This window comes from Oryx dammah, unplaced genomic scaffold (genome assembly GCF_014754425.2).
Source record: "Oryx dammah isolate SB20612 unplaced genomic scaffold, SCBI_Odam_1.1 HiC_scaffold_7, whole genome shotgun sequence".
NCBI lineage: Eukaryota > Metazoa > Chordata > Mammalia > Artiodactyla > Bovidae > Oryx > Oryx dammah.
The window spans coordinates 12,788,857-12,852,105 of record NW_024070191.1 but is presented as its reverse complement, the minus strand read 5'-3'; the positions used below and the strand labels follow the sequence as shown (position 1 = coordinate 12,852,105).

General features: G+C 47.3%; 1 protein-coding gene across 2 annotated transcripts; it reads left to right on the top strand.

Moving 5' to 3' along the window:
• Positions 1 to 3,200: 3,200 nt before the first annotated feature.
• Positions 3,201 to 29,589, top strand: DCTD (dCMP deaminase). Of its 2 annotated transcripts, XM_040243023.1 has the most exons (6): positions 3,201 to 3,276; positions 5,254 to 5,368; positions 5,710 to 5,845; positions 24,180 to 24,296; positions 25,643 to 25,739; positions 28,290 to 29,589. In XM_040243023.1, exons 2-6 carry the CDS (start codon positions 5,261 to 5,263, stop codon positions 28,366 to 28,368), a joined length of 537 nt encoding a protein of 178 aa, XP_040098957.1. In that variant the 5' UTR covers positions 3,201 to 3,276; positions 5,254 to 5,260; the 3' UTR covers positions 28,369 to 29,589. The 2 variants fall into 2 exon arrangements, with proteins under 2 accessions (XP_040098957.1, XP_040098956.1); XM_040243022.1 differs by lacking the exon at positions 3,201 to 3,276 and having other exon boundaries at positions 4,799 to 5,368.
• The last annotated feature ends 33,660 nt before the right edge of the window (positions 29,590 to 63,249 follow it).

Here is a 63,249-nt window from a genome sequence, read left to right as displayed (position 1 = left end):
CTCATAAACCCACATCTTGTTTAGGAATCTTGAAGTCAGTTTGCAGTCTGTCTGCCTTTCATTAACCACGAACAACCGACTTCCTGCTCTAACACATGTATACAAATGTATATATTGACAAGAGCATATAATTAATTTTAATTTCCTATAATTTACATTGACTTCTCTTCTGGTCCACGCATCCCCTTACTTAAGGTTTAAACAGCTCTCTCTAGTGGTCCTTTGTGTCTAAGGGTTGTGGTTGAGCTATGGAAAGAAGTTTTTGGTCCTGACAATGACTGGATAAAGAACAAAAATATTCCAATGGGCGTGTTACCTAATAATAGCTTTTGTTGCATTAACTGAGCCAGCAATGAGAGTCATTTATTTAGTATTTATTTGGGGGGGGGCGGCGGGTAAGCTCTGTGAAGGCAAGAATGGGTTTATCTTGTTTGTCACTGAGATTCACAGCACTTAATGCATGGGCTTCCCTGGTGGTTCAGCTGGTAAAGAATCTGCCTGCAATGCGGGAGACCTGGGTTTGATCCCTGGGTTGGGAAAGTCCCCCGGAGAAGGGGAATGGCTACCCACTCCAGCATTCTGGCCTGGAGAATTCCATGGACTGTAGAGTCCAGGGGGTTGCAAAGAGTCGGACATGACTGAGTGACTTTCACTTCACCTAATGCATAGAGAATTACTTAAAAATGATCGAATGCATGAATGTTGTTGATTTTACAGATGAGGAAACAAAAGACTCTTGAAGATCACATGGTCAGAAGTGGAACTGGAGGTCATAGTCTCGTTAGACGCCAAGGCAGGTGCCCTTTTCCCATGACAAACTTGATGGCCCTGGATCGGTGACTTTCCTCACTTCCTGCCTCTGTTTCTGGGTTGCGAATCACCTCCTTTTCTGGGTAGCTGAGAAGTGGTGAGCAGTGTCTTGATAGAGCCGACATCTATGAACGCCATCAAAGCCCCATCTGAGGCTGCCTTTTAACCTGGATCCGCCACCTTCAAGGTACTGAAATATATTCTAGATTGTGCTACAGATCAGACATAGATAACCCACAGGCCTGTAAATAGAGGCACCAAGCCAAAGCCCGTGGCCATAATCCTTCAAACAGCTGATTGTGTTCACCCCGTGTGAAACCTCCTCACACTTGATGTGGCTGAAAATAGTGAGCCCCTGTGTCTGCGGTAGGTGGAGGAAGATCTTCAATTATAAACCAAAATGCAAGGTATTAACAGGAGAGCTTTAACACCTACAGTCACACTTGGAGTTACAGGGTGTTAATGAGCAAGATAACCAAGGAAGGCATTTTTTTTCCTCCTGGGCTTCCTGGGTTCACTGTGTGTGTAGAATAATTGAAACCTCAGGTTGTGAAACCATGAATCAGGAGGGTTTCCTGTATTATGAATGATGTCATCTAATAAGATGAGAGACTTTCAGTGAAATGCAGGAACACTGAGGGTAATGTGTTTGCAGCAAGCAGGATCCTGAATTTATTGCAGAGGGGAGTGTGAGAGTTGACCAAAATGGAGAATGATGAGAAGTAACTAAATTATGTATGACAGTCTTTACAGAGCAGAGGAAGGAAGAAAGCTTAATGATGTTGTGGTTGAAAGACCAGCAGCAATGGGTGATATATAGGTTGGAGGTTGGTAAGAAAAGAAATGGATCTATGAAGACGCAAAGACTGTAGATGAGGGTGACACGGACCAAGCAGTGGATTTGGGAGAGGGGAGGGGAACCAGGGGCTCAGCATATAATATATTTTAGTGGCAACAAGACAGCCGAGTAAAGTTAACTTGACATTAAAAATCATCGTCTTAATCTATGTAGCTCTTTCCAGCCTGAGTCTTATTAAAAAAAAAAAATCTATAGTTAACGATGAAGTATTTTCCCCCTTCGCTTTCCCGGCATTCACTGAACGCAGTACATAATTTAATTATTGAATCTACAGGCTGGACCATGGAGATGAAGAATGATGTGTCTGCTGTAGTGAGAAATTAGATAGAACCAACTGTTTATTCTCATCATTCTTCCTCTGTGAGGCTAAATTAATATAGTTAACACGCTTTTGTTTGGATTAGAGGCTCAGATCTGGGAGGTGCTGATCAGAACTCATGATTACTACACCCGCTGTTATTTATGGAGTGCTGACAGTATCCTCAAGCCCCATATGTGAGACAGAAAGGGGTTCCTTTGTCATTCTCTGTTGTGGAACCAATGTTCCACCAGACTTAGGGGCTAGATGTCTGAATAGAATACCAAAGTAAAAATCAGATTTAGTGCCTTGGAGCATATGACTCAGAAATGTCACCCACGGCCTTTCCTATTGACCTGTACCGTGTGTTGCTGATCTTTTTAACAATTGTAACAAAATATGCACAATTTTATAGCCAGCAAACCTTTCACGGGGAATACCAGGAGGGGGTGTGCACAGGGCTGGGGGCCGGGAAGGGGTAGCAGGCTAGTTCAGCACACGCGTCAGGCCCTTCCACAGAATTTGTGTAGGAACTGGAAGCTGGCCAAGCAAAGCGCCTATGCAAATACAGCTTCGAGGCATTTGTGCCTCGAGGCAGAGCTTTTGTGCGATGCCTCCGACGAACCCTTCCTGCCAGAAACCGAAGCTGCTACTGCGACACGGGAGGCCCACTCCAGAGGCCCAAACCAGTTCTTCCTTCCTGCTCCTTTCGGTTTGATTGCTATGGACTCTTTCGGGCCTTTTACTCTCATAGTTTCTATCTATCACATTGCTTTATAGCGAGAGCTTTAAGTAGCTGACGGTAGACCCAAGCGGTGGTGGTGGTGGGGAAACACCCCAAACCTGCACCATCAACAACAAAAACTACCCTCAGATCCAGAGTTCCGAAAAAAAGCAGCGGTTGTCTTGAAGTCGGAGCCCGGCGGGGAGCGGCTGCCGGCGGTCCCTCGAGAGGACCCAGGGCGGCGGGGCGACGGCGCAGGTCGCAGCCACCCGATCAAAGTCACGGCGAACCCCAAACCACACCCCCCACAACAAAGTGGGGACAGGGCCCCCGGAAGGAGTCGTTCCCGCGCCGGGCCCAGAGGCCGCCGGCTGGACCTTCGGGTGGGCTGGCGGGGCTCCCAGCGTGCCGGGACGCGGAGGCGCCCGCGACCCCACCGGGGACCCCTCCCCGGCCGCGCGCCAGCCCGGGCCTCCGCCGCCTTCCGGCCGCGCGGCGGGCCCGCCCCCTCGGCTGACTTCCTTCCCGGGCGCGCGGCGGGACGGCGGCGGCGGCGGGACGGCGGGGACGGGCACTGGCTTGCAGGTAGCCGGCCCGGGCCGGAGGGGGCGCGGGGGCGGCGGTGCGGGCCACGTGGCGCGGCCCGGGCGCGTGGAGCCCCGGGGACTCCCCCTGTCGGTTATACCTGCTGCCGGGGGAACGCGTGCGGGGTCGGCCGCGCTCGGTGCTTTTCGCGGCGGGCCCCGCGGCCTCCGAGACGCCTTCTCACCGCAGCGGGAGCCGAGGGCGCGCGCCGGGGCCCCTGGGGCGGGGGCCCTGGAAGTCACTTCCAGCGGCCACGTGTGCAGCGGGGCGGCGGGCTCCGGCCGGGGATCCGGGCGGGAGGAGGGCGGGTTGTGACCCTGCCGGTTGACCAGCGGCATCTCCCCGGACCTGTGGTCCTCTTGTGCTTCTAAACCGGTGGCGAGCGCTAGACCAAACCGGGGTATTAAGTTCCCCTCTCCTTCCCGTCTTCGCCTTCTTGTTTGGTAAGCACTCATTCCGGGGCCCCCGCAGCGAGTTTGGGTGCTAACCTTTAAACTTTGAACGAACGAGTTCGGGGACATCCCCGGTGGCTCAGTGGTAAAGAGTCCCCCTGCCAATGCAGGAGACACGGGTTCTATCCCTGGGTGGGGAAGATCCCCTGGAGAAGGAAATGGCAAGCCGCTCCAGTATTCTTGCCTGGGAAATCCCATGGACAGAGAAGCCTGGAGCCCTGCAGCCCACGAGGTTGCAAAGAGTGGGAGGTGACTGAGCGACTGGCGACTAAACAACAACAAATCGGATGGTTCCCAGTGGATGGTACCCAGTCGTAGGCACCCTCTGGCGCTGCTCCTAGCTGTAAGCGTCACAGTTGGATCCCGAAGCGGAGCTGTCGGGAAATGCTCACCTTTCTTAAGCCGGGATGCCTAGGCTTTCTCCAGACTCACTGAAGTCGGTTCCTGTGTTGCTCTGCTTCTTTGCTCTTGTTTTCCTCTCCAAAAGGGCCCCTCCCCCTTACTGGCAGTTTTAGCCCACTTAGGGGCTCTGTCCCCGTTGTGGAGACAGTTTCTTCTCCTGAATGTAGCCCAATGTTACTGAAATCTTGCCATAATCATAGCGAGAGTCTAAATAGTTTCTCTTCGTTTGAGTCACTACTCAGGGTGGATAATTTCTGTCCCATCTGGGGAAACTAAGGGAAGGGAAAGGATAGGGATCCAGGAATATCACAGCTAGGACGGAGTCATATGGAACCTTCTGGCATGGATAGTAATCCCACCAGATTTAGGGCGAGTTACGTAAGTTCTTTGAGTCTCTGTAAGAGGGGTGTGAGTTAATTCAGAAGGAGCCTTCATTGAGTTGATATGTACAACCTTTAAGAGTATCTGAAATAGGTTGTACTTGGTAGATCCGGCTTCCTGGGTGGCCCTATTGGTAAGAAATGTGCCTGCCAGTGCTGGAGACATAAGAGACATGGGTTCGATCCCTGAGTTGGGAAGATCCCCTGGAGAAGGAAAAGATAACCCACTCCAGTGTTCTTGCCTAGAGAATCCCCGTGGACAGAGGAGCCTGTTGGGTTACAGTCCATAGAGTCACAAAGAGTTGGATGCAACTGGAGTGACTTAGCATGCACGCAGGGTAGATTAGATGGTCAAAAAATGTTCTCTTTACCCTTGCCCTCTTGTGCTGACATCATTTGATAACGGAGAGAGGTGAAAGATGAGAATGATTTGTAGTTCCGGCATGTGTAGTAACTTGCAAAAAAAAAAAAAAAATCCTATGAGAAAGTAGTAAATAGATACAATATTTGGGAAGGTGCAGCTGCACAGGCAAACTTTTGAAACAGTTAACTTAATATTTTTTTTTTTCTTAAGACCACAGAATGTCCAGGGTTAATGTGCTGTGATGTCTGATTGATAAATGTCAATAGAAATTGTTTTAAGTTTGGAGAGCCAAAGCTGACGTGTGCTTGGGTCGAATTGGAAAGCAGATTGACCAAAATGTGTTTGTCGACTGCTGTTTTGTTGGGTGTTTGCCTTCTAGACCCAGCATGAGCGAAGTTCCCTGCAGAAAACGTGATGACTATCTCGAATGGCCTGAGTATTTCATGGCGGTGGCCTTCTTATCAGCACAAAGGAGCAAAGATCCAAATTCCCAGGTAAGCGAGTTCTGCAGGAGAATGTTTGGACACTGGCAGATAGACACAGAGATGCCCACAAGTGAGCAAATTACAAAAGGAAGAGGCTTTGGGGACCCCTGCCAACTTAGAAAAGCAGAGTCAATCTACTGCCTTTTGCACAGCATTCCTGCCTGCTCACATTTTCCTGTGAGAGAGTAAATTGTCACACTCCTCTGTTCACTGTCTCTCATACCCCAAGGAGACAGAGCTCTTGGCCTGCCCATTCTGGAGCTCTGCAGGCTTCTGGTCTCATTTGCTGCTTCTGCAGTGGCAGACCGGCCCCTCGAAGTCATCAAGCCTTTGGGCGTGTTTCCCCGCAGGTCGGTGCCTGCATCGTGAATGCAGAAAATAAAATCGTGGGCATCGGGTACAATGGGATGCCAAATGGGTGCAGCGATGACCTCTTGCCTTGGAGGAGGACAGCGGAGAACATCCTGGATACCAAGTACCCTTACGGTAGGGCACGTTGTGTGTTCTGTCCTGCTTGTGGCATGGCCTCGGTGAGGGCTTACATACCAGGGATGGCCAGAAAGCATCGTCTCCCTTGCCAGTAAAGAAAACAAATCCTACTGAACTAGCCCAGCTTCCCACCCTTTTCCCTTAAATTCTAAAGAGAGCCAAGGAGTGGAGGTGTGGCAGTGGCTGGGCTGGGCAGCGTTGCAGGTGGCGGGCGTCTCTGCAGAATGCTGCAGCCTTGGGGGTGGCCACTGTGAAGTGGGCACGGTGGCCCCTGCCTTTTGTGTCCTGGCGACTCATGAACGGAGCCAGTTAACCAAGTACCAGCCTGGGCTTTGCTCTGATGAGGAGCGGCATGTATTTCCACCTACCGAGGACCTCTGGCTCAGGCTCACCTCTGGGAGGCAGGACACACACTATGAGCTGGGCGTTGGGTGAGGGATGACGCGGTTGCCTCCTCCTGTTCTCTGGGGCGCTGCACTGCCAGGGTGGACGGGGGTCAGACCGCAAGCCAGATGCGTGGAGCCAACCCTGGGCCTGGCCACCTCTGGTTTTTATCGTTAAATTAGGGAAGGATGCTTGTGGCCCATCTGAACCCCAGGGAGACTCCCTTCAGAGATAAGCTGGGAGGGCCCAGCAAGCATCCTTTTCTTCCTTGAATTCCTTGGAGAATATGAAGCTAATGCTGGGAAGAGGTGCCTTGGGCTTCATATGCTGCTGAATTTCTTTTAAGGCGTGGACTTGTGTTTATGAACAGATCGCCTCTGCTGGGAGTCACGTAGATGGGGGCCACCCGAATGGGAAAGATGTGCTTGCGGGAGATGAGTGCAGGCAGGCAGTGAGTTCAGGTGTGATGTGAGCCCCTTCTGGTAAAGTTGGCTCTTGCCTGTGAGGTTTTCCTCTGGAGTTTTTCCTCACGAAGAGCTCCAAGTCTCCGTTTAGCTGAATTTATGTATTTTTTACTAACGTTCCTGGACCTTAATCATGTTAAATACGCCCCGTAACTTTCGTCTAAGCTGTTTCAGGGCAAGAAGAAAAACGTGCCCGGAGGTGGAGAAGGAATTGAGGAATGAGACTGGGGAGAACTACGGAGCACTCTGGGTTCTCAGGGAATCAGACACAGTTTGGTGCTGCAGGGGGTTTCATAGTCGGGTTAGTTCATTTCACTCCCAAACCTCTGGAGGAGTAGAAAGGGCAGGGTCCCAGGGAAAAGAGGGTAAAACTGCCTTCTCTGCCTCAGCTGAGAGGAGTGAAGTGCGGGAAAGATGGGCCTACATGTTTTAGAAACTTTTGGTCTTCTTGCTTGTGATTCTGTGTGCTTTCAATAAGAAAGAAGGGAAATGGTTCGTTGTTTGTAGGCACATGCAAAGGTGATTTCTCATGGGACAGTCCAAGGTCCCATATAAAGATCACAGAAATGAGTCAGTGAATTCAGAGTCCGCGCTGAAGGGTGTGAGTACCCCAGCCCTTATTCACTGAGTCGGGACAGTGCTGAATTCCTGATAGAGGGATTCTTGGGAGGTGTCTCTGGTGCTGAGGCTGGTTACACAAAGAGATGCCAGTGGTCGCCTGGGTGTAGAGGGCTCCTCATGGGTTACTGAGCTCAGTTACTCATGAGCTCAGCTTACTCACAGTAAGCTCAGTTACTTCCTAAAATGCAGATTCTTTTTTCATTTTATGACTTAAAACAATTAATGACAAAGTTAAGTGACAGTGTCTGGAATTGTGTGGGCTTGACCTGGTGGACAGACTGCTATTTCAGGAAGGAAAGATGATGTGTCCATCCCTATAAAGGAGCTGTAGAGATGATCTAGATTCTAGACCACTGATTTCCTAGTTCTTCTGATTATGTAGTGAAGGACAGAGGAGCCTGGCATGCTGCAGTCCACGGGGTCACAAAGAGACACTACTCAGCAACTGAAGGACAACAACTGATTATATGAGACCCTCTTTTAAATGTCAAAAAAACTTCCTAAACCTCTTTATAATGCTGGTTAAACTATGAATAACCTCACGGGTTACTCCCAGTGGGACCTGTGCCTTCTTCAATCACCAGGAGCCCCAGGCACATTTCTGGCAGTGACCTAGAAAGCCCAAGGCTTTGCAACACACTTACCGCCCCCTGTCTCCGACTCCCGACTTCCAGAACCTCTCCAGTAGCTGATTGTGTTTGTTCTGAGACACTTGCCTTTTGTCCAAGTTCAGAGCTCCTTTCCAGGAGGAATTGGAAAGAAAGAGAACCCATACAGGCATTTGTCCAGCTTCTCTGATTGCTTTTTATTGAATGCTTGCTGAGTTTCATGGCACCGGTTATCTGTCTGCATTATTTTGTACTATTCATGTGATACCTCTAGGTTTTCTAAGCTCTTTGCCCCTTACTTATCAATTATTCATTTTTACATGGAGCTGTGTTAGAATGTAGACTGTTTTCTTTCAGGAGAGTGAGCTTGTAATTCAATGTACCATAAAAGTCGGAGAAGGTATTAAATGGTTTTTTAAGAGGCATTTAGTATTACTACCATCGTAACATAGGCGGAGATGGGCTTTAAGTCTAAACAACTATGACTGGCTGGAAACCATATACTCAGTTCCCGTCTTTTTCAGGGTTTCGGGCCACAGAGAAGTAAATGTTTAGGTAGCCTTGGATGTAATAGAAATGTTTGGTGATAACTGACTAAACTGCAGATTCTTTTTTTCCATTTTATGATTTAAAAAAATTAATGACAAAATAAATGACAATGTCTGAAATTGTGTGGGATTAACCTGGTGGACTGCTATTTCAGGAAGGAGAGACGATGTGTCCATCCCTATAAAGGAGCTGTAGAGATGATCTAGATTCTAGACCACTGATTTCCTAGTTCTTCTGATTATGTAGTGAAGGACAGAGGAGCCTGGCATGCTGCAGTCCACAGGGTCACAAAGAGTCAGACACGACTCAGCAGCTGAAGGACAACAACTGATTATATGGGACCCGCTTTTAAATGTAAAACAAACACTTCCAAGACCCCTATATAATGCTAGTTAAACTATTAGTATCTTTTTTAAAACCTGAGGTATAATTGACATACACACTTAGATTAGTTGCAAGTATATGACATGATGATTCATACATACCGATATTTGATAACGTTTACAGAAAATTGTTTTTTTTCTTATGATGAGGACTTATAAGATCTTCTCTTTTAGCAACTTTCAAGTGTGCAGTACAGTAGTATTAACTTCAGTCACCATGCTGTACATCACAGTCTCAGGACTTATTTTATAACTGAAAGTTTGTACTTTTTACCCCCTTTGCCTGTTTCTCTGACCCACCTCCCGTCTCTGGCAACCATCCATCTGTTCTGTGTACCTGTGACCTTGTTTTTATTTTTTCGATTCCATATATAAGTGAGGTCATACTTTTTCGTAGTATCTTTTGAGTCAGAAAATCCATGATGACAAAGAGTTGTTTATCAGTAATACTTTGCATTAATCTGAACGTTACTGAACAGCATTTGTACATGTTTGGAAAAAGTGTAGGTAAGTGCTGGATGTCTGTTTGCCAGTCTGTGGTCCTGTACCCCTGGAAGAACCTCACTGGTGCCTTGGGGTTCATGCCCACAGGGTCTAAGCTGCCCACATCATTCATGGTTAGGAATCTGCAGGCCCAGAAACGTTAAGTAACTAATACAACACCACACAGGCGGGTGACATCATCTAATGCTGGGGCTGGTGCTCTGTGTTTCCTGCAGGGAGGCACAGGAGTTCAGCTTTGCCGAAATGGGTGGATCGAGGCACAGTGGGCCTCCCATTTTCGTCTTCTCACTATGCACTTGAACAAATAGAGATTTCCATGAAACGACCTGCCAGAGGTGGAATGCTCAGGTGGTTGGTGGCCTGTATCTAGGACGGGGTAGGAAGCCATATACACCTGGTGTGCCTTCACATTGCTGCAAAGGGGAGCTTGGGAATTGTTTAAGTTTACCAGTGAATTATACAACTTAGTAATTCTCCTTATTAATGCTGTAAATTTGGAAGTCACCAGTCTTGATTGACACTTTGTGGACAGGAGGTAAGCACAGAATACGTGTGTCAGAATAGGAAGACGGGGCTTCTTCTGGGCCAGGTCTCTGGAGAGGCATTTTTAAAGGGTGTTTCTGTTCTTCCAGGCTTAGGATCAAAACTTCAGGAAACGATTTGATGATAATGTAGTATTAATATGGAAAATGAAAATTCCCCCTGCCAAGGAAACTGCCTTTTATCTCATCTCTTTCCCGAAAAATCCAAAAGATAGTATGATGTCAGTTAACAGTATCAGGAAGAAATCAGCATTATTATAGTGACACCTTTTCACATGAATGACAAAGAAAAAAAAAAAAACCCAGGAAGGAGCAGATTTATCTAATTTACCAGGTAAAAACCTTTGGAAGGCTTTGATTTTCATGAGGGGGTGGTTGCTAACCCCAGGATGAAAAATTCAGCTGACATTTTCCATTCGTTTCTCTTTGTGGAATTCATCAGAGTGAAGCACATTTAATCAAAATACCAATTTTATAAAATGGAGGTGAAATACTTGTGGTAATGCAGAGATCGCTCTTTCTGTGGGTTTTCATAAGCGATTTTGATGACATGGTTTACAGACCAAGTGTTGGCGTGAAATCAGCTTCTTTCTTTCTTAGGAGCCGTTGTTAAACTTTGTGTTTGTAAAGGAGCTCCTCATGCACATCAAGCTTGCCTGGGTTTTCTTGCCATGCTGGTTCCCACTGGAGAAGGGATTCGTGGGGAAGCACATGTCTGCTTGGCCTCCTCTTCCCATCCCGGTCAATCATGAAGCCAGGATTGCTTTGCCTGTTGCTTTGCCCTTTTCATCATGGAGGGGACCATAGTCTTGATGTCCCAAGAGGGTGGGTAGCCCTGTTCTCTGATGCATCCGCTAAACATGGCGATGTGGGGCTTTTTCCAGAGTCACTTCATATTTCTGCAGAAAAACTCTAAAAAGGGTATAATGCTGGGAAGGAAAGTGCTGGAATTAATTAAGGCAAGAGTTGAACATGGCAGCTTGAAACAGTTTTGCCAGTATGTGGCAGTTCTTCTTTCAATTTTATATTTAAATGTAATCTTTATTTTTCAGATTTAGCATATTGTTAAGCATGCATAGATGTCATTTTCGTGATTTCCTTAGCCGTTTACCTTACCCCCTTGAACACTGACATTTTCCTTACTGCCACGCACGTGATATATTTCTTTGGCATCCAAAAGGTTAGTCTTGAGAAACTAATTTATCAAGAACTTAGGAGGCTGATCCTTCTTAAGCTGTGGCTTCCTCACAACTTGTAGGAGCTTCTTAGTAATTAAGATCAAATTTGTTCCCTCAGCTGGTTGAAATTGAATGCCCTCTGGTTCTGTTAGGCAGATCCATGGATTTGATGACTTGCTGTTTCTTTTCCTGCAGAATTCTAATTTCACTGGTGGCAGCCCCCAACCCCCCGACCCCTGGCCCTGGCCATCCAGCACTCGTATCCTGACAGTGGGTCTAATTAGGGACTTTGTACAAAATAACTAGTGTAATCAATGGAAAACCTTGGAGCAAGTTTACAGTAAAGAAGTAAAGGAGATCGTTCTTATGAAAAGAGGGGCAAACTTGGGTTTCAACCATGTACAGTCTTAGACAAACAGGGAAACACAATGGCTTATGTATGAGGCTCCCCCTGAAATTTAACCGGCTTAACATAAGTGTATTTCATTTTCAGGTATAAATGTTTATAAACATTTATAAAATGTCCTTAGGAAAGAACAAATCATGATTTTATTCATTTATTTGACTTTTATCTGTACACTTTTTTAAAGTTTTTTGATGTGGACCATTTTTAAAGTCTTTATTGAATTTGTTGCATACAGTTTGTTACAATAGTGCTTCTGTTTTTATGTTTTCTGTGAGATCTTAGCTTCTCCACGAGGGGCTGAACCTGCACTCCCTGCAGTGGGAGGCTAGGTCTAAACCCCAGGACTGCCAGGGAAGTCTCATTACCACACATTTTAATCTATAATTCAGGGCTAATTATTTTCAAAGAGCAGGAGATTACTATTTCACTGTGAGTATCTAGAAAGGATGTATAGTAACTATGACTAATACCTGGCTCTGTGGAGGCAATGTAGGAACAGCTCAAAGGCTCATCTATGAGATCAAACCTACCCATGAAAATACACATATTGGCCTTCGGTTATAAAGAGTCTGTTTACTTCATGGAAGTTTATAATAAAACTTAAAATAATTCAAGGTTAGTGATTTCCAAAGTGATGACCAGGAAGCAGGCTAAAGTTCTCACTGTCTCTAAATAAAAGGCTTGCTGAGAGATTAATAGCCTCTATAAACCTTCAGGGCCACATTCAGCCTCGTTCAGGCTGTGTCAGTGTACCAGCCCATTAATTATCTGAATGATAAATATAACTTCTTTAATTCTCTACACTGATAAGCTTTTGCTTAGAAACTCTGTGTGACCAGGCAGTGTGCTGACAGGGAGCAGCTGACTCTGATGAACCTCGGGGTCTTTATCGATCTATTCTGTGTCAGTTATGCTGATTTTGTTTGATCTGTTCTGAAACTGGCCTGAATTGTTAAGGTTTTTTTTTTAGTTTTTTTTTTTTTTTTTTTTTTATCAAGACTCTGTCTTTCATAAACTGTGTTAATGCTGTCACTGATACATATTTTCTCCCAGAAATACACACCAAAATTTGGTTCCTAGAGATTTTTGCAAATATTTATATTGTTTTTTGCTTCTGCTTCTTAAGGGACTATTGTTTTATATTTGCATAGGACTGTGCAAACCTTTAAGATGCATACTGGCTAAGAAAAGCTGCACAGTGCTTAAGATGACAATTATCAGGTTCAAACGAGAGAATCCTCCTAGGCTGACTGTCCAGAGCCTGGGCTCCAGGTGTGGTGTGTGTAAACCCAGGGGGATTGTGGGCTGTCAGATATGCAACTTGACTTTCATGTCCCAATATCTTTATGAAATAAGTGATTACTGAGGACTCCGCCAGTTCTAGACGTCTCCAGAAAAATTAAACAATATAGCTTTGATTGTATTTAATCAGGGTGCAGTTTCTCTGCTTAGGGTTTTTTTTTTTTTTTTAAGGCATTCTGGAAGCATCTGGGGTGAGAGCTACAGCAAACGGCTGCTGATGGCAGCGACACAGAGGAACATGCATCTGTGCGTGTGGACAAATTAATAGAGAACAGGCTTTATACCTTCCCCTGCTTCCAGCGATTCAAGTCTGCTCCAGTTCTGAGATGTATAAACCAGATGGAGATGGTACACACAGGCAGGAGGGGACAGTTAAAGAGTGTTTCATCCACAAACAGATGAAAAAAAGGTTGGCAGGCAGCAATGAAGAAGACCCCACGTGGGTGTGCGTGCTTGAGTCTCTCAGTCGTGTCCAGCTCTTTGTGACCCCATGGACCGTAGCCCGCCAGGCTCCTCTGTCCATGGAATTCTCCAGGCAAGAATACTGGAGTGTGTTGCCATTTCCTACTCCATCCCATCTGTAAATACAAGAAAATATATGAAGAGAGGAGACATGCTTAGTCAAGAGGTGATTCTAAGACCAAAGAGAAAGAAGGGACTGGGGAGTCCTGTGAGTCAGTCCATCTGGTGGTGTTTATGGAAACATGGATACTGGCCTGGCTTCAGGAAATCCCATGGTAACTGGAGAATTTGGGGGTTGGAACGTGCCCGTCTTCTCCCTGCTCATGTCTTCTAACCATCTGATGCACGGGTCCTGGCCAGTTAGTGGAGGTGTGAAATTTCATCTCTGTGCTTCTTTCAAATGATAGATGCCGCAGTAACTTTAAAATATTGAATAAGATAACCGAGCATGAATTTTTAAATTCTGCAATTAAAAGACTTTGTTCAAAATGCCATTAATTTTGAGTTTAGGTGGGAAAGAGAAGCAGAATTCCTCCGTGTCCTTTTTCCTTCTGCAAGTGAATTATAACTTTCTAGAAGTTGAAATAAGTACTAATGAGCCCTCTAGTCTTGTATCACTTTGAGTGGTCTGTTGCTGAGTTCTTGAGGCTTCTTGCTTCCTTTTTAAAAAATTGTAACTGTATTTTATAATAGATGATGTCTTCCCACGTATGTTCACCTATAGTTATTCATTTACTCAGCAAATACTTACGGGAGATTCTGTGCTAGGCACTCAACAGCAGTAAACAATGACTGTGGTCTCTGTGTTCAAGGAGCTGGCAGACTAGTAGCAGAGCAGGTGGATGGGACTGGGATAAACAGATGTTGCTGAATGTTCTTTTTGAGAAAGTGAGCGTTACCTGGAGATCTGAAGGATTCATTGGGCCCCATCAGGTAAGGATGGGGTGGTGGGCTGGTGCTGAGGGATGGGAAGAGCTCTGGTCCCAGGACCTAGGTCTGGGGTCAGAGTGAGGGAAATCTGGAGCCGTGAGGTTGGAGGCGTCCATGGGAGCTCCCAGAGAGGGTGTGAGGTCTGTAGGGTGGGTGTGAGAGCAGAGGGTGAAGTCCGCGTGGCCTGTTGGCCTGGGGTGACTTCATGGGGATGGGTGAGGGAGAGCACGCAGAGGCCGGGCCCTGGCCGTGTCCCTGGGAGCCACGGGTGCTGAGGCTGATGGGAGCGGAAGGGGCTGCAGGGAAGGACTGTGACGTTAGGGAGCACACCGAGCATGTTTCCAGAAGGAGTGAGGGGCAGCCACACCAAAGGCTGCCGAGAGGGCCAGGGAGGTGGGAAAATGCCCGTGCGGTTCAGCACCACGGGGTCATGCCCACACTGCAGAGAGCAGCTCCGGGCAGCAGGGAGGGTTGAAGGTACACTGGAGGCAGGTGGAGGGCACACACCAGGTGAGGCAGTGGGCAGAGCAGATGGAGATCCGGTTTTGAGATGTCTGGGAAGAGAGCAGGATGACGGCCAGCTGGGGAGCTGGGATGCGGCAAGGGAGAGGTTTATGTCGTCTGACCAAGGGGAGGGTCTGGTGTCTGTCTGTTTTTGCAGCACATAGTTGCTTGCAGATGGGAATACTCCAGGAGAGAGAGAGAGATTGATGAGGGATGTGAGAGGGCTGGTCCCCAAGCTCATCGCTTAGTGATGGGGGAGGACGTTGTGTGGGGATAGAGCCTGTGACAGCCGACCTTCGGTTCCTGGAGTTACAGGTGGGGACGTGATTTTCTTGGGCTCCAAAATCACTGTGGACAGTGACTGCAGCCATGAAATTAAAAGATGAAGATGCTTGCTCCTTGGAAGAAAACCTATGACTAATCTAGACAGTGTATTAAAAAGCAGAGACATCACTCTGCCAACAAAGGTCCATATAGTCCAGGCTATATGGTTTTTCCAGCAGTCAAGTATGGATGTGAGAGCTGGACTATAAAGAGGGCTGAGTGCTGAAGAATCGATGCTTTTGAATTGCGGTGTTGGAGAAGACTCTTGAGAGCCTTGGATAGCAGAGAGATCAAACCAGTCCATCCTAAAGGAAATCAATCCTGAATATTCACTGGAAGGACTGATGTTGAAGCTGAAGCTCCAATCCTTTGGCCACCTTTGATGTGAAGAGCTGAGTCACTGGAAAAGACCCCAATTCTGGGAAAGACTGAAGATGGGAGGAGAAGAGGAAGGGAGAGGATGAGATGGTTGGATGGCATCACTGACTCAGTAACCATGAGTTTGAGCAAGCTCCAGGAGATAGTGAAGGACAGGGAAGCCTGGCGTGCTGCAGTCCATGGGGTCACAAAGAGTCGGACACGACTGAGCGATTGAACAACAGCAGAGGTCGTGGCGGAGAGGCGTGGGGGTGGCATGGATACTGGGGAGTAGGGAGAGGCGTGGTTGTGTTGGGAGGGGCTGAGAGCTGCCCGGGAAGTATGGGGCAGGGACAGGAGCTTGGGTCTCACCCGGGAATCTCGAATGATCAGTTCAGCCCCCTTTCCTCCGGCCGAGTCAGGATCAGCATGTCACCCGAGGAGGCATGCCTGATGGAGCTGGGGCAGAATAGAACCCACGTCATGACTCCCGGTCCAGTGCCCACTGGTCAGTCCCAGTTCACCCTTAAAAGCTGTTAACCCTGGATGGGAGTGGGGGAGCTTGACTGTTGGTATCACGATGCTGTCCAATGGTGATGCGCGTCCCCATTCTCCCTGCGCTGCTTCGGTACCTTTTCAGCATCAGACGAGTCTGCATTGCACGTGCATGGTGAGAAGGGAGCTGGGCATGGCTCACCCAGCGGTGAAGTGCAGCGTTTCCAGCTCCTCCTCCCTCTGACCTGATTGTGTGCCCTTAGCACACAGGGAGGCAGCGTAATTAGAGTTCCCGGGGCTGTGTTATCAGTAATGGAAACACCACAGTCAGAAGTCTCTTTAGCCCTAAGCACTACCACTGGGGCTAAGTGGCTCCCCTGGGTGCCCTGAGCTGCTCGCCAGCAGCCTCAGCAAGAGGAAGGGGGCAGGGGACAGGGCCCAGGACAGGGGACGGAGGGGGAAGAGATGTCTCCCCTCCTGCCTGCCCTGCTGAGCAGCTGGGGGCCACAGGGTATCAGGTGGGCAGCGACGGGTCTCAGGAAGGGGCAGCAGGCGCTGATGTTCACCAAGTTCACCTTTGGGGCTGCACACATTGCATGCATGATGGTCTCAGAGGCAGGTCCTTTTCTTTCATTTTCATAGGCCAGGAGGCTGAGCTTCATGGGATGCAGAGGGTCACAGAACTCGCAGGTTGGGGTGGGGGGGCAGAGTCCCTGAGAAGAGGGCTCAGATGGTAAAGAATCCGCCTGCAATGCAGGAGACCTGGATTCGATCCCTGGATCGGAAAGATCCCCCTGGAGGAGGGAATGGCAACCCACTCCAATATTCTTGCCTGGAGAGTTCCATGGACAGAGGAGCCTGGGGCCTCCTATAGTTCATGAGATTGCAGAGTCGGACACAACTGAGCGACCAACACTTTTTTCTAAAGACACGACATAATTGCGGGTTTCTAAGTTGGCTCTCCCTTTCCCCTATCCACCTTAACCTCCAGTCCGTTAAAACTCTGATAACAAATCCAGTCGCTGCTTTGCAGATGTGGGAACTTCACGGACGCGAGATGAGACACAAGAGTGATGAGGAGTGATGTTGTTGAAAGCCAAATTGTAGCTATGTTTGCTGTGGATTTGGGGGATAACGAACAGTTTATAACCTTTGTGGGGGTGCTGGGGGGTGGTCAGGCAGGGAGGGAGTCACTTTTTGTTTTTGTTTTTAACTTTTTCTTTTGTATTGGAGTATAGCCGATTAACAATGTTGTGATGGTCTCAGGTGGACCGTGGAGGGACTCAGCATGCATACACATGTATCCATTCTCCCCTAAACTCCCCTCCCATCCAGGCTGGCACATCGTATTGAGCAGAGTTCCCTGCTCTGAACAACATCACTCCTCATCACTCTTGTGTCTCATCTCGCGTCCGTGAAGTTTCCACATCTGCAAAGCAGCGACTGGATTTGTTATCAGAGTTTTAACGGGTCCTTGTTGGCATTCCGTTTTAAATACAGCAGTGTGAACCTGTCCAAGGGAGGGCTTCACCTTGCAGGCTCCCCTACTGTTCAATTACTGACTTGAAGGACGGGTCCTTTGGAGGCTGGTGGTGATGGATGAAGCCCTGTCAGGATATCCTTCAATAATTAAGAAACAGGTAGTGGAAATTCTGTCTTAACTCCTGAAGCAGGGAAGCAGCCCCTGCATGGATCTGTTGGAGGAGTGGACACACGTCCACCCCTCAGCGGAAGCCCCCCGTCAGGTGTCCAAGGGGGTCAGCGGGTGCTTCTGCTCCAAGAGACGGACCCGGGTGAACCCCTCGCTTCCCTCTATGACACCAGCAGTAAAAACACAAACCCTGCTTTCCAGAAGGAATGCCAAAAAAGCTCTGTCATCAGAAGAGAAGTGGAGTACCTTGAAAGAATTAACACTGAGTTATTTATTTTTTTTAATGCACAGATCAACCTTGAACTCTGGCACCCCATTTTGTGTCAGTTATTAATTGCAGGGTGAAGCTTCCCACCTATTTCTGGCCCTGAGCACACCCTTCTTGGTTCTGAGTCCTGACCCTCTGTCTTGGCAGCGAGACAGACTGTCCTTACTTTAATCCTGGGTGGCCTCGCTGCCCCAAGAAATGTCACGGCTATCAGTCAGGGGCCCAGTAGTGTCCCCAGAGACACCGAGGCCTGTCCAGTGCAGCCTGGGGAGCGCTGGCAGAAGGCAGGGCGGGCCAGGCTGAATTCAACAGGTGCCTTGCGTCTGGACCGTTCACTCGCCCCGACACTGCTTGCTCCCCAGCCTGTCCCGCTTTCTAGGTCAGCCTTGGCAGAATAGCCCTCAGGCCCTTGAAAGTCATTTTCTTCAAGTAAAATCCTGTACTACTAACGAGAAGGAATCTTAAATAACCTGGAGAGTTCAACTGGAATAGAAACTTCATTTTCCTGACCCCAAATTATATCAGGACCCGGTAGCTCCCCTCACGTCCTAGCAGCCACGTGATGATTGGTTTGGGCTAGAATCACATTATCAAATTATTTGTGAAGCAATTAGCAGTTGTTTAGCCTTTATTCTGAGGCTTCTTTTTTTAAAAAAAATTTAAGTAAACCTTAATAATGCTACTGTCTAAAATAGATATTGTATTAGTCTTACATCAAACGAGATGAAAGTTAAATCTATAAAATGTTAAATCTAACGAAGGATGGAATATATCCTGTTAATTTGTCAAACTTCCAGAGAAACGCCTACACGAGACAGTAAGGATTAATCAAGCCCTAGTAAGAGGGAATTTGAAAAATACAGTTTTCTAATTATACAGTCTCTTCTCAGTGGGCCAAGGTTAATGCGTTCTGAATTCTGACAGTCGGTAATATAAAAGAAAAAAGACCAAAGCATATGAATTGTCTTATAATTACCTGAAACAGAGGTTCTCCTAGCAATCAAGAACTTTTGGAAGCATCAGTCTGATATTTTCAGCATTTTATTCTTTCCCTTTTTAGCAGTGTTGAGAATCAGTGAGGGTTTCTGTGTCACTCTTTGTGCCTAACAAATATACATGTAGTATTTGGAGACTTCTTTTGCTTATTGCTCAGCCATAGGTGAGTAATTCTGGGTAAACAGAAAATGAGTCTTGTGTGTGTGTAACAATTTAACTGTCTTCTGAATACTTCCTAGACACTGTGTCTCTTTGGAATACTTGGTCCTGATGCCCGCAGTGAATGTGGAAACCAGGCTCATCTTGAGATCAGTAACAGAACCATCCTCCTTGCTTGGTTTTTGTGCTCAGGCCTGTTTGTAGTTCCAGCTGAAGCTCTTCTTAAGCTACATCATAGAAATGCCAACACTCAAAAAGATAAAGGCATCCTTTAACTTAGTGTCATCAGATATCTGCAGAGTGTTTACCATAGTGGACTCAGCCCCCCGCCCCCACGCCAACCCCTAAAGAAGAAGTCTGAGGAGAATATGGGAAATTGGGGTTAGAAATGTAGATTTCAGTGTTTTGCAAGTAGATCTGCTCTCTGAGAATCTATGAATGGATGAATTCTCAAAGTCGACCATTGTGGGAGGAAAACCAAAGAGCAGGATTGCACCTTGGGAAATGCCCAGAAGCCTGAGAGCAGGGCAGAGACCCACAGAGACAGGGTCTGGTGATGCTGAGAGGGCTGGTGTGGGGAGAGGGCTTGAGAATTAGGTCCAGGAGAGCAGGGAACCCAGAGATTGAAGCCAGAAAGGGACTGGATTCGGGTAAGGAGGAGGCTGCCTGGCGGGGTGTGGGCACAGCCTCCTCCATGCATCTCTCCGCAATGATAATCACTTTGGGAGCTTGGAATTGGCCCCGGGGGAGTATTTCTACCACAGAAATTGGCAGATGCTACCCCCTAGGGCTTAGGTTTTTTTTTTTTTTTTTAATAGTTGGTTATATACATGTCCCTTGGACTGCAAAGAGATCAAACCAGTCAATCCTAAAGAAAATCAGTCCTGAATATTCTTTGGAAGGACTGACGCTGAAGCTGAAACTCCAATCACTTTGGCCACCTGATGCAAAGAACTGACTCATTTGAAAAGACCCTGATGCTGGGAAAGATTGAAGGCAGCAGGGAGAAGGGGACGACAGAGGATGAGTTGGTTGGATGGCATCACCGACTCAATGGACATGAGTTTGAGCAAGCTCTGGGAGTTGGTGATGGATAGGGAAGCCTGGCGTGCTGCAGTCCATGGGGTCAAAAAGAGTCGGACACGACTGAGCAACTGAACTGAACTGTATACACTGGCACGTTACAGAGGTCAACAGGTTTCCATGAGCTAGTATTTCTTAAACTTTTTACATGGCGATCCAGCAAATAAAGGTTATACCCAGAACAGTTTTTAGGAACTTACTTAACTTTGCCAGGGCAGTTTTGGAGGGGAAACGAGGGTCAGGGCCACCGAGACTGGAGGCGGCGGAGCTAAAAAGTCAGCCAGGCCGGTAGACTTTCAGACCCGGGGATCCAGGCTGATAGCACAGGGGGGCCCCTGAGTGTCAGGTGCTTCCAGGGGCGGGGATGGGGGGCTTCTCCCCTCAACCCTCAGATGCAGGCTCGAGAAGCAGGTGTTAGAGTTCAGTGGCTGGGGCAGGTGTTGGATGCATCTGGATTTGGAGGGGTGCACAGGTTGGGTTAGCCAGGGCAGCGAAGCGTGGGTGGGACGCCTGGGTTTCGCTTTTGTCTTGTCTGGTTTTGACCATGCAGGATGGTGGATTGTGACTTGTTCCTTTACTCACGTGTGCCCAGCACTCAACCGCTTAAATGCCCGGGAGACCTCTTGTTTCTCTAACAAGAAGCTCTGTATTCTCCATTCTGTGATTTTTGTAGTTAAGAGACAGGAAGTCTGTTTTATAGTCCTGTGTATTACTTCTATAAACTACCCTTGATACAGGGATGTCGGATGCTCTTTCATGTGATAATTTTCATTAATGAGTCCAGACATAATGTTAAATTTTGCCCCAAACTACCTCCAATGAATTAGAGGAAGGTAGTTTCAATGTGACTGTTTTTAAGAGAGGCAAAAGAAGACCATATCCTGGTGTTTCCTAACAGATTCAGAAACTGCAGTTCTGAATATTAATGCCAGCACCATCAAAAAACAGTCATTAGAGGGGAAAGCATAGTTTTGATATTTGAATTTAAGAGGACCTTCTGTATTTTCCCCCATGTCCCCATCAATAGTTGGAATCTGAATTCCCTCCTTTATTCATTCAGTAAATATTTAACACCCATTATGTTCATGGCATAACATTGGGCTCTGGGGGAGTTACCGAGAACCTGAAAGGCCGGGCTCTGCCCTCAAGGGGCAAGTAAAAGAAACAATTATATCTAATTGTTTTTAACACTGAGCAGTGTTAATATCAGCTAGGGAACATCTTGGTCACCCGGGAGGGAAATGAGGCTACAGGGCCCCTCCCAGGCCAGTGCCCTGAGGGCCCGGAGCATCCCCCAACCCCGGGTTTACAGCACAGAGCCTCGGGGAGCCGGCTCCGGTCCCTCTGCAGTCAGCGAGGATTGTTCTCTGACTGGCTGTGATCTGATGAAACACAGCTTTTTTTTCCCCCTTTAGATTTTCTTAACAATGCCAGAGACTGTTCATTTCCACAGGCGGCTAAATCGTGGTTATTCATAGGCTAAAATGAGTGCCTCTCAACATCTCCAAAGAGGCCCTTGGTCAGCTTTCTGCCTGCAGCATTGCAGAGTTGCTGCCGTTTGCAGGGACACGTAGGACATCCCCCCCAAACTGGAGACCTGGGGAGGAAGCGGAGCGGGGTCTGTGTCTTGTCCAAGCCAGAGTAAAAGTGCATTGATTAAAAACAAAAAAGTGCATTGATCAAGCAAGCATGCCCTGGCTCAAATACATGAGCACCATGAGTTCAGGCCTCTCTTGTTTTAAGGCCTTGTCGACTGAGAAAAACTGAGATAAACTGAGATCGTAAGAGCTCTTATTCAGAGCTTATTCAGGGCTTTACTAAGGACTGTAGCCCAGGATTCAGCCTCTCAGGTAGGTCAGAGGAGCGGCTCTGAAGAGATAGCAAGGTATACATGATTTTGGCTAAGGAGTTTGTGCCATCAGTATAAGCCAGTCGCGAGGAATAGGTATCTCAGTTAATGAGTTTAGTGCTTTCCTAAGTCCTGAATATTTATTGGAAGGGCTGACACTGAAGCTGGAACTCCAATACTTTGGCCACTGATGCAAAGAACTGACTCATTGGAATGGACCCTGATGCTGGGAAAGACTGAAGGCAGGAGGAGAAGGGGATGACAGAGGATGAGATGGTTGGATGGCATCACCGACTCATTGGACATTGTTATGCCCAAGGTCCAAATCCCCAGAACTGAGAGAACAAGACATCCACGGCAATGTAAACGCAAAAAGGGAATTTATTGCCAGCTCGAGCCAGGGCCCCGGCCACATCCAACACAGTGGAGTGGAGCCAGAGCCCCGAGCCCTGGATTACAGCAGTATTTATAGGTTTAGGACAAAGACAGGGAATTGGCAAGGTTGGATTGGTTACAAGGGTTTCTTTGCATCTACTAATTGGCTAGATTTTCGCGCGCGCGGGCTTTCTTAGGAGATTTCTATCCTCGTCCCGACTGGCACAGACCAGGCTACGGGGAGCATGCTGACAGGCTGAGTCCTCCCGTCGGGGGTAATTAATTTTGATCCTGCCTGGGCAGTGTCTCAGCTGTTTCCGGGATGCTTGCTCCGGCCTATTTTAGTCATGGCCTCTATCAGGCCTCAGCAGACACGAGTTTGAGCAAGCCCTGGGAGTTGTTGATGGACAGGGAGGCCTGGCTGTGCTGCAGTCCATGGGGTGGCAAAGAGTCGGACATGACTGAGTGACTGAACTGAACTGAACTGAAGTATGGGAAGATTCATGAGTTCGGGTTCATCAAAATATGTTCTTGCAATCGGTACCTGATTTTTCCCTGAAAGATGCCTCCAACTGTCTAAGGGCCTGTTCCGCCTGCTTTCCCAGAGCCCAGAGTGCCTGCGCCTGTGCTGTGTCCTGAGTTCCTTTTGGGGTACACAGCTGCTGACCTGATCTTGTAGAACCGGTTGGTAAGCAGCATTTTTAGTTTTACAGCCTCAATGCTCCTGGAAGAAGATGCTCAGGGTAGTAGAAGGTGGATGAGTTGGAGACGGAGGGAGAGACCTTGGAAGGCCCTATATTAAGAATTAGGACTTTTGTATGATTTGGACCAGGGCCAGATGGTAATTCATTCAATAAACATTTACCTAGCACTGGTGTGCCTGGAATGTGTTGGGTCCCCCTGCAGATATGAGAGGATTCTATAAGGCAGTGTTTCCTCAACATGTCTGCAGAGAGAATCTCAAAAAGTCCAAAGCCCTGACCACACCCCAGACCATCAGCGTTCAGGTGTGGGTGTGTCCTCCCAGGGGGATTCCAACCGGGCAGACAAGTCTGCAAATCACAACCACAAGGAGAACAATTTTAGATAATGCAGCCAGAAACTTAAGTGATGTTATTAGAAAGCAATACAGCAGCCTGACAAAGCAGGTCGAGGATTCTGGCGTAGAGCCCAGTGGGGAAGGATTCTAGCTCCTTCCCAGGAGTGCCCTGTGGGGTTAGGTGATAGGAACAGTTCGCCAAGTAGCTGGGAAGATGGGTGGGCTGCAACAGGTGCAGAACAGGAGAGGAGGGGGCCTCCTTAACCCTGGACTTAGTCAAGCCTGGGGATGCCCTCAGATCACCTACTGGGGTCACTGACCTTTATAGCAAGAAGTCGACTTTCCATGGTCATTAAGTGGATGGATGTTTTTTGTTCGGGTGACAAACTCGTGGTTATCCGCTGATCTTTTTCTTGGGGGTGTGTGGACTGAGAACCATATGGAGCAGCAGATCCCTGGGGACAGAAATGCTTAGCTTCACTTCCTGATTCTTTTGCTCTTAAAATTGCTCTTTGCCCTTTTAATGGCTCCGGCAAATATCCCCGCGTGTGCTTATCAACACACAAATGGTGCTGGCAGTTCCATCCCCAGGGTCTCGTGGAGCCGTGAGCTCTTGCTCTGCATGGGGTGGGTGAAGACACTTGACCTTGGCCCCTCCTGGCTGTTCTAGGTTCCGACAGGCCCAGGGCTGCTGCGGTCAACAGTTTCGCTGCTCATCGCCAACCCGTCAGTCCAGGCGGTGCTTGTTTTTCAGTACTTTCCATCTGTAATCAATTTTTGAAAAATCGAGTCTATCATCTACGTGATTTCAGAGGGGCAAGTGGAATGCCTCAACACTATCAGCAAATTCTTCATGAGCTTGCAGTCTTAAGTTTTTCTTTCTCCTTCAAATCTGCAGTGTGCCATGCCGAGCTGAATGCCATTATGAACAAAAACTCAGCAGACGTGAAAGGCTGTACCATGTATGTCGCCTTGTTCCCGTGTAATGAATGTGCTAAGCTCATCATCCAGGCAGGTAGGACCCAGGCCGTCCCATTTGTCGCATTTGCATCTCTGCCTGCTCAGTGCAGATGTGCTTGATCTTAAATCGCTATTGTTTAGATCTGGATTAATTGCACCATCAACTTTGCAAGGTATTTCCCGTTTTATTTTTGAACTGTGCCAGGTATTCTAAGACTAATTGCATCCTCTGTGATTCTTAGCATGTTTTTAATTTAGTTTGCAACTTCTTAAACTGCAAGCTGCCAAAAAACAACACAGGCGTTGCATATAATTACTGTCAAGTTACCATTTTCTGACATATTGTGCATAGATTAGGGGGGAGGGAGAGAAGTGAACTTCTGTCAGAAACAAGGTCAGCTGGGAGTCTCTACATGAAATTTTAATTTGCCTCTAATATATGGTAGATACTTGGGACGTAAACATCTTTCTACATATAAACGTCGTTAAGACTCAAATGGTCCGACTTCAGGTTTTTCTCACGTTACGGTTACCACAAATCTGCACCATTGTGTGCTGAATATTTCACGTTTTTCAAACTGTCACATCTCAGATTCAGCTACACTTTATCTCCATAAAGCTCTCGGCTTGAGATTTAAAGACTTATCATGTTAGCCAGATGTGTGCTTTAACGGGGCTGTTTATCACAAGCCCATGGATCTCTGAGCAGAAGGGGTCTGGGGGATTCAGGATCTAGAGTCTCCGTTAAGGAACGTCGTGGGCTTCCTCACTGGTGGCGCACCATCCTCTGCGAGTTTCCTCGCCATCCTCAAGCTCAGAGGTGACGGTGGGTGTGTGGGAAGAGCAGCTTCCGAGGCTGCTGGAGGAGTGGGTGACGGTTGTCACGTGCCGTCCAGACTCTTTGCCCTCGTGCTTGAACCGCCCGGTGAGACAGGGAAGGAAACCAGATGGGCCCTTTGTCTTGGACTGGTCTGCTGGCTTGAACTGGTCTACAGAGTCTTACTTGGCAGCACACTGGTCCTCATCTCTTGATTGTGCCAGCCTTCTCTACCATCCCCACTAGCCTCTTGAGTTAAGGAGTCATTGCTTTGTGAAAAAAAGAATATTCGATTGCCTGCAGTAAAGAAAATTTGTTAATCAGATCAAGGCTTGACTATTTGACATGTTTTCACTTTGCATTTATTAAAAAAAAATCCATAAAGACTGGAGGGCAGATGACATATAATCCGTCCGCTGCTGTGTATTTGACAGCAGCAGACACAGGTGTCAGTAACTGGACGGAGTGTGCCGGTCCACTCAGGAAGCGTGACTCGTCAGACTCGCCCAGGGCTCCTGTCCACATGCCTGTTGCAGTGTCTCTGCATGCCCACAATGAGATTTCTTCCATCGTTGCCTTTTAAGGTATAAAAGAAGTTATCTTCATGTCTGATAAATACCACGACAGCAATGAGACAACAGCTGCGAGGCTCATGTTTGAAATGGCCGGGATCTCCTTCAGGTGAGTGAGGGACACTGCGGGGAGAAGGCACTGGGAAAAGCCTGAGGAAGACTACACGTTTGACCTTGTCTGCGGTTTGATTTCTGCCTGGGAGGCCTGACTGCCACACTTGGGAGCCTCTTGTTTTTTTTAATTGAAGCGTAGTTGACTTACAATGCTGTGCTAATTTCTGCTGTACAGCAAAGTGATTCAGTTATACACATATATATACACACACATTCTTTTTTTTAATATTCCCTTATGGTTTTTCATAGGATACTGACTATGGTTCTCTGTGCTACACAGTAGGACCTTGTTGTTTATCCATTCCATGTATGAAAGCTTACGTCTGCGAACCCCACACTCCACTCTGTCTCTCCCCCAGCACCATCCCCCTTGGCGACCACAAGACTGTTCTGTATGTTTGTGAATCTGTTTCTCTTTCGTAGATGTTTGTGTCATATTTTAGGCTGCACATATAAGTGATACCGTGTGGTATTTGTCTTTCTCTTTTCTGACTTGCTTCACATAGTTTGATCATCTCTAGTTGCATCCATGTGGCATCATTTCATTCTTTTTTATGGCTGAGTAGTACTCCATTTGGAGAAGGCGATGGCACCCCGCTCCAGTACTCTTGCCTGGAAAATCCCATGGACGGAGAAGCCTGGTAGGCTGCAGTCCACGGGGTTGCTAAGAGTCGGACACGACTGGGCGACTTCCCTTTCACTTTTCACTTTCATGCATTGGAGAAGGAAATGGCCACCCACTCCAGCGTTCTTGCCTGGAGAATCCCAGGGACGGGGGAGCCTGGTGGGCTGCCGTCTATGGGGTCACAGAGTCGGAGACGACTGCAGCGACTTGGGAGCAGCGGCAGCAGCACTCCACTGTGTATGTCTGCCCCATCTTCTCTGTTCATTGACCTGTCGATGGACATTTAGGCTGCTTCCATGTGCTGCCTGTTGTGAATAGTCCTGCTGTGGACATAGGGGTATGTGTATCTTTTGAGGGTTAGAGTTTTGTCGGGATACAGGAAGCACCTTTTTAAACATGATGAGTTACGGCTCTAAAGATTATCCTCAGGGTCGATTTTAATGGGTAGTGACAGAAATATCGGAAGATGGTGTAATGATTACACTTTAATGTTAATGGCTTCCCAGGGCTTGCACTAATTATTCTGGTAGTGACAAATTTTAAAATTCACATGTTTTGTTATATTAACATTAAACCTTTCTAAATTTTGCAGATGTAACATAACAACTCTGGCATAAAAAAATTTAAGGTGCAAGTAACCTGCTAGGTTGGAGCGCTGGGAATTCTTCTTACAGGAATAGTTTAAGTTGGGATTTAAAGTTGTTGAGATTTGTATGCTTTTCTTTGCTATGCACATATTGGGAGGTACATGTTACTTGCACGTCAGTCTGACCACCTTTGGTTTCTGGTAGAAACTTCCTTTAGACTGAAAACTCTTGAAGATGTTCCTTTATAGTATCTGTGGTCCACAACTAGGGTCCTTATAATTGGTAACATGGCTAACCTTTTGGATTCTTTAGGGATGTAGGTTATATGTAATGAATCTCTTAGACTATTGTGCCTGATGAGACACAAATTATTTACAAGTAGTATAGAGTCTGTTGGGTTGGGAAGATCCCCTGAAGGAGGGCATGGCAGCCCACTCCAGTATCTTGCCTGGAGAATGCCATGGCCAGAGGAACCTGGCGGGCTATAGTCCATGGGGTCGTATGGTAGAACATGACTGAAGCAGCTAAATAAGCAGCAGCAACAGCAGAGAATCTGCCTGCCAACGCGGGAGACACAGGTTTGATCCCTGGGTTGAGAACATCCCTTGGAGAAGAAAATGGCAACCCTCTTCAGTATTCTTGCCTGGAGAATTCCTTGGACAGAGGAGCCTGGCGGGCTATAGTCCATGGGGTTGCTAAAGAATCAGATACGACTTAGCGACTAAACAACAATAATTAGATATTTACTGTTTACTGATTTTTTAAGAATACGTTTAGTTCTCAAGTATGTTCTTTTTACCTTTTTGAGAAGATACATTAATGAGAAAAAAAATCTTGAGTTTGTTTTACTTCTGCATTTATAGAACATGATTTTTAAAATGACTGTTCATTAGAGCTGGCTGACTTTGGCTATGCACAAGAGCAAAAGAAAACGTACTCTTTTTTTTTTTGCTTTAGAGCGATTGCAGGTTGGCTGCATATATTTCCTAAACAATAAGATAAATCTGGTGGGGAAACTAGTCATCGGATGTCATGCCGTGCAGCTAAGTTGTTAGAAATCCTCTGATTCCCCAGTAATTCATGAACTCAGCCAGCTGACAAACACACAAACCAAGCCACCCCATGCATCTTTTTTTGTCTTTAGTCTTTTCCTGTCCGTGTTTCTCTCGGTATGGTGCACTCTAATTGGCTCCTATAGAGATAAAATATCAAGTGAATCCCAGGGAATTTTTTTTTTCCCTCCCTGCAGAAAATGTAGGTTAAGCCAAAGTAAACAAATGGCTCTAACTCCTCACTGGATAATGTCTCTCTATGTTTTGTTTCTTACTTTTAGGAAATTCATACCAAAGTGCAGCCAGATTGTCATTGACTTCGATTCAATTAACAGCAGACCGAGTCAGAAGCTGCAGTGAGTGCCATCTCATTAAATCTCCCGAAGATTGGGATTATCCTCTTCTAAGAAGCTGCTAATGCGTCTCATCTTGAAGTTACACATAACTTCTTAATAGCTGGGACGGCCAAAGTCGACATCTAAAGAATATAAAACCTCAAGTCTTCCCGACTCCCTCTCCAGTCTCATGGAATCTGCATCTGTTGAAACTCTTGATTTAGGATTTAAAGTAAAGGCGCCGCCCCCTCCGGTCTCCGGTCTCCTGGTTCACCGGTGGCTCTGCAGAAGGGGGTCAGCCGTGTGTCATCCACTGTTTCACAGCCACTCTTCAACACCGTGTATGCTGGCAACAAACAAATAATTGCGGTTGTGTTCCTTCTGGGATGAGCAGACACCCTGCCTGAACATCTGGCCTCGGAGGGAAGAGAGAGACCCATAGGACAGTAGCATTTAGACATTTGCTCTGGAGAGTTGAGGGGACGCCCCCACCCACCCAGAAATCCTGCAGGGGGTGCACCTTCATCCTGACGGGTGATGAGCGTCGCTGAGGCGGGGGTTCTTTCTCCACTTCTGCGGTCCTGCCATCCCCGGGGTGGTGGCACCCTGTCCCTCTAGGGGCTGGGGACCCTTGTTGTTCCAGCTTCTCACTCTTGGTTTGTGGGGGATGCAGAGCTCTTACCTTAGCGTCTCTGAGTAACGAGTTGCTACTGGAGGAGGCGGCCTGTCTCCCTGCCTCGCCCCAGGTCCCCACCCTGCCGGGTGGTGGGTTGTGTGTGTGGGCATGCACCTGCCGCCCACGTGCCACCAGGGTCCATTTCCAAGGCTGCCCTCTTCTCGCCTATCAGTGAAACGGGAGCAGGTTTCCGTTTCGTCCAGGTCTGTTGGTGACGTGAGCTCCTATGTGTGCCTGGCGCCCTGCCTTCATCATCAACACGAATCTCACCTTCCTAGTCACCGCCGTTTGGGGAATGGGTCACAGTGCACCTTGTCTTTAATCTCATTTAATTCTTATTAAATGCGCTCAGTACCTTCGTTGAGAAAATGGTTTCTTTATCCTAAAGATTATGACCGTTTTAAAAGACTCTCCTATTTTTATGAGTTTTTATTTTGTCTCTGAGGTTCTGTACTCCAGATTCTGGGGCATTTGTAATTTGGCTCCTTGCCAACATTATTAAAATCGTATTTAGAATCTGCCATGCCGAGGTATGTTCATTTTTATATTATAATGATGTGATCGACTCTGTTTCTGTTGTCTCCGGGTTGTCTGTGAAGCACGCTGTGTGTATTTTCTTTTATTTATTTATTTATTTTCCATCTAGCATAACCTGGCAGACAACATAAAAACCTGACCATAATGTGTTATCAGAACCCCAGGAAAACTCTTGGGAGGAAACTCCCACAGGAGGTGGTGGTGGTGGTTTAGTCTCTAAGTCATGTCCAACTCTTGTGACCCCATGGACAGAGGAGCCTGCTTCTCTGACCCTGGGATTCTCCAGGCAAGAATACTAGGGTGGGTTGCCATTTCCTTTTCCAGAGACACTGCATGTATTTTAATGCACAGAGAACAGACTGAGGGACTGATGCCGTGTGCCTTCCCCAGGGCTGATGGGTGATGCGTCTCCATGGATCAGAAATGAGATACGCAGGAAGGCTCTCTTTCCCCTCTGTCTCCCCAGCACGTCCTGCTCCCGTCTCAGGTGTGGCTGTCCGACAGGTCATCTCAGCAACCTGACCAGTCCCAGGCCCTCCTCCCTCCCAGAATCCTCCAGTCTCCAGTCTGGCTTTTCCTGCTCTTCTCCTGTCACATTCTTTCTCTAAATCTCCTTTACTCTCTTCAGTTTTTTTTCTCTACTATCTCCTCGAAACCCCCCACCCTCTGCTGTAAAATGCTTAGAACAAAAAGTAGGTAGACAAAAAAATCAGTACAGATAGTTAAAGATGGACAATATAGGTTAAGATTTTTATGTTGCTGTAAATGAGTTGTGAGCCCTTTTGGCAAGGATGGCGCCAGCGGTAAAGAACCCGCCTGTCAATGCAAGGAGATGTAAGAGATGCGGGGTTGATCCCTGGGTTGGGAGGATCCGCTAGAGGAGGGCATGGCAACCCACTCCAGTATCCTTGCCTGGAGAATCTCACGGACAGAGGAGCCTGGCCAGCTACAGTCCACAGAGTCAGGGAGTCGGGCACGAGTGAAGGGACAGCGTGTGCACATGTCATTGTTACGTCACATCTGTGAATATGCCTAGGGGTTAGTATCCTGGGCAGTCAGCCCTCGGTGATCACGGATTCCACATATGCAGGTTTAATCAGCCTCAGATCAAAAATATTCAGGAAAAAAAAATCCAGAAATTTCTTAAAAGCAAAAGTTGAATTTACCGTGTCCATTTATTTCCGGGCAGATCTCTATTTACTGTGTTCTGCAGATACTGCATTTCTTACGTATGGAAGGTTTGGGCAACGCTTGTTGGAGCAAGTCTATCAGCACTATTTTTTCAGTGATATCTGCTCACTTCACATTTCTGTGTCATGTTTTGATAATTCTCACAATATGTTAAGCTTCTTTATTAATGTTTATTATGGTGATCCGTGATCTTTGAGGTTACTGTTGCAAAAAGAATATAACTCACTGAAGATTCTGATGATGGTTAGCATTTTTAGCAGTTAAGTATTTTTTGATTAAAGTATATGCATTTTTTGGCATAATGCTGTTGCACACTTAAAAAAACCGTAGTATAGTGTAAACACAACTTTTGTATGCCCATAGGAACTCAAAAATGCACATGACTTGATTTATTGTAATACTTACTTTATTTAGGGTTTAGGCCAAACCCTAAATACCTCTGAGGTCTTGCCTATATGTAGGTTTATACTGTATTTACAAATATTTACTTAGGTATGATAAGTGATCTAGAGAGGACTTAAACTATACAGAGGATATTCATGGATTATATGCAAATACTCTGCCATTTTATTTAAGGGACTTGAGCACCCGTGGATTTGGGTATCTATGGGGGTCCTGGGACCAATCCCCTAGGATACCAAGGAATGACTGTAGTGCATCTAATTTACTTAATTTTGATACTGTCTTATATTTTGTCCCATTTTATTACATTTTTAGTGAAAATATTTTTTTTTTTTTTTCATTTCCTTCCTGGGAGGAGATTAACAGGGAGGATCCTTGCTAGAAAGGAAGCACGTCTTTTGATAGTCTGGTGGGTTGTGTTTGTGGAGGTGATCACCCATGGGTGGGTATATAAAGTGTCCACGTATAGACCACGTAGCTGAACTTCCCGGTGACTGGAGTGCACGTAATTCCGTGTTAGTTTCCCATATCCCTGTAGGAACGGTGGAATCTTCTGTCCAGAGAACTCAGTAGATATCAGCATTCCAGTTAATAGACGTTTGCTTTGAACTGTTGCCTTTGGGAATGGTGCTCCAGAAGGAAGGCATCTCGAGCCTTCTCTTGCCTTGCAGGCTCGGCTGGGTAATTGTGAATGGAGGCTGATTTGGAGGCAGTGTTGCTGCCTGTCATAGGTAATAAATGACAATAGGGAAACCATCTTTCATGAAACTGTTGGTAGGAGAACTCCATTTAAAAGGCAAAATTTCTCAGGGAAATGATAGGAACTCCATTTCCGTGACACATTTTGTGCTCTCTCTTCCTTTTTCAAAGAGTCTATCCTTAGAGACTTATGAAGCCCAACAAGATCCAGCAGTGGAAGTGATCGGAGATATTAGCCATTTCCTTCTTAATTAAAAATGAAGCAAAATAAGGAAACAAGCATAAAAAGAAAGGTTGAGAAGAGCTTGAGTAAAAATGTAGGCTTGTATGACCAGTATCTACACTTCCTCTGTGCCTCTAGAGGAAGCAGGGTTTTGGGGGGGGGTTTGTGGGGCTTTTTGAATATGCTTATTTCTTGCATTTAATTTTTTTTTTTTTTTTTGCCAAGCAATGCAGCATGCAGGATCTTAGTTCCCTGGCCAGGAATCAAACCTGCACCCTTTACAGTGGAAGCAGGGAGTGTTAACCACTGGACCACCAGGGAAGTCCCGAGGCATAAGTTTTTATCTTCTAACGTCCATATCCACCTGAAGATTAAAAATATTTAGGTTGGAGAATTGACTGTTGTAATAGGAAAGCCCGAGAGTGCAGGGCAGGTAGTTTTCCTCTTGGTGATGCTGGTGAGACGTTTTCACATTCACAGTTCACTTGTTGTTTCTTTTTTTTAAACTAAGGTTACTCTGAAAGTGGTAGATTCTGCAAATCATCAGTCGGGAGGGTGGCCTTTAAACTCTGTGGGAGGACCAGGCTCTCAATGAGAAGGTCTCTGCTCTGCTCAGTTCTGGGAACCATGGTGATGAGAGGTTAGCACTGGCAGAAGCTGGCAGAGCAACTCTGGGCCACAGTCTTTTGGAGTTGGGGTCACATTTATCCCATGAAGGGTGCCCAAGAATTCTGGAAAGACCTGGAGCTGGTTCCATTTTTCAGAATTGTTCAGTTCAGTTCAGTCACTCAGTCGTGTCGGACTCTTTGTGATCCCATGAATCGAAGCACGCCAGGCCTCCCTGTCTATCACCAACTCCCGGAGTCCACCCAAACCTATGTCTATCAAGTCGGTGATGCCATCCAACCATCTCATCCTCTGTCATCCTCTTCTCCTTCTGCCCTCGATCTTACCCAGCATCAGGGTCTTTTCCAATGAGTCAGCTCTTTGCATCAGGTGGCCAAAACATTGGAGTTTCAGCTTCAACATCAGTCCTTCCAATGGACACCCAGGACTGATCTCCTTTAGGATGGACTGGTTGGATCTCCTTGCAGTCCAAGGGACTCTCAAGAGTCTTCTGCAACACCACAGTGCAAAAGCATCAATTCTTCAGGGCTCAGCTTTCTTCACAGTCCAACTCTCACATCCATACATGACCACTGGAAAAACCATAGCCTTGACTAGATGGACCTTTGTTGGCAATGTCTCTGCTTTTTAATATGCTATCTAGGTTGGTCCTAACTTTCCTTCCAAAGAGTAAGGTCTTTTAATTTCATGGCTGCAATCACCCATCTGCAGAATTGTTGGAAGGGGGCTAAAAGCCATTGGTTTGTGAGACTAGATCAATCTCCAAATCATTATTGAGTGCCTAACCAAATGTCAGGGCTTATCAGGTAGCTCAATTGTAAAGAATCCTACCAATGCAGGAGACTCAGGTTCAATCCCTGGGTCAGGAAGATTCCCTGGAGAAGGGCATGGCTACCCACTCCAGTATTCTTGCCTGGAAAATCCCACGGGCAGAGGAGACTGGCGGGCTGCAGTCCACGGGGTCTCAAAAGAGTTGATGTAACTGAGCATGCAACCAAGGGCTTAGTGGGTTCTCCAGTGCTTCCTCTTTCAGAGTCAGAGAAGGCATAGACTTGTTAGAGGAAGCCCAGCTCTGCTGAGCTCAGGCTAAAGAACACTCTCCACCTGCCAGAGCCATGCGAACACGACCTGCGGTTTATTTTTTCTGGATCAAGCTGTCTGAAGTGTCCACATCCATGTGAGTAAGGCCAGTGGGGAGACGGCTGGGGTCACAAGTGTCTGCAGGTTCCTGGCTCTAACTGCACTTCCAAAGTCAGATATTTTAAAAGATTTTTAAGGTCCTTCATTAATTTAAATTGTGTTCAGTATTTCCAAAGAAAATTGGAGCAGAGTTCTGTACACCACCTGCTCCCCTCTCAGCTAGGGGATTGATTACTAGGTGGAAACCACAGCTCCAGGCCTGGACCCTGAAAAAGATGCTGCTCTTAATTTTAGAGGCCAGCAGCCAAGTAAATTCTTCCTACCTGCCCTGGACTCCCTCCTGAAGCCCAGGCCATATCATTACCTGCCAGCTGCTAGTCTTTTCTGTTTTTAAATACATTTTACAATGTAAAATATACATAACATAAAATTGACCATCTTAACCATTTTCAAGCATACAGTTCAGTGATAGCTAAAAACATTCACATTTTTTGAGCGCCCATCACCACCATCCAGCCCCAGAAGTCTTTTTATTTACAAAACAGGAACTCAGGACTTCCCTGGTGCTCCAGTGGCTAAGACTCTGCACTCCCAATGCAGGGGACCTAGGATCAATCCCTGGTCAAGGAACTAGATCCCACATGCTGCAGAGAAGATGGAAGATCCCTAGTGCTTCAACTAAGACCCGGTGCAGCCAATAGGTAATAAAAAAATCTGAAACTCTTGTGTCCACTGAATACTAACTCCCCATTCCCCTCTCCCCTCAGCCCCTGGCAACCAGCATTCTACTTTCTGTCTCTGAATTTGACTACTCCAGGTAACCTCCTAGAAGTGGGATCATATAGAATTTTTTTTCTCGTGACTGGCTTATTTCACCGAGTGTAGTATCCAAGGTTTATCCATACTGCAACATGTGTCAGAACTTCCTTCCTCTTGAAAGCTGAATGATATACTCCATTGCACACCACGTTGTGTTTCTCCATGTCTGTTGATGGACTCTTACATTGTTCCCACCTTTTCTGCCATCTTTTTTTGAACGTCTAATGTTCCTCTCCAACCTGGCATTGTCCACATGGGTTCTGGACTGCCTCCCTTCCTACACAGGTCACCCAGATGTCCTAGAATATTCCTCATATATATATATATATATTTTTTTTTTTTTTTCCTATAAGCCAGCCTTTTTTTTTTGGCCACATTGTGAGGCATGCTGGATCTTAATTCCTTGACCAGGGATCGAACCCGAGGCTCTCTGCAGTGGAAGCTTGAAGTCTTAACCACAGTTCAGTTCAGTCACTCAGTCGTGTCTGACTATTTGCGACCCCATGAATCACAGCACCCATCACCAACTCCTGGAGTTCACCCAAACTCATGTGCATCGAGTCGGTAATGCCATCCAGCCATCTCATCCTCTATCATCCCCTTCTCCTCCTGCCCCCAATCCCTCCCAGCATCAGAGTCTTTTCCAATGAGTCAACTCTTCGCATGAGGTGGCCAAAGTATTGGAGTTTCAGCCTCAGCATCAGTCCTTCCCATGAGCACCCAGGACTGATCTTTAGGATGGACTGGTTGGATCTCCTTGCAGTCCAAGGGATTCTCAAGAGTCTTCCCCAACACCACAGTTCAAAGGCATCAATTCTTCGGGGCTCAGCCTTCTTCACAGTCCAACTCTCATATCCATACATGACCACTGGAAAAACCATAGCCTTGACTAGACGGACCTTTGTTGGCAAAGTAATGTCTCTGCTTTTGAATATGCTATCTAGGTTGGTCATAACTTTCCTTCCAAGGAGTAAGCATCTTTTAATTTCATGGCTGCAGTCACCATCTGCAGTGATTTTGGAGCCCCCCAAAATAAAGTCTGACACTGTTTCCACTGTTTTCCTATCTATTTCCCATGAAGTGATGGGACCAGATGCCATGATCTTCGTTTTCTGAATGTTGAGCTTTAAGCCACCTTTTTCACTCTCTTCTTTCACTTTCCTCAAGAGGCTTTTTAGTTCCTCTTCATTTTCTGCCATAAGGGTGGTGTCATCTGCATATCTCAGGTTATTGATATTTCTGCCGGCAATCTTGATTCCAGCTTGTGCTTCTTCCAGCCCAGCGTTTCTCATGATGTACTCTGCATAGAAGTTAAATAAGCAGGGTGACGATATATAGCCTTGACGTACTCCTTTTCCTGTTTGGAACCAGTCTGTTGTTCCATGTCCAGTTCTAACTGTTGCTTCCTGACCTGCATATAGGTTTCTCAAGAGGCAGGTCAGGTGGTCTGGGATTCCCATCTCTTTCAGAATTTCCCACAGTTTATTGTGATCCACAATATACTGTTTATTAATAAAGTTTATTTTAATAAATAAAGTTTATTGTGTCAAAGACTTTGGCATAGTCAATAAAGGAAAAATAGATTTTTCTCTGGAACTCTCTTGCTTTTTTGATGATCCAGTGGATGCTGGCAATTTGATCTCTGGTTCCTCTGCCTTTTCTGTCTTAACCACTGGACCACCCTAAACCAGCCTTTCTAAGAGGCTCTTATTGTGCATCCTCTGCCCACACACAGCTTTCTGTCTCTTTGAAGACTGCACAGGAATCCTGCGCTGTCTGTAAAGTCTCCGCTGGCCTTCCCCAGCTGGGAGTGGTCTGTGTCTTCTCTGCAATCCTACAGCTCTTATCGTCAGCAACAATGTTTTTGGCAGTGAATCGTGCACTGTTTTATGCCATCTCTTCGACCGTCTAGAACTGTTACGGAGACGTTTCATTTCCCTTTTCGCCGTGATCTCTTCCTGTTCTAGCTAGATGATTAACTCCACCGGAGCGTGTCTTGTTTCTTTGTGCCCACTGCCTGCCGTCCCACTCACATCGTTGCATTGTACCTGACACAGATGTATTTAATACACGTTTAACATTTCCATTTAAAAGTTATGACCCTGATTGCACTTTAATTCAGTGAAGGAGCTGATCAGAAGCCAACTTCCTAAATTAGTTTTGCCGCGCTGATTTCCTCATGAACATCTTGAAAAAATATGATCACACAGAATGCAAGGGAAAGAAATCTTCCTGTTAGCGTCCAGGGTTAATGGGCACATTTGTCTTTGAGAGAGAAGGGAGATAACAATTTAAATGTCTTATTTTTAACTTCTGCATTTCAGTTAAAGAACTCTTATACATGGTTTTGGATTAGGAAGCTGGCAGTAATGTATGCTTTTGGAAGGACCTCAGAGATGATGTTTCCATGTAAACCCATCTGATTAGAGGATGCCTTGACCTTATTGGGTCTTAAATCACTATAGGATCCTTACTGTTGAGGGATGCTTTATTTTACCTTTTATTAATGAAGACTGTTACATCTTTGGTATTGTTAAAAATGCCATTCGGTCCGGGTTTTAGATGGGTGTTTGGTATTGAATGGCTTCCTCTGCACACTGATGCATGGCATGCAGCCTTTTATATTTATTCTCCTGCCTTTCCCTCATTTTTCCTGAATAAGCAGGCATCAGTAACGTATGAAGCTATAAGGGACAGACACCCGACTCTCAATAGCTTAAACAAATAATTTATTTTTCTCACATAATAACTGTATCTGCTGGAGTGGATTCGGCTGCTCAAAGATCTGGGCTTGCTTCTTTATTTTTTACTTGGCTAACTTTAGCATTATGTCTTAAAGCTTTTTTTGTCAAGCTCCAAGCATCCTTATTAAGTACAAAATGAGAAGATGGGAGGGGGATTGAACAAGAAACTTCTCCCCTCTCGCCTGTCCTTTTTATCAGGAAAGCAGAAACTTCCCCTGAAGCTCCCAGCAGATACTCCCTTCTGTCTCACCGGCCATATGTATGACTCAGGGCTCCCTTAGCACCAAGGGAGGCTGTCTGGGTACTTCCATTCCTGTTTTGTTATTGCAGTTGATCCTTTAGAAATATAATGATACCACATTAGAAATTAAAACAAATTTTAAAAATGTTTTAATTCATTTAAAATAACAACGATCTCTTTACATGCTAACATAAATAACATAGTTTTGTGAAAATAACTCTTTTTCCAGAACAACAAAAAGTATTTTGTGAAAAGACTAACATGGTCTTACATTTTTGCAGCTCTTTTAAAAAAGTATATTTTTGCAACTCTTTTAAATATCTGGCTTAATAGGAAACGGACTGTCAGTTCTGTGAGTGCTCTTTATTTGCTGTGATACATTACCTTGTTGGAAATGTATGAAGGCAATCAGGCTACATGCAGGCAGTTAGTTAGAAAAGGGCAGGCAGGTTTCCCTGGTGGTCCAGGGGTTAAGGCTCTGCACTTCCAAAGCAAGGAGCATGGGTTTGATCCCTGGTTAGGGAATTAAGATCCTGCTTGCTGCACAGTGAGGCCAATTTTTTTTTTAATTAAAAAAAGAAAAAGGAGGACTCTTTTAATAGCCTTAAAAAAAAACAAAAAACGACAAACACTCTTCTGTGATACCACACCACAACTTGATGAGTGATAGTTTCTTAGAGCATAACTTCTGTGTAAAGTCTGAAATCATGATAGTGACCACTTCCTGTCATCTTACATTGGAATCCATGGGTCTGTCTGGTGCTTTGAATTGATGTTTTACTCATGTATGCTCTTATAACATGCCTTGGTCACTGGGAAAATCCTGGTTCACTGAGTTATGAAGATCTTCCACGTGTTGTCTGTATGATACAGTATCCAGAATCAAGTGATCTCATGAGAAAGATCCTCTAAGTATTGGGAAGTATTGGGAAGTCGTTAAACTCACAGTGCCAGATATCAAGGTTTTGTTGTGTTCAGTTGCTCAGTCATGTCCAACTCTGCAACTCCATGGACTGCAGGTTTCTCTGTCCTTCCACAACTCCTGGAGCTTGTTCAAACTCATGTGCATTGAGTTGGTGAAGCTCTTGTCCTCTGTTGTCCCCCTTTCGTCCCGCCTTCAATCTTTCCCAGCATCAGGGTCTTTTCTAATGAGCTGCCTCTTTGAATCAGGTGGGCAAAGTATTGGAGCTTCAGCTTCAGTGTCAGTCCTTCCAATGAATATTCAGGGTTGATCTCCTTTAGGATGGACTAGTTGGATCTCCTTGCCATCCAAGGAACTCTCAGAAGAGTCTTCTCTAGCACCACAGTTCAAAAGCATCAGTTCTTCGGCTGAAACTTTTATCTCTTCGTTTTCCTTGATGCCCTGAGTTCTAGTGACAACCGGAACCACCTTCTGGAAGCTTGTTTCTTACTTCCTTTTCACTGAGTGAGGACACGTGGTTCTGTCTAACCCCTGATCAGGCTGGCTGGCCATCTTCTCGGTGGAGCTGGTGCTTTTAATTACCTGCAGCAGCCCTTGAGGAGGGGATCAGTGACAGGGCATCACCTCTTGAACAGTACATGTTGGCAGCACTGATAATCGTGGCTGGTTAGAGCTGGGACTAATGAGGCCAAGGTCATGGACTCGGTCAGAGGCCCAAGTAGCCCGGCCACCTCCAAAGTGCCCCCCTCGGCCGGTTAGCTGCCTTGCAGATGCTCCCCGCCTTCTGGATAGGGGCCAGGGAGGCGCCAGCCAGTAGCCAGCAAGGGCTCCTTTTGTTTAAAACCAAGCAAAATAAAAGCAGGGTCTCTAATGTACCACCCTCTGTGATCCTTCTCTAGGAATATCAGACTTAATTATTTACATTTAATTTGTTAGCCATTGGGTGGTTAATTTTTTAAAAACCCGATGATTTATTAGCATTCTGATAACAAGCAACATTTAATATCTATTAATGAGAGTTCATATGGATCAGCGATTTAATTTTCTTAATAAAATGAATCAGGAAAGTATTGTTTAGGAGGCACTCCATACTGTGAGCAGGCTCTCTGTGTGTGTTGTGACCTGGATTTGTTTTGTGAGCCAGAAATGGAGGGGAAGATGAAGCCGATTGCAGTACCTCCACCAGCTGACTTCTAAGATTGAAGCCTGGTGGGGTGAGAGGACAGTTTTCACGTGGCTCACAAATATCACAGACTAATGCCGTGAAAGCTTGCTGTCTCCCCTCACCTCTCTTTTCCACTGTATCCGGAATGATGCTCAGGCTGACCCCACATCACACCAAGGACAAAGGGGACGAAGGTGCAAACTGGCTTCAGAAACATGCTCGACAAAAACGCACCTGTAAATTAAGACAGGGCTCGCCTGGTGGCTCAGTGGTAAAGCGTCAGCCTGCAAATGCAGGAGATGTGTTTGATCCCAGGGTCAGGAAGATTCCCCCGGAGAAGGAAATGCCTACCCATTCCAGTATTCTTGCCTGGGGAACTCCATGGACAGCTGAGCTCGGTGGGCTACAGTCCGTGGGGTCGCGAAGGAGTCAGACATGACTGAGCAACTAAACAACAACAGACACAACCTTGTAAAGCAATTATTCTCCAGTTAAAAAGAAAAAACAGCACCTGTAAATAAATCCAGCACTTCCCTGCCAAATATGAGTGTCAGTCTTTACTGCATGCTTAGATTAAGCAGCTATCTGGAGGGAAAGTTCCACAATGCAGGTCCAGCTTGTGAAATTCAGAGGAAAGAGGTGTAGAGCAGGACTGTGACATGTGCTTGCCCCCCCAAACCCCACCCCCCAAAAAACCCAGGGAGCTCTTTACCCAACAGCAACAGCGCCCTGACTTGAAAGCATCACCGCATATTCTCACTGAGCAATAGGTGCCTGGCACGATTAGGATTCCATCGGGTGCGTCTCTCCCATCAGGAAACATTTGGGTTTTGGTCTTTGGGGTCGTAGGCGGGGAGGAGCCACGGACGTGGTGGTCTGGGCGGACGCTGTATCAGGACAGTCAGTCCCCGACCCCTCCATGCCGCCTGGGGAACCTGCTTTAGTTGAGTCAAGAATTGGTTGACTCAGTCTCCCGCGGTGATGCGCGTGAACTTGGTGCTTCTGAACAGTGGACTTGCCCAATTAGGATGCCAGCCGGAACCTCGTGCGCAGGCAGCCCCGGTCCGCGCCATCTGGTGCTTTTCCAACTTGCTTCCGCGCGATCACACCGCTGAGCCGGGATGATGTTTCAATTTAGACTTCCAGCTCAGTCAGGAACCCTTGCGAGCCTCATTGTCTGGGAGCGGGCGCCCTGCCTGCTCCCGCTCTCTCGTCCAGCCTGTCCTCTTTTGGACACGGCCGCGACATTGCTCACGGGCCAAGTGAGTTGTTAGTGTCCCCGGGCTGCGGTTGGCACCCTTCCACTCTCGCACGAGCTGCAGCGGCTTTCCAAGGGAAGAGCTCAGACTCTTGAAACGCCAGCGCGGTGCCCGTGCGCTTGGATCCCCAGGGTGTCCTGAGAATCCGCCTCCTGTGGGTGAGCAGCCTCCCACAGTTGTTGCTAAAGAACATTAGTGTTTACAGTCATCTGTTCTTCCACTGTCCACCTACCTGGGCTTCTGCAGCTTTAGAGGTAGACACCCCGAATGAGAATGCAGGTTTCCCAAATGTAAACTACAGACATTAATTCATAATCATTTATCAATATTGGATTATCATTTATAGCAAATGTCACACTAATGCATGATAATAATAGCTGAGTTGTGTATGTGTGTGTATGTTATAGGGGGAGAGAATTTAACTACCCAGGGTAGTTAAAAGAGAGACAGAAAATAGAATGGTGGTTGGAGGCTCGGATGGTCAAGAATCTGCAATGTGCGAGACCTGGGCTCCATCCCTGGGTTGGGAAGATTCCCCTGGAGGAGGGCATGGCAACCCACTCCAGTATTCTTGCCTGGAGAATCCCCATGGACAGAGGAACCTACCTGGGGGGCTGCAGTCCATGGGACACGACTGAGTTGGTACACGACTGAGCGACTAAGCACATATATACTCAGGGGCTGAGGGCCCGGAGTGTAGGAAGGTTGTTCAGTGGACACAGTCTCGGTTTTGCAAGATGAAAAAGTTCTGGAGCATGCTGGCTGCATACCGGTGTGAACATACTTCACACTACTGAACTGTGCACTTAGCCAGATCAAGATGGTCAGTTTTATGGTACTCGTGTTTTACCGTGATGAAAAATAAAAGCAAAACAGCTGCCACAGCCCTGGAGTGCTCACCAGCGCCACATTGTGAATGTGCTCATCGTTTGGGGTGAGCTTCTGAGCTGCACACCCTGCCCCCCGCCACCACCTTGCATCTCTCAGCAGGCACTTGGTGCCCAGCCACCCTTACTCTCAACTCAAGAATCCAAGGAAGCACATACTCAGCTTCCCGTTTTCTGTCTGGATTTCTCTGCCTGAGGGTCTCAGACTCTCAGGAGGAAGATCCCGCTTCACCCAGCTCCCTAGGACCCTGCAGTGCGGAGCACCATCCCCGGGAACGACCCTTTCACCCCAGGCTCGGGCAGATTTCTTGCCCTTGTGACATAAATGCGATTTTAACACAACTGTGTGGGGGAACCTGGGCTTGCCCTGGACCATGTATTCTCAAGAATTCGAGGCAGAGCCGAATTTCTATTATCACTCGGTAATTGGAGTTTCGCAGGCTCGGGATTACTGCTAATGGAAAGCAAATGGGCTAAGAATCAAGAAATAAGCACTTGAACAGCCAGTGCCACTCAGTATAAGCGAAGAGGCTATTATGGCACTTTATGTGGATAGAGATCGTCATTTGTAGCAAGATTTGCAAAACCTCTCACCACCCCAGAGACACGAAGCACCACTAGGCAGTCCAGCAGCCCTGCCCTGCCCGCCGGGAGCAGCTGAGTGGCCACCCAGGTGAGAAGCCCTCGTCTCCAGGGTGCCTGGCTGCTCAGGGCCCGGCGTGCCTCCTAGGAAGAGGAGAGATTTAATTTTGTTTTTTCTCTCTGTCTGGTACCCAAGCCAATGGGCTTCCCTTGTGGCTCAGCTGGTAAAGAATCCACCTGCAGTGCAGGAAACCTGGGTTCAATTCCTGGGTTGGGAAGATCCCCTGGAGAAGGGAAAGGTTACTCCCTCCAGTATTCTGGCCTGGAGAATTCCATAGAGGGTTGCAAAGAGTAGGACATGACTGAGCGGCTTTCCGTCACTTGCTCTCTGTCTGGTACCCAAACCTCAGAGAAGCCCCCAGGGCCCAGAGCCCTTGCGTTTGCCACTCCCCAGGGTCCCTCAGGCTTGTTGCTCCCCTCTGCCCAGAGACAGTGACAGGCCTGGGATGGGGTCCCGCAGCGAGGAGCCCCGAACGGTGGCGCTTGACCCCAGGAGAGGGAAGTGGCTGTACGGAGTGACGTTTCCCAGGGTGTGCTGACCCCTGGTCTCCGGGCTCTTCTTGCCCTTTGTCCTCCGGGGAGGAGTGTCGGCCCCGGCATCCATTGACATGAGGGCTCGCTTCTCCACCGATCACGGCCACCCCCTTCCTAGTTGCTAAAAGGCAATTTAATATGCAGAAGTTCTGCTAGAACGGCATTAGGTTGTGACATGAGGAGATGGAAAAAAAAAAAAAAGCAATCTAAGCCCACACTCTGCCCTTCAGTCGTCCTCCTGAGCCCGCCTGGCCGTTGCCCAAGGATGGAGCGGCCGTGCTGGGGCTCCGCCGGCAGGAGGGACACAGGCCAGCTCAGCGGTCGGCCGAAGGCTGTCAGGGCTCGAGGGAGTTCTCAAGTTCAAGTTGGTCCCAGGGCTGCAGGGGCCTGGGTTATCGCTCCCCGGGGCCGGCAGACCCTGGGGCATTTCCATACCACCTCTTGGAGGTTGTCCCCAGCACCTCCACTCAGCCATTAAATGTCATGGCAGCCCATTCGCACCGGGGATGAAATCTACATCTCGCCGTTAAAAAAAAAAAAAAAAAAAAGGTGAAGAAATGAAAGAAGTTGTGAAATGACATTTTTTTTTCCAGCAGGTTTGTCATATCTCCTACATGGAGGGAAATTGCTTTCTGTAAATCTTGGTTCAACAGAACAAAAACACCTATTTCTTTCCAGTTGGGGAGACAGCCATTCTCATCGGCATAATGAAGGTATTGTAAGCTGTGACTTTTACAAAGTCTGGGGGAAACCAATCTGAAATCTTGACAGATATGATCTTTCCGGGATGCACCGTTCGTTGATGGACCACGAGAGACCTCAATTAATTTATGAGTGAGGACAGCGGGGTGCGACCCCTTGTGCGTCGTCTCGAGCTGTCCCTGTCTGCATTTATGTTCTGGTAATTTAAAAAGATTTATATTAAGCTTTTCTTTCATTTTGAGAGTAGATTAAAATTCTAATGGAAACCATTTGTATGCATTTGTTGAATTGAATAGTATTTATGGCTGTGTTAAAAAAAAAAAACGCTGCAAAATTCTGCCGATAATAAAGTCAGTGAAGCAGGAATAAGTGTAAAAACAGGAAGGGAAGGCTGAATAGAAACCATACTGTATTATACAAGTATAATGAGGGAGGCAAGCCGGGCAGAACGGGGCCGGAATTAGGCCCCCGAATGGGATAGGTTTCCTTATTTAGCGTAAGGTTTTTATAGCCCTTTTATGACTTAAAAGCAAATTTACATTTCGAAATGGGCCAAATCGGGTCCTCCCGGACCCCATGGCCACGTCGCCCTTTCCTATTGTTCTTGAACCCCTACGGTGTCCAGGACACACTGGCAGGAAGGAAAATCTAAGCAGTGACTCGGAGAAAAGATGCTGATTTAGGGAGAGGACACAGCGCGTGGGAGGCCTGAGGTTGAAGAGTAAGGGGAAAATCTGAGTTCAAGAGCATCGGGCAGGTTGAAATAGCGCTCCCTCTCCGCAGCCCCTTCTGGGCAGGACCAGGGACGGGCCAGGGCGCGGACCCGTCCACGTGTGCCCCTGGCGCCCAGGTTCGTCACTTTGGCTGCTTGACCCGGATGCGGAGCCGCTGCGGTCACCTCCGCAGGGAAGGGCAGGGAGCACTCGGCGGTCGGAGAACCAGCGCCAGTGACGTGGGGCTGCGTGAGCACCCGCGTCCACTAAGGCTTTCTTGCAGGCACCTTCCTCAGAGGGCAGAAGCTGGGGCCTCCCACCTGGCTGCGAGGGCAGAGAAAGCAGGCAGCCACCCTGTCGACATCCACCTCAGGGCCAAGAGAGGGCGTTTCAGAGCCAGGGAAACGGCGAGCATGATGGTTAACGATTCTAAGCGAGGAGAAAATGGAAATTTCCCCAGAGCACACACGGCTCTGTTCCTGGGCTGCTGCTGTTGTCTCCTCCTAGCTGTAAGCGTCTTCTTTAACAGAGCTGCACGGATGTCATCAAATGCCTTACAAAGCATCAGAGCGGAGTTGTGCATTAGCGAATTTCACAGATGAGAAGCTGTGTTGCTGTCAACAGAAGCCTGCATGGAAAATCAGGGGCATCTTAAGAAAGGACCGTCTTCTTTCAAAATCATACCAAAGCCGAGATTGCAGACGTTCTGGGGCTAGGTGTTTTCTGAGGCAAAGAACATCCCCATACCACCCAAAACACAGCCCTGTTCTAGCCCTGTGGGTCTCACTAGCCTGAGTCTGATCGCTTCTCCTCTGGTTAGTTCATGTGGCCTCTGTGAAGCTACAACATGGGTCTCTCTGGTCAACTGTGTACCCCTGGCATCTGGCACTGTTCCTCACACATAGAAGATGCTCGGTGCATCCTTGCTGAGCTAAACATCTATGTTCTAGGCCCCGTGGAAGATGCAACATGTGTGAGACAAGGTTCCTGCCCTCACGGGCTGGAAACCTCAGCCAGGGTAGGTGATGACTACACCCAGTAGACACCCAACTCAGGTCCTCAGCTTCAGTTTCAGTGATTAGGGTCTTGTCTGGTGGTCCAGTGGTTAAGACTCTGTGCTGCCAATGAAGGGGGCCCGGGTTCCATCCCTGGTCAGGGAACTAGATCCTGCATGCTGCAACTAAAGATCCCACGTGCCGTAACTAAGATCCAGCGCAGCTTGATAAATAAATATTTTTAAAAATATGATAGCAGAATTTTCTTTAGAAAGTTTGTGACTCATGACAAGTTTTCAACCTTTCAGTCAGTTCAGTTCAGTTCAGTCACTCAGTTGTGTCCAACTCTTTGCAACCCCATGAATTGCAGCACACCAGGCCTCCCTGTCCATCACCGACTCCCGAAGTTTACCCAAACTCATGTGCATTGAGTTGGTGATGCCATCTCATCACCAGCCATCTCACCCTCTGTAGTCCCCTTCTCCCCTTGCCCCCAATCCCTCCCAGCATCAGGGAGGGAGTCCAATGAGTCAACTCTTTGCATGAGGTGGCCCAAGTATTGGAGTTCCAGCTTTAGCCCTTCCAATGAACACTCAGGACTGATCTCCTTTAGGATGGACTGGTTGAACCTCCTTGCAGTCCAAGGAACTCTCAAGAGTCTTCTCCAACACCACAGTTCAAAAGCATCAATTCTTCGGTGCTCAGCTTTCTTCACAGTCCAGCTCTCACATCCATCCGTGACCACTGGAAAACCCGTTTACTTTTCTATTAACTGCCCTTCACCCTCAGTATCAGAACACAACTTTATATACTTTAATAAAACCCTTCAGCCAGTTGCTAGAAGCTGTTACATACTTTTGTCCTCCTTGGATTCCCAAGGGAAGCAGCTGATATCATCACCATCATCTCATTCACAAATGAGAAAATAGCTGTGGGGAGATTTCATAACTTGCCTATTGTCATGTAACTGCCATGCAGGAGAGGGATTTGAGTTCACATTGGATTCCAAGCCCAGTGAGCAAGTATTGACCGGACATTTGTGGCTGGCACCGTGCTGAGGAGGATTGGGGGGAGGTCACAGTACATTGCCTCTGCCTTCCAGAAGCTCATAAACTATTAGGCAGCCTTTTGTAAGCAAAAAACAAAACAAACAAAAAGACTGGATAGGATGCCAACCATTTATGGTATGGGATATATGGAAAGTCGCTTGGCCAGGGGAGGTGGTGGATAGACTAAGGTTTCCCAGAGGAGGAGAACTTGACCTCGTTCTTGGAAAGAGAAATCTTTTTTCCAGGACAGCCATAGGAATGCTAAGGCAGGTCTAAAGTCTCTGCTCAAACATCACCTGAGACGTTTGAGAGGGTGCCCCTGACTCCCCCATATTTTTTTTCTGACTCCCCCATATTAAGAGCAAACTCACTCCCATTCATTCACAGCAGCCTCGACCTGTTTTATTTCTTTTTCCACAGCACTCCATACATACAACACACCACATGCCATCAGGCTGAATACTGGTCCCCCTCAAATACCCACATTCTTGTCCTCAGAATCTGTGAACATGTTAGCTTACACGGCAAAAAGGCAGATGTGATTATATTAAAGATCCTGAGATAGGGGAGATTATCCTGCATTATCCAGTGGGTCCTGATGGAATCATGAGTTCTTCTAAGAGGGAGGTGGGAGGTTGGAGGAGAAGAGATACTCCTCACTTCATCTTCAGATGGAGAAAGCTTCTAGACCATGGGAAGCCATGAATCACAATTAGATGCTGAAAAAGGCAACAACGGTGAATTATCCCCTGAGCCTCCGAAAGGAGCCAGTCTTGTTGACAATTCGGTTTTAGTCCTGAAAGTCTCATTCTGGATTTCTGACCTGCAGAACTGTAGGAGAATACATTGAATATATTTGTGTTGGTTCAAGCCACTCAGTGTGTAGGAATTTGTTACACGGCAATAGGAAGCTAATACACCACCTGTGTACTGGGTGTCTGTTTATCACCTGCCTTCCTCCACTAGAAGATGAACTCCATGAGTTCCAGGACTTTCTCTACTGTCTTGACTCTTGTATCTTTGCTGGCACAGAAGTTTTGTCAAATAGCCCAATAAGTATTTGATGAATTAACCAAGACAGAGTCAGCACAGGAAGAGGGACAGCTGGTGGAGAGGGGTCCTAGGGAATGAAAGATCACGGTGTTCTCTAGAACAGCATTTTGGTGTGGTTGATGAGCTGTAGGACGTGGGGAGGGGCAGGGTTTGGAGAGGCTAGAGGGAGCTGATGCTGGAGCATTTGTTCTGCGAGTGAGGAAGAACTCTTGATGGGTTTTATGTAGAATGGAGGCATGATCATATTTGCTTATTACTTTTTAAGTAATTTTTTAAAATTTTAAGTGATTTTTAAATAACCATTTTCCTGGTGTATTGTTAAAAATTGGGAATATATACAAATATGAGCTAAAAAACAAAAATCACTCAATCTCATTTCCTAGAGACAGCCACTGTCACCATTTTAGTGGGAGTGTGTGTATTTCTCCTTTCAAAATTGGGGTTATACTTTATGTACCACTTCAAAACTGGGTTTTCCCCCTTAATGTGGATTTCTCCATGTTGTTAACCATTCTTTTAAAACTGTGGTATTTAATGACTACATAGTATTCTATCATATTAATTATATAACTAAATTTACTTAACTAATCCCTCTAACCTGACAATTATTTTATCCCCTCAATACTTCATTTTCAAACAGTAATAATAGCAGTGCCTAGCGGGAGGCCTGGCGTGCTGCGATTCACGGGGTCGCAAAGAGTCGGACATGACTGAGCGACTGAACTGAACTGAACTGAGCATATAGTAAGCATCAAGATTTGTGGAATAAGTGAATGAGTGAGTGATTCAGAGGACATTCCATGCATAAATCTTTCTGTGTATCTCTGATTGCTTCTTTAGGAAAATGATTCTTGTAAGTCACAGTGTTGGGTCAAAGGCTGTATTTTTTTTTAATGACTCTCAACACACATGGCCAAATTGCCTTTCAAAAAGATTGTAAAAATTATAACCCCACCAGCAATATGTGAGTGCATAATATCACTGCATCAATGGTGGCACTGTAATTTTTTAAAACCCCTATTTGCATTCTAGAAACGTTTCCATGGGGACTGGAAGGTAGGTGGTAGTTAAGGGGTCGTGTGAATTTCAGGCAAACAATGGTAGGAACCTGAACTATAGCCATCAAGGTTAAATCAGAAAGAAACAGATCTGAGCTATATATGCAGGACAGAGAGGCTGTACAACTTGAATGCAGATGTTGGAAGATCTGTTAGAACCCAGGTTTCTGCATTGGGTAGAGTATTGATTAGGAATCTTTGTTGTAGATGCCGTAAGAAATAAGTCTGACTTGTTTAAGCAGAGCTTTGTTGTGAGGATACAGAGCAAATCAGGGTCAAAGCAGAGGGATCCCTGAACCACTCAGGAATCCAAGAGACAGAAAGGATAATTCCTTAAATAGGGGACTTCCCTAATGGTCCAGTGGTGAAGACTTCGCTTCCCAGTGCAGAGGACGTGAGTTTGATCTTGGGTCAGGAAGCTAAGATCCCACATGCCTTGAGGCCAAAAAGCCAAAACATAAAACAGAAACAATGCTGTAACAAATTCAATAAAGACTTTAAAAAATAGTCCACATTAAAAAAAAAAATCTGTAAAAAAAAAAGGAATAGACATCACCTGCTCCTGCTTCCTTTGATACCTGTATGCAGGTCAAGAAGCAACAGTTAGAACCGGACATGGAACAATGGACTGGTTCAAAATTGGGAAAGGAGTATGTCAAGGCTGTATATTGTCATCCTGCTTACTTAACTTCTATGCAGAGTACATCATGTGAAATGCTGGGCTGGACGAAGCACAAGCTAGAATCAAGATTGCCGGGAGAAATATCAATAACCTCAGATATGCAGATGACACCACCTTATGGCAGAAAGTGAAAGGAACTCAAGAGCCTCTTGATGAAAGTGAAAGACGAGGGTGGAAAATCTCGCTTAAAACTCAACATTCAGAAAACTAAGATCATGGCATCTGGTCCCATTACTTCATGGCAAATAGAAGGGGAAACAATGGAAACAGTGAGAGACTTGATTTTCTTGGGCTCCAAAATCACTGCAGGTGGTGACTGCAGCCAGGAAATTAAACGACACTTGCTCTTTGGAAGAAAAGCTATGACCAACCTAGACAGCATATTAAAAAGCAGAGACATTACTTTGCCAACAAAGGTCAGTATAGTCAAAGCTATGGTTTTTCCAGTAGTCATGTGTCAGTGTGAGAGTTGGACCATAAAGAAGGCTGAACGCCTAAGAACTGATGCTTTTGAACTGTGGTGTTGGAGAAGGCTCTCGAGAGTCCCTTGGACTGCAAGGAAATCCAACCAGTCCATCCTAAAGGAAATCAATCCTGAATATTCATTAGAAGTACTGATGCTGAAGCTGAAGCTACAAAACTTTGGCCGCTTGATGTGAAGAACCAAGTCATTAGAAAAGACTCTGATGCTGGGAAATATTGAAGGCAAGAAGAGAAGGCAAAGACAGGATGAGATGGTTGGATGGCATCACTGACTCAATGGACATGAGTTTGAGCAAGCTCTGGGAGATGGTGAAGGACAGAGAAGCCTGGCGTGCTGCAGTCCAGGGGTCACAATAACCACCTGCTCAGGACCTCAGCCTCAGGGTCTGAGGCTCTCAGAAGGATTAACATGGTCTACTTTGGGTCAACAGTCCTCACTGTTGCCAGAGGCAGGGGGCAGCCATTCATGGGCAGTCCTACCAAGAAGAGTGAGGGGGCATTTCCCTGGTGGTCCAGCGGTTGAGACTCTACTTCCATTGCAGAGGAAGCAGCTTCCATCCCTGGTCAGGGAACTGAGATCCTGCATGCATCTCGGTGTGGCCAAAAATAATTTTTTAACAAAAGAAGAGCGAGGGGGTCATACTGTTCCCATCAGAAGACCTGGTGGCTTTCCTGGTGGCTCAGATGGTAAAGCGTCTGCCTACAATGTGGGAGACCTGGGTTCAATCCCTGGGTGAGGAAGATCTCCTGGAGAAGGAAATGGCAACCCACTCCAGTATTCTTGCATGGAAAATCCCATAGATGGAGGAGCCTGGTAGACTAAAGTCCATGGGATCCCAAACAGTTAGACATGACTGAGCAACTTCACTTCACTTCAGAAGACCACTTAAATAAATGCCAGGTATGCAAGAACTAATGGCTGACTTCTCCATATGGCTAATTTAAAACATACCATTATTTGCCGGTAGAGATCAAAAGCTAATAAGATTGTGATAATTTCATCGAGGGGGGACTCTTCTAGTCCCCAGTCAATGAATCTCAGACCTCTTAACCCCCACTGTAAGAGCTCTGAGATCCTCTATACCCCCTGCCCCAACCCTGGGCAGTCCTGGGGGACCCTGAATTCTGAAGCCCATCACAGACCCCCTATGGAACAGACATTCTGCTTGGTGGCATGAGCAAGTCTTAGGTGCTCACCAAGGTCTGTGTGACCAATTCTGGACCAAAAACCTGGAAGGTTTCTGATAGAAGAGAGAGGCTTGCAGGACTGACAGGGAATTTCAAGTTTGTTGAAATACAAAATGGACTTTGCTGCTAACAAGCATGTGTGTGTCCTGTGTTAGTTGCTCAGTCATGTCCAACTCTTTGCAACCCTATGGACTGCAGCCTGCCAGCCTCCTCCCATCCGTGGGATTTCCCAGGTGAGAGTACTGGAGTAGGTTGCCAGTTCCTTCTCCAGGGCATCTTCCTGACCCAGGGATAGAACCTGGGTCTCCCACATTGCAGGCAGGGTCTTTACCATCTTAGTCCCCAGGGAAGCCCATGCTAATAAGCACATGATTTTATTAGTTCTGTGGTCTGTTCTCTTGAGACAACACCTCCTGCTGCCTTTCTTGGGGAAGGATTCCTCTATTTTATCATGAAGGAAGGGAAGAACACTTTTCCATGGTGAATTTTTCCATCCTGCTACCTCTGGTGGGTCAGCAGCATTTTATGGACGGGGAGAATGGGGTGTGGAAAGGTTTATTAACTCTCCCTGGGCTGGAATTCAAACCCAGCCCTGACCTTCAAGTTTACGGTCTTTATATCACTTCCCACGACCTCCAGAGAAAAACGACTTCCCCTGCTCCCCCTTGTCCAAGAGAAATGAGCTTCCCTTGTTTCCTCTGGGGGGAAATAGTGGGAATAAAATTACTGTGTTCATAGGTAACTCATGCTGCTGGCTGTACAGAGTGATTTTGATAGGTCCAGGCTTTCTGACTTCCGGAGGCTCTTATTTATGGTTTATTTTCTGGTGCAAGTGAAGAGTGAAGTGGGTGTGTGTTGTTCCTGATTATCTCAGAGGTTGAACCTGGGAAAAGCTGAAGCGAGGCTGTGGAATGGGACTGGCTGGGTTAGAACACGGTGTAGTTCTGTGTGGTTGAGATTTTCATGAGAAATGTGGGGGGCTGGGATTCCAGGACCCCAGCCTGTGTTGGAACATGGTGGGGCTGTGGCTTAGTTGCCAGCTTTGAGGCTGGTCTGTTCTGTAAATGCTGGAGGCTGCTCCTTCACTAAGACCCAGCGGCTGGTCAGCAAGCCTCGGGGTGTCCTCAGCCTCACCCTGTTCCATTTCTCCAGTGTGGCCACTGCAACTTGCTGTCACCAGAAACGTGGGAAGTTTTCTGGACTGGTTTTAATATTGCTGCTGCTAAGTCGCTTCAGTCGTGTCCGACCCTGTGCGACCCCATGGACTGCAGCCTACCAGGCTCCTCCGTCCACAGGATTTTCCAGGCAAGAACACGAGTGGGTTGCCATTTCCTTCTCCAGTGGTTTTAATGCAGGGATTCTTAAACTTTTGGGGGCCAAGGACCCCTTTGGCCATCTATGGGTCTCTTTTCAGAGCAATATTTTTTAGTGCATAAAATAAGATACTGAGTTACCTAAGATACTAGTTACCATGGAAACTAGTTATATTGATATACAGTTATCAAAATATTTTTTAAAACTTGTGATAGAGAAAAATACATGCTTTTTTTAAATTAATGACTTACGTAATGAGATCTAGCTGGGGTTTAATAACCACCATAATTTTGAAGTAGTGATAAGGGTAAATAATATTTCAAGATATTTGCAGCCCCTAGCCATGAGATATGAAAATATCTGTGATTTCTATTGGGAACAAACCACAGGAACTGTTAACTGTCGTGGTTCAGTGCCCGCATTTTTATAATGAAAGGAAATGCTAAATTTCAGCTAGAGGTTAGTGAAAATGAAGATGTAATTGTTTTCTTATGCAACTTGAGGAGCCCCTGAATTCACTGAACTCCTGGAAAAAAGCCTAAGTTTCTTCCCTCAAGACTTTTTAGAGAAATAACTAGTTTATTATTGTTGTTTCCCCCTCCTTTTTTTTTTTAAGTTCTTTTAATTTCCCAGTGTCTTGATTACTCTTGTTCATCCTCCCTGCATGCTCAGAATCCTTTCCTTGGTCTTTTGAACACCTTTACTTTCTTTTAAAAAATCCTTTTAGTATTTCCTCTCTGTCGTCTGAAGTCTGAGGTCCTCCCATCTCTGGAATCTGGGGTCCACCCTCCTCCAGATTTGAGGGTTTTCCCTCTCTGGAGTCTGGGGTCCTCTTGCCCTCCTTACCTGTGAATCAGGCATTGTCTCAACCTTTTTACCTGTATGCTGCTGCTGCTGCTAAGTTGCTTCAGTCGTGCCTGACTCTGTGCAACCCCATAGACGGCAGCCCACCAGGCTCCCCTGTCCCTGGGATTCTCCAGACAAGAACACTGGAGTGGGTTGCCATTTCCTTCTCCAATGCGTGAAAGTGAAGAGTGAAAGTAAAGTCGCTCAGTCGTGTCCGACTCTTAGCGACCCCGTGGACTGCAGCCTACCAGGCTCCTTCATCCATGGGATTTTCCAGGCAAGAGTACTGGAGTGGGTTGCCATTGCCTTCTCCCTCAAAGAATTTTGAAGCCCTGTGTATCCATTTTTAGGTAAATGGCTCAAAATTTTAATTATATGTTTAAATCATTTTAAAAGATTTATTTTCCTGCATATTTTGTATTGCCCACCTTCTCAAACACATATTGTATTAAAATCTTGGAGCTGCAGATTTTAGCTTATCCAGTTCATGTGACAGAAATGACAAGTCTTTGTTCTCACATCAGTCAGTGAAATCAGACATCTTTTGGTAGAAGATGTATCTGTTCCCAGGATGACCACCTCAGTTCTGAACCTGAATCCTGACATGGGCCAGGACGTGGCCTCAGCTGGAGACAGGAAGCTGGTGGGCACAGAGGTGGGTGGAAGGATGAGCTGATGCCTGGGTTCCCTGTCCAGATCAACTGTGCCCATCAAAGTCTGTCTGAAGTTGTCCATGCCTCACCCTCAGGGCTTCCTCAGCAACAATTCCTGGAATTATCCCTCTTCTGGTGTCCTAGAGATGGAGTGTCTCAGAGGGTAAAGAGTCTGCCTGTAATGCAGGCGACCTGGGTTTGATCCCTGGTTCGGGAAGATCCCCTGGAAGAGGAAATGGCAACCCACTCCCGTATTCTTGTCTGGAAAATACCACGGATGGAGGAGCCTGGCGGGCTATACAGTCCACGGGATCGCAGAGTCAGACACGACTGAGCCAGTAACACTTTCACTTTCAGAGATGGTCACACTCCAGAGCTACTCAGGATGAGTGATGGACAGTAAGGTCTTCCTTTTTCCCTTCTCCAGTTTCACTGAAATATAATTGACATCGCAGCACTGTATACATTTAAGGTATAGAGCGTAATGATTTGACTTGCATACATCATGAAATGATGACCACAATAAGGTTAGTAGCCGTCATCGTGTATAGATACAGTATAAGGAAGGTCTTACTGAAAAGACAGTTGCACAAGGAGATGCAGTGGAGGACAAGCACTGCACAATGCTGGCATGTTTTTGGACCCATCAACTTTAGGCAGTTGAGAACCTAGAAATGGATTCCTGGAAAGCTACCCTAGTCCACTGGAAAGCCTGTGTGGGCTTTGGTTTCTTTGGAGACTTGTGAAATAAAGGAAGCGGTTTATCATTTGCAGCAACATGGATGAGCACAGAGATCATCATACTGAGTGAAGTAAGTCAGAGATGGAGAAATGTTGTATAACATCCCTTATACAACTAAGTGCGTGAGCAGTCTCAGTTGTGTCCAACTCTTTGTGACCCCATGGACTGTAGCCCACCAGGCTCCTCCGTCCATGGGATTTCCCAGGCAAGAATACTGGAGTGGGTTGCTATTTCCTTCTCCAGGGGCTCTTCCCGAACCAGGGATCGAACTGGGTTCTCCTGCATTACAGGCAGAGTTTTTACAACTAGCGCCACATGGGAGGGACAAGGCTTTCATTTTAAATACACCTTGCTTTTTTTTTTTCTTTTTATAGGGATAAGTGGAAATCCCACAGGTGGGACTGATCCTCTCCAGAAATATAGGAGGGCCCAGACCTTGCCGAGGAGGCAGGGAGAGCTAACTAGGTAGCTAGTCACCACTAGGGAGGTCGCCCGGGCCGTTGGTCAAGGACACAGGTATGTGGGGACGGCTATGGGTCGGCTGGGTGGGGGGACGGGGGTGGGAGAGGCGCTGAGAACACCTGGAAAGCTGTGTATTTGAACGCGAGGGCTCAGGGCACAAGCAGGGGCCGTGGCTTTTGCCATTTTGTCTCGTAAAGGCTGTCAGCTGGCGCACAGCAGGCATCCTCTTTAACTTCGGGGTTGCTGCAGCAGCTGCCTTTTGGACGAGGTGGAGGCTGAGAATTCTCCTGCTCCTGGTGGCCAAGCTTGTCTGCTTGTGGCAGTCAGGGCCACTCTCTGCCAGAATGTGGTGCTTGCCTCGGGGGCCTGGTGAGAGGCATCCTTTTAACCGAAAGAGGCATTTGTTCTTCCTGTGGATCTGAGTTGCAGCGGAGCAGGCTGACCTCTGGGTGGCAGCCTGGCAGAGGTGGGCCAGCTGCAGTGTGTCAGCGGGGCTGCAGCACAGAGCTGGGGCATGAGTGAGCCGGGCTGGGAAGAGGGCTGGGCGGGGGCTCCTCCACCTCTTGTCTGCCCTTGGTTGGTCCCTGGGGTGTGCCAGTATCTGGCGCTTTACCCAGGGCCCCAGGAGACAGGCAGGTCCTGAAATGAAACATTACCATGAAGCTCCCTTTGGCGCCACTCTCTCTGCTAATTTTTAAGGCCTTGCCTAAACATCTCACTCCACACAGCAGAGTGGTTGCTCAATAATTCCTTGCTTGGGTTAGCAAATTGAAATAAATGACAGTGTAGTATCAGTATGCTGGCCTTGGACTCAGTGTCCTGGAAAATAAGGGCCATGGTTTTCTCATAGGCTCTGTGAGCCCCTGGCTTCCTGCAGTAGGGATCTGCTGGTACTTTTGATGGTGATTGTTAATACTGTATCTGTGTTCTCTGATCTAAAAAATAATGGAGCTTGAGAAGTTAGAATCATGTGTGTTTATAAGGAAAATTGGGACAGATAATTTGACATCAGGAGTATCCCGGAAAATATTGTTGTTGAGTTGTGTCCAACTCTTTTGCGACTCCATGGGCTGTCCATGGAATTTCCCGGGCAAGAATACTGGAGTGAGTTGCTGTGCTGGGCTCCACAGCATATTTCCAACCCAGGGATCGAACGCTGAGTCTCTTACCTCGTGCATTGGCAGGCGTGTTCTTTACCAGTAGAGCCGCCTGGGAAGCCCTTCCAGGCATTTACTTGCTGTCAATTAATCAAGCCTCTAAATATGCATCAGTGCAAAGTGGAATAACCTGTGGTTGAGAGAGGGCACGAAGTGGCCCAACAAAACTCTCCATTCTGCCTCAGATTGGCTGCAGCCCAGTGTCGGGGGCCCGGGATTTCTGCTTCTTTATGGTGACTACGGGCACACCTCTGCTCCCCTCTCGGGTCCTACTAGAGTCCCCAGGTGCGGTTCTGGGAGGAGGATGGGCCCAGTCCTGTCCTGCCAGCCACCTGCCCATCATGGGGAGTCCCCAGCCCAGAGCTTTTTGTCCCTGCCTTGGCTTTTCCTTGCCGAACTTGGCACAGCAAAGCCAGTCCCAGGAGGAAAACACTTTCCCAAGAGGAGGTTAAGCTTTTTTGCATGCCGTGCCAACTTGTTTCACTCTTTGCAACCCCATTGACTGTAGCCCGCCAGGCTCCTCTGTCCATGGGGATTCTCTAGACAAGAATACTAGAGTGGGTCACCATGCCCTCCTCCAGGGGATCTTTCTGACCCAGGGGTCGAACTCCAGGCTCCCACATTGTAGGCAGATTCTTAACAACTAGCTCCACCTGGGAAGGCTGAGGCTTTTGTTTTAAATGTGCCCTGCTTTATTTTTTTTTCTCTTCAGAGATAAGTGGAAATCCCACAGGTGGGACTCATCTTCTCCAGAAGGACAGGAGGGCGCAGACCTTGCTGAGGAGGCAGGGAGAGCTGAACAGGTAGCCAGTCACCGCCAGGGAGGTCGCCTGGGCTGTCGGTCAAGGACACAGGTATGTGGGGACGGCTGTGGGTTGGCTGGCGGGGGAGGAGCTAAGAACGCCTGGAAAGCTGTGTATTTGAACGTGTCGGCTCAGGGCACAAGCAGGGGCCGTGGCTTTTGCCATTTTGTCTCGTAAAGGCTGTCAGCTGGCGCGCAGCAGGCATCCTCTTTAACTTTGGGGTTGTTGCAGCAGCTGCCTTTTGGATGAGGTGGAGGCTGAGAACTCTCTCGCTCCTGGTGGCTGAGCTCGTCTGCCTGTGGCAGTCAGGGCCACTCTCTGCCAGAATGTGGTGCTTGCCTCGGGGGCCTGGTGAGAGGCATCCTTTTAACCGAAAGAGGCATTTGTTCTTCCTGTGGATCTGAGTTGCAGCGGAGCAGGCTGACCTCTGGGTGGCAGCCTGGCAGAGGTGGGCCGGCTGCAGCACAGAGCTGGGGCATGAGTGAGCCTGGCTAGGGAAGAGGGCTGGGCGGGGGCTCCTCCACCTCTTGTCTGCCCTTGGTTGGTCCCTGGGGTGTGCCAGCATCTGGCGCTTTACCCAGGGCCCCAGGAGACAGGCAGGTCCTGAAATGAAACACTACCATGAAGCTCCCTTTGGTGTCACTCTCTTTGCTAATTTTTAAAGCTTTGACTAAATATCTCACTCCACACAGCGAAGAGTAAATGCTCAATAATTCCTTGCTTGGGTTAGCAAATTGAAATAAATGACAGTGTAGTATCAGTATGCTGGCCTTGGACTCAGTGTCCTGGAAAATAAGGGCCATGGTTTTCTCATAGGCTCTGTGAGCCCCTGACTTCCTGCAGTAGGGATTTGCTAGTACTTTTGATGGTGATTATTAATACTGTATCTGTGTTCTCTGATCTAAAAAATACTGGAGCTTGCAAAGTCTGAATCATGTGTACTTTTCAGGAAAATTGCAACAGAAAATTTGAAATTAGAGTATCCTGGAAAATGTTGTTTTTGCGTCCTTAAGTTGTGTCCGACTCTTTTGTGACCCCATGGGCTGTCCAGGGGATTTCCCAGGCAAGAATGCTGGAGTGGGTTGTCAGTTACTTCTCCAGGGGTTCTTCCAGACCCAGAAATCAAACCTGTGGCTCCTGCCGCATCTCCTGCATTGCAGGTGGGTTCTTTACCACCGAGCCACTGCAGAAGCCCAATATGCAAGCTCAGTCTCGTAGATCCTTCAACCTGAAGAGCCCCTATATGACATATGATGTTTCTTTATCATCCCCAGTTTATTTCTTTATAGCAAAAAAAAAAAAAAAAAAAGCTAGTCGGAATACCTACTCTTTTCCTAGGCTGCCCTCACAAAATGCCACAGGTGGGGTGGGATGAGAGTGCAGTGGTTAAACAGCAGGAATTTATAAGCTCACAGGTGTCAGAAGTTTGAGTTTCTCATTCCCCTGACCTCAAGTGGTTTGCTGGCCATGGTGTTTCTTGGCTCGTAGAGGTGCCAGCCCAGGCTCTTCACATGGCGTCCTCCCTGGGTGTAAGTCTGTGTTCCGATTTCTCCCTTTTTAAAAAACACATATTATTGATTTTTGGCTGTGCTGGGCCTTCGTTGCTGCAGACGGGCTTTCTTAGCTGTGGTGCTCAGGCTTCTCGTTGCAGTGGCTCTGCCTGTTGTGCTTCAGTAGTTGTGACGCACAGGCTCAGCTGCCCCATGGCATGTGGGGATCTTCCTGAGCCAGGATCGAACCCCTGTGCCCTGTACTGGCGGGTGGACTCTTAACCACTGGACTGCCAGGGAACTCCTAAATTTCTCCCTTTTATAAGAAGAGCAGTCAGAGTGCGCCAGCCCCACCACCCCCTCCCACAACCACCCAGTATGACCATATGTCAGCTGAACTCTTTCTGATGATCTTATTTCCAAATGAGATCACATTCTGAGGTCCTGGGGGGTTAGGACTTCATATAAACCTGGAGTTTATAACATATAAACATATAAACCTGGGAGTAGGGAATTGGGCACAATTTGGCTCACAAGAGAGCTTTTCCAGCCTTGAGAAAGGAAGAGAGAAACATCCAAGGGGCAACTGCCTGTGAAAAGGTGGGGAGGGAGGGAAGGGAGGGAGGGAGGTGGGGAGGTGGGAGAGGAAGGGACAGCCGTGCAGAGCAGCAGTGTCAGAGCGGGCCCACCTCCGCATACTCTTTCATTCATTCCTGAGACTCTGCTGTTGGCTGAGTGACATCCTAGATGGTAGCATGAATCCATTTTCTTCTACTTCACCTCACGTATGTGGCTATTGAAATTAAATAAAATGGAAAATTCAGTTCACCAGTCTCACTAGTTGGATCTCAAGGGTGGCCTGTGGTTACCCCCTTTTAAACATCGAAGCTACAGAACATTTCTAGCATCACAGAGAGTTCTGTTGGACAGAACCAGTCCAGACGGTTGCACCGGAAAAGTGTGGTTGACCAAGACAGAAATGGGGACTGGGAGACAGATGGAAATGGGTTGAAGGGAGGTGGAAGGGCCAAAGGTAGCCTTTGAGTTCCAGCGGTGTTCAAGCGGCGTGTAGGGTTCAGAGTTCTAGGAGGAAACCAAGGAGGCCTGAGAACGCTTGAGGTGGGCTGTACCCGCCAGGCTAAAGTGCTAGGTGACAGACCAGGTGACCCTGGAGCTTATGTTCATCTCACAGCCCACTTCTGAGAAGCCGTTCCTCATCACGATGGGCGGCACTTTGGAAATGTCCCCAGAACCTTCAGTTTGGAACACACTGGCCCAGAGCAGAACGGTGGAGTGGGGTAGAGAGGAACAGCCCTGGCTGCTCGTTGCTTCCTGGAGGCCCAGAAGAGCTGCCGTGAAGGGCCCTGGGTGAGGCTGGAGGAGCCGGTGAGGGCCCCAGGCCCCTTCCTCATCTTCCTGCAAATGCCTCCAAACTGGCGAAGCTCAGAAGACAGAAGAGGAGTCCCCGCAATCTAGTTCAGTTAGACAGACGTTTGATGAATAATAAGGTGTCTTTGAGTAATAACATGGATAACATGCTTCTAAGGGCTGAATACAAGGTATTTTATGCATATCCAGGTGGGAGACAGCACAGCTGAGAAAACCTTGGGGATTACTGGGTCTCAGAGGCAGAAAGTGACGGCCAGCACCACGCCGGTATTGACAGAGGGGCTGGGAGGGGTAGGGGGCAACCCAGTGTCACTGAGCAGACACAGCAGAGGTCAGGCGCGGCGACAGGCCTTCGCGCCGGGCTCTGCTCTCTGAATTTTAAGAGCAATAAAGTATAAAACTGCAGCAAATCAACAGCAGCAATGAGCAAAGGTTACAGAGGGGCCAGAAGCTGTTCCACTTGTAAAGAGAGACATGTTAGGCACGCGTGATAGAGTCTTATTCTCAGGCGCCCAAAGGCGCTGTCACAAGGACACTGCATCTCCTCCTGGAACCCGCTGGGGTGAGCTGCTTTCTTGCTGGAGCGGGCTCTGTGCGGAAGGGCTCCACCGATGGCTAAAGTTTTCACTGATAAGTATTTCCTGGGGGGCGTTGATGCGGAAGACTCCCCAGGGGCAGGGGCCCCCCCGGCAAGAAATCTTTGAGCCCACATGTGATTGGATGCTCTCCACTTCTCTCAGCAATACCTCACTCTCACCTTCCATCACCTCTCACCTGGGTTGGTAGTGTCACCGGAGTGTATGTGTCTCGATTAGGGCACATCGATCTAAAAACACACAAAAAAGAACGCGCCCTGGAGAGAGAGAGAGAGAGAGAAAGAGAGAGAGATGGCTCTGGCTCCCCTATTTATATGTTTATCTCTCCCTGGGCCTGTCTTATGTAAATTGGGCCAGCCAGGAGTGTTGTTTGTCTTACCTGAGGTTCTCATTCCGGTCCTCAGACCTTCTTTTGTTTCATTTTCGTGGGCTTTTCCCTTCCTTGTCTATAGGCACCGCCATTTTGGACTCCTTTTCCCTGTTCTACCTACCTAACAGTAGGACGCGTCTCCTCTGCGACTGATGGGTCCTTCCTTGTTGAGGAAGCTTGGTCCCCATAATCTCCCAGCCTCTCTCCACCTTCGACCCCCCTGGACCGCAGCACTGATTGGCAGCTCTGGGAAGCCTGGACTGGGAGTGTTTGCTCAGCTTCACCGTCTTCCTTTTGGGGGCACTACTGGCAAGGATGCTGATGCTACGAGGGCTGCCGCTCTTCTCTTCATGGGAAGGAGCGTCAACATTGGGAAGCCCTCTGGGCTCTTATACCTAGTTTTCTCAACACTAAGCGCTTCCCTGGTGGTGCTAGTGGTAAAGAATCCACCTGCAAATGCAGGTGACTTGAGCTCCATCCCTGGATGAGGAAGATTCCCGGGAGAAGGAAATGACAACCCGCTACAGTAGTCTTGCTTCAGAAATCTCCTGACAGAGGAGACTGGCAGGATACAGTCCGTGCGGCTGCAAAGAGTTGGACATGACTTAACTTTGACTAAACAACAACTGATAACATAATGGTGTGTACTTGTTGACTCTCCTTTTGTTGACTCTCATTTATCCACTCGCCAACACAGAGGAGCAGAGCCTTCCTTGTAGAGCAAGGATAAGGTCCTTCGCCTTTTGCTTCATACTCTCAGTACCTGGGGTAGTAGTCACTCCATAAATAATGTGAGCACTGAATGTAGGAGGGAGGGGGCAGTGAGAAGCAGTGACACCCACAGGACGACCGTGCCAGGAGCCAAGAGAAACGGGGCTTCATGCCCAGCTCACCGCTAGCAACTGTGTGCTTGCCACTTACCTCTGATTTTCCCCCTTCTTTCATCTCTCTAAAACAAGGAGGGTTCACTCTGCGTTGGGAGCCTCTTGCAAAGGCCTGACATCCTTTTGGAGGAGTCTCTTGCTTCTTAGGAAATGCGTGTTTTCCTGGCCCCCGGGGCTGTTACTGTCTTTCCCCCTGCCTGTTCCTTTTAGTACTTGGTGGCAGTCGCTGAATTATTTAACTGCGTGAGTGTTTGGGGGACCGCGTTTGAAGAGCAAATAAGATAACAAATGAAGCAACGCTGTGGCATCATTCTTTCTGCTGCCGGGGATTCGGGAGCTTTTATTTTTCTTGGGCATCTTGACTTTCCCAACAGAAAGAGTAAAACAAATCGCATACACAAATCACAACCCGCCCTCCCCGCCTGCCCCACCCCCCTTCCCCCCCAAGCCCTGCCGGAGCCGCTGCGGCCAAACGGGAGCGATTTTAAATGAGATTATAGTCGCGGCTAATGGAGCAGGAGTGAGAAACATTGTCCTGGGCTGGCGGCACCAAATACCCCTTATCACCTCGGAGAGCGTTATTATTTTAATGGTAAACGCTGTAAATTGCAAACTAGTAAAGTCACAGTCAGACCCCTCTGGTTGCCCGGTGACAGGTGCGTGCATTAATACGTTCGCCTTATTGTGAGGATTCTCATCCGCCCGAGTCCCGTTCACAGCCTTTATCTCGTTTGGTACCTTCCGTGGAAGTGTGCAATAAAGTCTCCCTTTTTAAAGTACAATGCGTTTCCCCCAACCCTATTCTTCCTGGACTTTTATGACTCACAATTGACAAAGACCTCGCTAATGGAAATGCAAATTTCCCACCTGTCAAAGACTGAGAATGCCTTCCGAAATAGTGGCTGGCGGCGCAGAAAGTGTATTAGCATCAGCACCTGCCGGTTGGGTGAGGGGTGGGGGGGCGGGGAGAAGCCACTTCCCAGGAATTTGTGGGATAAAAATGTTTGTTTGATGCTGGGGTATAAATAAAACAGCTGTGGTCAGAGCTCATGTGCCCACAGGACAATTCGGGAATTTCAAACTTTTGTATCCTTCTGGTTTCAGCCCATGTATTATTCAGATTCAAATCACCCCATACTGCTATTATGAAGTCTTTGATTTGGGGATCAGGAAAGTTAGGGGCCTTGATATCTCTTCCTGTTTTCCTGAGGAAGTCCCCTGATGTGAGGCTGTCTTGGGACCGGATACATCTGAAGCACCGTTCCTGCCCCTTCTCCGCATCCTTTTCTCTTGTTATTATTTAACTGTGTGTGAGTACGTGCACAAGAACAGTGATTGAAATATGGTCTTTGCCTGAAATTTTAGTGGAGAGCAGGGTGACTTCCTGTATGAGCCTTCCAGGGCTTGTCGACTAGGAAAAAAAAAAAAAAAGCATGACCTAAAAGTTGAGAATTATGTTTTGTTCGGCAGACAAACTGAGGACTGAAGCCTGGGGGTATGAACTAAAAGAGATACACAAGTTGAGAGAGGCAAGTTAAGTTTTGTTTGAGGCAAAATGAGGACTGCAGC

Coding starts and splice junctions, on each gene's coding strand:
- DCTD (XM_040243023.1), top strand. CDS start 5,261: ATGAGCGAAGTTCCCTGCAGAAAACGTGATGACTATCTCGAATGGCCT. Junction 5,369..5,709: donor GCAAAGATCCAAATTCCCAG/GTAAGCGAGTTC, acceptor GTTTCCCCGCAG/GTCGGTGCCTGCATCGTGAA. Junction 25,740..28,289: donor ATGGCCGGGATCTCCTTCAG/GTGAGTGAGGGA, acceptor TCTTACTTTTAG/GAAATTCATACCAAAGTGCA.